Genomic DNA, 66,328 nt, shown 5'->3' with positions numbered 1-66,328 from the left:
GAAAAATAATCGTTATAGTCCATTTGTAATTTTACACATTCGAGTCCTACCTGAACGAGTTTTCTTAACAGACTATATACAATTTTAGTAAATTTCTGGACAAACATGTTCCTCTATATAGAACGCAACCAAGGTAAAAAAGATTCCGTGAGTTGCGAAAGTTGTAGGAATAAAAGGATGTCAAATTGTTCAGATACGAAACGTATTACAAAATCATCATCTTAAGACACCATGTATATATATTTCTTGCACGCATTGAAAAGCTTTTGGCATCGATCCTTTTGTTAGGGACCTCCATCAATAGGTGCGCGAATGAACACGGTCTATATTCAATGCATTTAGACTAGGTAAGACGTAAAGCTTTTCCTCATACATATTATGGCAGTACTTCTATTTGTAAATTTTAACTTTTTTTTTGTCGATCGGATTCAGCAGTTCAATGTTGCCCGTTCCAGTTTCAAGTCGTACTTATCTTTGTTGCCCATTTAAGGTGACGACGAAGCGCCATTGCCATCCATTGACTCAGGCACGTTTATGTTAGGCTTGAAAATTTTCAATTGATGTACTATCTGTAATGCAGAATGTTAGTTTCCCTAGCGTTAAGATTAAACGTTGCAGAGGGATACTAACTAAGAGTATTATTGGAGCCGTTATCACTTCCGGGAGAAAATAAAAACTAATATAATTTCAAACAAACAAGTTAGAATGGAAGGAGTCAGTAAGTTTTTAAAGAAGTTCTATTCAAGCTCTCACTGCCTCTTTGGATAGACTAAAATTGAGTACACCGATAGTCATGTTACCTCAGTGTGAATAATGCAACTATCGCTCCCTACCACTTACTTAATAAACCCGAAGTCGTTAATTTAACAAATTGAAGTTTTTAATTACATGTTCGGCATTGTTTATAGAACACGTCGTCAAAGTGGTACAGCTACCGTCTGAAATTAGTTCAGCCCTAGAATTAGGACCGAATGTTTCTAGCAGTTCCGTTTGCGTTGAATTTCCGCCAAACGTACGTTTAATCAGGCTAACGTTCGCGCTCTCACTCATACTAGTATGGAACTTTACGTTTAGGCTCATACAATACAAACTTAATATAGTACTCCCTAACCGGATGTTCTCTGAAATTTACTGATAATTGATACGGACAAGTCAATAATTGCGACTATGGCAAATGTAATGTCCCCGTGATAGCACAGTGGTAACGTGTTTAGTTGACAAATTTAATAGCACGAGAGATGGCCTCGGTTTGAGAGTTGACGTAAACACCTTCAGTTTCGTGAGCTTAGCCATCTGTGCTTATTCCTGCTTCGCTCGCTAGTTGAATTATTCCGCTCTTCCTGATATTCATTAGGTACAGTCCTGCTTAGAAGTTCGTAAGCCAGCAGTTTTTGGCTTTTAACATGATAAAATCAGTTCACAAATATGTCAAGTACAGCTTGGGGTACAAACAACGCTTCTTGATTAAAGGGGTCTTGAATCCAATGACTGATTCTACGTTAGAATCTTATCTAGATCAAAGGATTGTCTTAATCTGTTCGATTAAGGTTACTTAATGGGTTTCGACAAATGTAGTTCAATGAGACTATCGCAGAAGGTCGTCTTTTGAGGCTACGGAGTTTCTCTTCAATGCCTGTAACCTGGATAGTGGAAATCGGCAACTTTCAAGTCCCGATGTACAATGTATATTGCGACTTCTTAGCGTTTCAGATAAATCTACATGTTGATAAGTTACTATATGCTAACTTCTAGCTCCTAATCTGTTATATAAGGCCTAAATGCCAGCTGAATAATTGCTAAAAAAAAATGATGGATGCAAAAACGGTGTTTCATGCAGACGATACATACGTATGAACCAATAAAGATCAATCAACTTAACGCCATTCAGAAGAGACAACGATTGCCTTCAAATACGGCCCTCGGAGCCTGAAATTCTAAGTGACGAATGAGGCTTCTACTCTCACAACAGTTTCATTTGGCAGTGACACTCATTCTAATTGTTACAAGCTGACGGCCGCGCTATAATTGCGATCTAAACAATGGCACTTCGAACCTTCAAGGATAACGTAGATGACCCTATGCATTTCAGCTAAGCGTCTCCGGAATCACAAAACAATCAGAATTTTATCTAATTTAACAATCAGAATAGAGGATTTTTTAAAATACCAATATGATAAGCCAAGAGCGTACAATAACGTTAGATAAAATAAAAAAAAGATAGAGAAAATTTCGTAACGAAACGTTATTCAGATTCAACTAACATATTCATTGATCATTATACGTAATATACGTATAAATATATAGCGAAATATTAAACCATTCTGTAAATGAGTTTAAGACAATTTAGCCCGAGGGCTGTCTTCTTCTTCTTCTTCTTCTTTTGCCCCCCGTTGGCGTTTCATTTCAGCTGGACTGTCTCTGACGGACGCATTAAAATTTTTTTATCTTTTAGATAATACAATCAGCTCAAACGCCAGTTTCGATGGTTACTCTCAGATCTTTGCCCGGTTGTATGCTCCGAAACTTCAACTACGTATTCAGTTACGTTAGTTATAATATATGTACATAAGAATGAATGTCCCGTTACGTTTGCTGCGCAAATGTTCGCCAAAATTGTCTGTTGTTTAAAATGTTATATAAAGGCTTAAGGGAGATTAATTGAAACAAAGAAAGAAAGAGCCTTTTGATTGATTGTGCTAAGTAGTCCGAGCTGTAATTGAAAAAAAAAAAGAAACACTTTCGAGTAAGATCATTTTTGCAAGATCTCCTGGGAACTGTAACTAAGCTGCGAGGGTAAGAACCATGCATAGATTCATTAATCATGCCAAGGTTGCAATCTGAAGCCCACCTATTCCACTGATTGAAGTAATCAAACTTAAAAATGTTGTTATTTTATGCGCTTTAGAAACCATAGACAGATTATATAACTTGAGGTCCTTACCGGTTTGAGGAAGAATCAGGTTCTAGAATCTAATCGTTCTGCTATGACAAGTTCCGCATTGTAAGATTCAGAGGGTCGCATAACACATCGGTAATACTGAACGTCTCCTCACTTTCTTCTCTTCTTTATTCTCAGAGAATATTAAGTAAGAGCTGTAGTTATTTTTTTTTGTCATTAGTCTGTAATTACCTGATCAAGTCTTAGGAAATCTTAAAACCTGTACACCTCCAGATCATGGTACTGTTTGAGAAGATAGGAGTATATTGTGTAGCAAAGGTTATCATGAATACGGTGTTGAAGTCAATCGTTTTGAGCACCGAAAGCTATTACATAGAAATTAAAGATAAAGGCTTGTTTGTATCGTGTTTCCGACAATATGACGTAGCACGTTAATGCTGAACATACCTATTACATGTAAATTATATCAGTATAAACGTGTCGAAATGGCTTTGGCACATTCGACGGGCATGAATAGCTACCATGATAAGCGTATTCTACAAATGGAAAAGTAGGAAAGATCCCGTGCAGATGAGTCATACTGATATAATCGTATTATTTTGGTTTGCTCGGAAACCTACATTTTATTCAACAGAAAAAAACACACGTCTCTACATTAAAGGCTCAATCAGCAAATATGGCTGTCTATAATGTCGCTCGTCTTTTGTTTGTGCAAAGGCGTTGTGTTAAAATCGCTCTGTCTCTCAAAATTAAGATTAGGGCTGTTAGCTTCAGACGATAGTAAACATATATAGGAGTAAGGCTACAATGAAAAATATGTCTAAAAGGTAAAAAAATGCCGCTATTAGATAGTCTTCTAATTTACACGTACAAATTTTCGGCGTCGAATATGTGATTGAGGCATATTCTTTGTAATTTTCGGAATGGTACCCTCAACACGTGTAAGTCACTATGCATAAAGTATATAGCAACTCGCGTTACGTTTCGCGCGTAAAACACGGCGTTAGCCATTCCGTCAGACGGCTGGCTCCCAGCACGAAACAAAGCGTGTTTACGCTCGGGTTCGAAACTAGACGACCTTAACGTGTGCCTAAGATTAGCAGGCAAACACATTACCCACTAAGCTATAGCTAATCAATCTACGTGAAGCTTGTTCTATAACATTAGTATAATTTTCTAATTAATTTCGGAAACGATCTTTGTGGTATAAGCCATTTGTCTAATTCGACAAATGGGTAAACGGGAGCCAAATTTATCGTCGTCCTTTACGTTGACAAGTCAATATTGTACACAAATTGATTTTAATGGATGTCCGGTCGTGCAAGATCTATTTAGCTCGGAAAGAAAAAAACGTTTTTGACTAGCCGCAAGTTTGGTCCTATTGCGCAAAAGCCCTCCACACTGAATGGCTGTTACCGCTGCTGCTTGCAGAAAGGACTTTATGGATTACCTAGCTTCGGAAAAATGAAGGACCGCCTTTGTGTAGCTCATCTCCTTCCGTTCCTGCCGTTGCTACTTGTGGCAGTGTTAGCATAGCAGGTTAGGTCGTACAGTAAAATATGTCGGTTGGTGCAATCGTTTTACTAGCGCTTTAATATGGACATTTTACATGTGGCTGAGCAACTGGTGTTTCTAAAAATATTCCTTAATACATCTTTTGTGCTACCTTCGGTACAGAGGTTTATAAAGGATGTATATATAGCAATATTTGTGATTAAGTAGTAACTGAAAATAAGGCCAAATATTGCACATACCTGAATCAATTTGGGCTTGAATTCAAAGTAGTGCGTAGGTAGTGCGGTTTTATCAAGCTAAATTTTTACAAGCTTCCATCGCACTTTTCTCACCGACTCATATATATATATATATATATATATATATATATATATATAGCCTCTTCAATAATGAAGCCATTGTTTAAATACAACTGACAAAACTAAAGACGCCTACCAAAATATCTAATAATACACACCAAAAGGGCTTACATTATATCTGAGAGAATCACAGTCCGCGAGTACATCGAACAGTCATTGAAGTTGCCTAAATTTCTATCATGAACTTGAAGTGAAACTACGTATATTTTTATCTTGGAGACGAAGCTCGGCCTATATCTTTTCAAGCTTTTGTTATATGCATCCATACAGTTCTAGTTAATCTTTTCAAATGTTAATTAAGTAGCTTCTGAGGTATCCGATTTGACAATTCACTCGCTTATTCGCTTTAAATATATATATGAGGGACGGCAAAGACATAAGATAAATGTAGTTCGGTATATTTAGAACACAAAAAGGATAAAGTTGCTCGGTTCCGTTTCAATTATAAGTCAATTATAAATTGAGTAAAAAGAATATCATTATTTATTGCAAGTTGACTGAGTGTTCGACTGTGATAGACGCTGTCTAACTTACATTTCATATATACAAGTAATGGCATTCGTTAACTTGTTCAAAAAAATGCTTAATGTCTTGTTAGTTCTCTCTCCCCCTCTCTCTTTCTCTTCCCCCTCTCACTCTCAAGTTATGCCAGAACTTTTCATTAGCGCATTCTTTCAAAAGTAAAACATCAAACTGGACGCGGCGTTGTAGCCTTTCCGTACATGACCTACCTAGGTAGTCCATTGACTGTTGCTGTATGAAACACGTGCCGTTGTGCGATGCGCGGACTGGTGCCTACGTTCTTATTGGCTTTGTTACACCATGGCCCTTATCCCCAGTGTCACACGTCGATGACGTTTATGCTTAATGTAAAACATTTTACAGGTCAGCAAGCTTTACAACGTCCTACCATATATAACAATGCGCCACTCGTTTTCGGATATGAACTTATCTTGGCGGCGACAACCGATCGTTTTAACACAGCAGCGTTCTTCTAAACCACTGGGCTTTTTCTGCCAAGCAGCCTGTTAAATTATTCATTTTACTGTAGAATTCTAAAGTCTAAGGTCAGGTTGTGGGGACGGCCATGTGGCCTAGAAGAATTGAAAATACTCCATGAACATCAAAACAAAACCTCAGCAAGAAATCAGATTAGTGAATCTAAATGCGCTTGCAGCCCTGCAGTAGGTGTGCGTACACCACGTAGGGTTCACAAAGGGCGACCGTGCGCTAAAGACACTTCTTTGGAACATAAGGATAATCTGACGAAATGACCAGGCTCAACTGCTGAAGACTAGCGATTTATCGGCCAGCAGAATCCTATGCGCAGTCTGCCCTTAATATGTATACTTATTGTAATTATATCGTTTATACGTTTATTTTACGGCTGCCACTTTTACAATCGAAGCTATGCCTACAATCACGATTTTTTAGACGACAAGTGCTTCTGTGTAGAGAAAAATAAGTTGCTTCATTCTTTATTGCTTCACATTTCCAAATCTATTCTTTATTTACTCTGCCGTAGATATTATTCATATTGCAGCGTAAAAATAACATAGAAATATTTAAAGAAAATAAATATCCGAGGAATTGTGTCTGACACTTGGAATTCTGTCTACTCCTACGTGCTTGTACCTTCACTAGGAGCACTTGCTTAACCGTACGTAAATCAGGGTTGAATTAGAGTCATTATTATAAGAATGGAACCATCGACTGAACGAAATGTCATCTCAAGGCAAACTTGTACAAGGAATATAGTCTATAGATTTAAACCATGACATGAATATTTGTCATACCCAGTATACAGTATCGAAGCTTTTATCTAAATGACAATTTGATTGTTTGTTCTTTAAGAAAACATTGTTTGGCTTAGCTCAATTACACGGCCCCTAAAGGAACCTTAATTGTTAGGAGGTAAATGGAAATGCTTGTAGCTGATAGGAGTCTTGATGTCATTATCTGCTCTGGCCTATTCAGCAGCTTGAGCGGAAACTAAGGCCAATCCCTAAAAAGTGTTGATTACCCGCTGGTGGTCGGATACATATATGGCAACCAGCTTCACACTGGATCTGCTGTTCCAGTACTTCGTTCCAGTGGAATTCTAGCGAAGCCATTCCATACGACGACCATAAACGACTTACGACCATTTGACGACTGTTCGGAAGATTCTAAAATCTGTTCATGACGAAACTGCCCATGAGCGGCGGCACGTGTTACATAAGTAGGACCACACCATCCAAGACTTTTAATAGAATTTCTTTTTTTTTTTTTCCCTATATAATAGATATACCACTTCTAAGTCTGACAGAACATTTTCGGCTACCGGTTTTGTTCACAATGCGATTCGTATCAGGTAGATAGCGGTTGTCATGTGCAACAGATACTTAAACGCAAGGTAGTATATATATATATATTCATAGTATTTCTATACACCAAAAGCGAGACAGACCTCTTCATTCAGAGAGGGAAATTAATCAGGGTGTTAAATACTGTTCGAACGGTGACGAGACAATAGACATTATCGCTCCTGCAGCCGGCTTTTCAGCCCGACCTTTAATAACAGAATTACACTTTATAGAACAAAAGTCAAGACACTATTCCTCTTTTCATTCATCTGTTCTCAGCTAAGACAATATACCGGGGATAAACGTCGGGGACTTCCACTGCCTGTGCTTATTTTTAGTTTGAAAGACCTGCAGAATCCTGATATTGTCAACGGCTGAAGTCTCAAATCCAGTGCTCAGAGAGCTGGACGTAAGGTTACAATTGATTATCGTAATCATTATATATCCATATTTATTGTGTTGGGAGTTCCGAATACTCACTCCATTGCGTTGATTTTGAAAGACTATGCCCTAGAGGGATATAATGCTCATTATATCCCTCTAGGGCATAGTAGTTTCAGCGTACGTTTTTAGCGTCAACGATGGACAATCATGAGTAATTCAAGAAGTGCTGAGAGTTAGAACTCCACTGCTAGAGTCGTGAGTCAATCATTTGGAAACGATTTTATGAGTCAAAATTTATGGCTTTGCCTGTTGGAGCGTTGCCTCTAATACCAGTACTTATTGCTCAATTATTTAGTCAGCAAGCATCGTAACGCAAAAAATGTATATTCCCTCCCAGATACGTAGTACTTCGAGGTCTGTTGACAACATTTAAATTAGCTTGTCGCAGTAATTGAACGTGTATGATCGAAATGTAGAAGATGTATTCTGTCTAGGTGAAAACAGAAGAACATGCTCTCAATCTATTTCATATTATGGGTTTAGGTCAAAATGCTAACACACGTATTCGTGATAATGATTTAAATTTAAGTAGAGTTTTTCGAAATATTTTATTATACGACACAAAAGTACATTGCGAAATTAAACGTGCCATCAGCTGCAACGGAACAGAATAACAATTTATATACTTTAGAACCGTTGGACTGGAAACCCGAACAGAAATCATTGCGTCTAGCTTTACCATACATTTTTTTGCCAGTATAAGACTTAGTAATTTTCACGTACTGTTTACAAACAATTAGTATTAACAATGTCTGCGTTAATACTAGAGATGATATACGATAGTAATTGCGCGAGTTGTGCATATCAAGCTACTTTGTCTTGCTCTATGTTCATATATACGTATAAGTAACTGTTTCGTTCAATAAGAGTAAGTTTAAATTTATTTTCTGCTCTAGTTCCCTCCGGAACGAGTTATCCTTGCGGAAAAGGAAAAGCGATGCGTTTGAATAATGCGAGAAACTCAACTGTTTAAGTGACAACGGTGCATGACCTAGGTGCTCTCGCCGTTACGGTGCGGCCGTTCTACTAAGTTATAACAACCGTCGTACTGTTTCGTGTATGAAGTATCATTATTCTAGTAGCATATCCAAGTGCTTCCAAGATCTCAACTTCCTCTGGTAGCCTTTCCTCAGCTAACAACCTGTAACGTTTTGCGTTAAATGGGACCTCTTTACAGTTCACTGTGAACGTAGGCCAATGAGATGAGATTGATTGCTAAGTCCGGATAACGTTGAAAAGGGTAATGAAGTCTCTGGCGGTGGGTAAATTGTAATAATTAAAATAGTTTAACTACGAAACATAATTCATAAAAGAAAATATGTCTCAATCTGGGTAGATTGTGGGGAAGCAATAGGATGACATGGGGCTGTATGTAAAACGCCTTTTGTGATCTTAACAACAATCTCAGATGTGCTTTTCATTATTTTTTTTATTTTTACAAACTGTGCTTATACAATGCAAGTGAAAATATTTACAGCTCAGTTTGTATCTTTCTTAAGAATGAAATGCTGTACGGCTGGCCTTAATAGTCAACATGTTCCAGGGTAACACTTTGGTAAGACAATTTAAACCGCTAAGGTCATAACAGTGCCGTGATACGATCCAGCCCTTTAGATAAATATACCTAACGTACCGAACAAGTGTCCCCAGTAGACAACTTTCGCTCTAGATCATAAAAATGATCGAACGCCGAATAGTTTTGCTTACTCTTAATTTTTGATGCAGTATCAGCGTCGCTTCAAAGAGTTCAAATCCCACGTACGTAAGAGAATATCGGGCGGACAGTATTGTAAGATAATTATAACTAACTATATAAGATGCGCTTGGTAAAGTCGGTCTTACATAAGATTTAAGTTTTCTCGTTGAATTCCAGTTCGGAATGCATAGTCATGACGTGGTGGTCTAATAAGTTTGATAAAAGGGAACAGTAAAAGAAGATTCGTAGTCCTGTCTATTCAGCGTTAATGGGAATCCGCTGTCTTTCTCAGTCTTCATTTAGGCCTGCACATCTTTCTCAATCTTGGCCTTCGCTGAAAATAACTGCTGGCGCACCCATCATAAAAGCCTTATCGCTTAAGCCGGAAGAAGTTCATCCTCACATCGTGAGCGTTAAGCGAACTTCTCGTACACACATGAGCATCAAGTGTATTCTGCGACACATATGGCGTAGTGAAGTGGAAAGGACGGTCACTGGGCAGATTCATCAGGCAGCTCGTCTGCGGATCATCGTCCGCCAGCCGTCGGCTAATTGACGGAGGGCCGTGGATATTGTAAACAGAATCTGTTTTCAATTGAAATATACGCGCTACAGCCTTTCGCTAGATTAGAGAGCTAGATTAATAACCGTGCCACAAGGTTTAACATTACATTAATCAATCTAAGCAATTTAGAGAAGCCATGTCTATCTTCAGAGTCCACAATATTTATTGAAGAGCATCTATTCGGAAACTGAAGAATCGTCCGGCTCAATATAACTACGTAATTTTTTCACAGGGCGTGCGCAATACTGGGTACGTACGATTGAATCCAGCATAACAATGTTTGTCTAGCATGGGCCGTTGAGTATGAGGCTGTAAGCTGTTTATAGAGAGTGGCTAAAGTCACCAAGCCATTAAAGTCGGGCTCATTTCGGTTACTTCCCCATTACATTAGACGGGCCATTTCCCCGGCGTGGTACATTGTTATCTTCTTACTCGTTCTGCAAGCCCAACTTTTGTGTGTGAGGCGTTCCTGCTGACTAGCAGAGTTGGCGGCAACGATGCGAGTCAACATGTTTTACCTAATAAAAGAGCAGCAGCCCCTTTTCGGTACAATCGGATATGCATCGGCATTGCCCTTTACCTGTAACACGATGGACACAGTTTCGAGTTGAACCGGAAGTCTTTTAGTTGGTCAAAACTGAACTCCAACGTACAGCGTATACAATATACAACAAAACGCTTATCGAAGAGTATGATTAAAAACGAAAAATAATAACATACAGAGTTTCCAGACAATATCCTCTTTTTATTCTCACATACGTTGCTTATAGATATTTATGTATATATATATATATATATATATATCTGTTTTGTACATTATCACTAGCTTAGGAATCTCTACAAGCTTCGCTTTGCACAATTTTTTATTCCAATCAGAAGCACTTTGATGCCTGATAGATCCCTTTCTCGAAAAACGGGTTTCAGAACATTGCAGTGACATCGCGTGCAGCCTCCGGAAATCACTAAATGTATGTGATATATTTGCAGTAATTTTATCGCTGTATTTGTAGATTTGCACAGTGGTAAAGTGCTTATACGAAGACACGGTCGCTGACATCGTTGTTCTTTTCGTGAGCTATCCGCTCCTCGTAGTTAAAAATATGCCGGAATCGTGATCGCGGATCACAAGGATCTGACACGCCTCCTCTACGTCCATGTTGCAGGTGAAGTGGTTCCAGATAATATGGAAAAGGTGCCTAGACGACATGTATTTTGAAAAAAGTAGCATATGTTAGCAAGGAAATCAATTAAACGTAGTCATCTAGTAGCAAGGCAAACCGATTTTAGTCACGGCATTTATACCTGTGCCCTGTGTTGAGATAGGACCATGATCCTAAGCAAAGAAGAAAGCCTCAATTATATCACTTTCTGACTTCTAAGGCGTTTCTAAGTCAGCTACAAGTCACTCATTTCTAGGCCACCACAACTGGGTGTTCATAACCGTACTCTAAACAGGATTCGTAGTGATTTCTAAAATAAGAAGCTGTGTAAATGTTTTAATGGAGCTTTTAATTATGTATTGCTTTAATTATGTACGCAGTAGTATGCGCGTACAGAACACCTTAAAAGTCATATCCCGGCCCTCTGCCTTGATTCCCTTCTCTTCTGTATTGTAGTTACTTTACATATGAGAACACAGTTGGTTCCAAACCGTACGGGTCAATACAAGCACAGAAAAATCACCTAAGATCATAGGATGCTAGTGACGCGATTATTTCGGGTCCTATGTATGAATAATAGGCGTGTAGATCATCGCCAAATTTTATCCTAACCTGATAAGACAGGTCGTAAAATTAGCTACTTCAGCTTGTAACGCTGTTTTTCATTATATCGTAATTCGGTATATTGACCTATATTGATCAGTTAGCTAAATCCTGCTTTACAGAACCCTTCTGCTTCTAACATTTTGTTCTGTTGTGACACATCTTAGCCAGAACATTAACGCGTTTTATTGTAGAGAGAAACGCAGCCATGCATGGCTGCGTTTCTCTCTACAAATACAACTCCCTTCCTAGATCTATTCTCTTTGTTTCGTACTTTGCTAACCGTCGACTTTAACTAAAATCAGGTCCTTCATTTCTGCTTAGTCTAGAGGTGTTGGTGGTCGTGCAGTTTGTGCCGTCTTTGTCTTTTCGTTACGTTAAGCTATCTTACTCGCAGGCTCACTTTTCTCTTGTACTCGTTGTTCTCTTTCAACACATCCAGCCAAAGCAGAAAAACTATGAAACTTAACAGCACGGGAAACGGGCGCGTTTACAAAAGCTAAAAAACAAAATTCGCTGCGTTTGTATCCATACCTCATATCGTCCGGCCACTTCGAAATTATTCTGCAGTAAAAGCGAGCACTCTGTCTTAATCAATCGAGTCGTTGCATGTGCGTTGTGACGAAACGTCAGCCGCGATCAGAAGCTGACTTCTATTATAATATGACGTGTAAGATTTATTGTCAGTAGGAAATCACTCTCTTAACAAAACTTTCGACAGCTAAAGTGTCTATGGCTTATATTTATGCAATAATCAACACAAGTTATAGAAAAACACGTATTCTGAACGTCTTTGTAAAAATCGACACATTTTATTGTGTAAGTTCTAACCAGCCGATAACAAACTTGCAATAGCATGGGTCTAACCAGTGTATATGACTAGACTTTAAAAAAATTTGACGTCTTTCAAAAATGGTGGCGCATGCGCCGTTCGTCTCGTTGAGTGTTGTTTTAACTTAGTAGTACCGCTGCCTATTGTTTTATCCTGTATTTGAAAATACTATCAAACGGAATAATATACTTCTTGTCGTTGTTACAATTGCTATAAATAGAAACGATAAGATACTAACTGGTATTTGATGTCGCCGAGCTAATGATTAGAATCGGAGACAAGATTAGCTATAATATGTTGTTAACAAAACGTTACATATGAGTAAGGCTTCTATTCATAAGCGTATGTAAAAAAGGGCATTTTTACATATAAACGAGTTACCTTTGTTGTTCGTCCGAAAACGTTACTAAGAAAAATGACTTGGCCATCTGCTCGGTCATGATTACCATAAAGATCACCATTAAAGCACACACAGAGGTAAGTCCCATCTCCCTGCTTAACGCACGTAGTCCTCATTACCCCACGACAAGCTCGGACGCAATTAAATCTTTGCATTGCATCACAACGTATACGCGATGAGTGAGGAGCTGCATTTACTGCAAAGAGGACAGGTATTTTAGTTAGTCTAAAATGAGTTTATGAAGTGTGCGATTATTATAGATACGTTTTTTCGACCTATCTATAAAATCGGGGTAACACCTTCATTTCGTCTACGCTACTGGACTTGGATGCGAAACCAATGTGACATCCATATATCTAGATCGGTAAAATTTAAGCGGTAAATTTGAGCTAGACAGCTGCCGCTACAAGAGTTGCTCGATCAGTCCGGATCATTTCATATATTTATTACCAAAAACGCATCGTTTTCGAGCGAAATAGAAAAAATGCCTTGCTGCAAAAAACACTTCGAAGGGCTTACATATAACTCGATGGTTTCTCTCTCATTTTTAACAATAATAATTATCGAACATTAACGAACAGTCGATGATTTGTTGACCAATACGTGAATACTTGCTACATTTCTCTGACAGCTGCTGCCTTGATTTGTCAGGCCGTATTCAATTGGTTATATTCCTCTACTCGCTGGTCGATTATTCTACATGTCTGATGTAAACCCACACCACGACAGGCACAACCTGTTTCTGAAATCTCGCAGCATAGGCCGAGGCAGGCGGCGCCACCGGATTCGCCCTTCAGGAATGGATTACCAAACACCCATTCGTATTTCGCTTACGTTGTGTCTCATGAATTCGGCCCGGGTCTATTGACGGATAAAGTTTATCGGTCTGCGTTTGCGCCCGCCTGAACCCACCAACCGAAACCTCCGCGACCTTAACCACATTTCAAGCTAACACCGATGAAAGAATTTAGCCCTGCAGAGGCTATAGGTTGCCTTTATGTCAAAAATGCGCACCATATAAATCAGGTATAAACAATGTCCAATCCTTGCCCATTTCGTAGCTACTACCTGCCGATGTCCCTTAGCGTTCACACATATCAAAAGCCGATGAGAAACTGGTTTCAAAATATGAGGAGTTCGTGTCTAAGAGAGGATAAAGGGTTCCACTCACCTTTGCTCGAAACAAACTGAACTACGCGTTGTGTCGTAGATAATTCACACAGGGATTATTCATATGTATATACATATTTCATATTTACAAACAACCTTTGTGTCGCATGTTGACAAAAACTATTGATCGTGCTCATAGAACGTATGCATGATACGCCGTCATATTACAAGTGATGTTTTAAAATATTTTATCAAACTTTATTTAACCGAAATCCACGAGCCTTCTACACAAATTTGCCTACATAATTGTTTAATAATATTACTAGGTTTTATATAAAATTATCAATGAGTTTACCAGAAAAGTCCCTGGGGTAGAAAAATGCTTGCCTTACGATGTATTCAGCCCGCCGGTAATTTTATCGTACTGCCCAATGAACCCACCAGTAGATCCTAATCATAAATATTGGATTTTGAGTTTTCATTCACATGCTGAGCTTCAAGTAAAACCAACGACATCACTATATTAGGCTCATCCGTAGGCAGCTAATAAAAAAATTGTTATAAATACTACGACATATAAAAAGCATATATGGGCCGCGCGTGCTCTAGCCACTGTTTTGGAACGCGGAAGTCGCAAAGTTAAAATAAGTTCGTTGGTAGGTAACTACTTTCTAACGTGAAGTCGTTCTATTTTTTTAAACATTATGACGTACTTCGTTTTCTATGGGTTCCCCGTAGACCTGTCGCTCCGTGCTTGTAAATATAGCAAACGCCAGTAGTCCTTTGCTTGCGGAATTCTGAATTTAAAAAAAGAAATATGTAATAGACCTAGGACATACATTGTTTTACCCAAGCTATTCATCACCCTTCTTATGATGGACTAGCAGAAAAAGTTTTTATAAAAAATCTTCCACCGTTACTTTTCCTAAGTCCATTCATTCAAAGGCTCTATCTATAATTTAAATTGAAATGGATTACTTCTTACTTATGTTCTAAGTTATCGTGTGATCACCACAATGCCAACTGCGTTCAAACCAAAGAACTGTATTAAATAATTGAATTAACTATTATTAATACCATGACAGAGATAGCTTAGTACTTTAAGGGTGCGTACAGGTAAGTATAAGGTATCCGAAGGAGGAACAATAATGTGAGAGATCGTTCTCAAACTACGGGTCTCTACGGGGTTAGATACAACTCTTCTGTACGTTCGGTTAAACATAAACGTTCCTCTATGCCCGTTTTCGATGTATAACTGAAATCTTTTGTGTATATTCCGTACTACAGTACGTTGTATAAGCCATAAAAGTTACAATTTTCTCAAAATTTTAACTGTCTAACATTATAAATGGATGCAAAAAACCACGCGGTGGCAGCGCAACTCCGCTAAAAGCACAGGAACACCTATGCCACTAACGAGATACGCCATGGACCTGAGTGTGACTCTTGCTTTGGACCCGTATAGTTGTATCAATGAATGCGGTTCCAGTCGACACTAGCCAACGAGATTCTTTTGTCGTTTTATCGGCCGTGATTCCAGCGATCCGAATATAATAAGATTCCTTAAGTCGATTACGATTTAAAAACGAAATTGTGTGCTTCGTGCGTTGAACGATAAGCACATTACTTCAATTTCACGCTGAGAATTAATGGAATAGCATACACGATTGAAGTATTCTACAGTAAATTTAGCCTTTTTCCGTCGAACTAGAGCAGGAACTAATTGTGATTGAATAGCAAATGTCTGTTCGCAGTATACAAGAGAAGTGCTGAAGTTCGGGTCGCGTCTGAATCGTCTCAGCTACGAGAGCTAATGTCTATTCTACGTTTTAGGTTCCTTTGGAACGTCGTCGCGAATCACGATGAAGACACCGGCGGTTTATAGCAGCTCGTGTAGCAGCTGTTATATAGTCAGTTCTTTTATATACACTTCTTCTATATAATGCAGGTTGTCTTCCATGTGTTGAATGATGTTAGGTACGTTATACCACGCCACAAAGTGTCCTTGTTATAGTTCAGATTTTCTGGTGTGTACCTTACGAGCCTTATCTTCCTACGATTTTTTAACTAATCTTCGAACGTAGTAATCAATTCTAGTAAGTAGATTCTAAATAGCTGTTTTTGCTTGCTCGCGTTACTATATATATTCGAGTGTTTTGATTTCAATCAACATTATTGTATTATCTACCGGGCATATTTAGCGCTAGTATGGACTAGGGCGGCTTCAGCCCAAATGCAGCTTTTATTCAACCTCAGTACATAAACTGTGCTAAACATCTTATCGAAGTGACACTCTTTTACCTCAACAGGGTAGATTTGCCCAATCACTGACATGGTGAACCATGTTAGTTGGCGAGTAATCCGCTGAGTACACGAGACACATGTTTATTAGTCCACGCGTAAAAGCAAAAGTTCATTGATCATAATTAATCTCTAAGATCAATTTTCTCAGCGCCTTAAAAAATCCCCACATTCCAAAGGGAGATTGCCCATTCCGGAAGTCGGTAGTCTGAGAGTTTTAGGTTCGCAAAATAATCATATCGAGATAAACGTATGTGAGTTTCATGACACCTATTCGGGGATTTGTTACGTTTAATATTGCAACTACAAGAGATTTGACGTCTCGTACTGGATCAAATCCAGCGAAGCGAAGGTAAACAGATATACAACATCTGCCCATTTTCGTTTTGTCGGAATGCGAAGAGTAATTTTAGATACACGTTAGCAAAGTTTAACAGACGTACGGTAATCTAGTAATTAACTTAAGCTTGATTTTTGACTTTCGCTAAAGGCCCTCACCCACCATTTTACATGTATGCATATTTTTGGATATTATCTTTACCGCGATATGTCTGGCAAGCCAAGCGGGGCTGCTTCCAACTCGGACTTCGGAGATCCCGCAGTTCCGTTCCTCAAGCTGTTCCCTGTCGATACAGGTCTGGTTATGAATTAACAATGACGACCTTCTATTTATTTTTAGATTTGGAGTATTTTGAATTTACCCTGATATATAGGTACCGTCATATGCTAATCAGAAACAAATAAGAAGGACAAATATCATATAACTTTGTTTGAAAGTTCTATTAAATTATTAGCTAAATGTAACCAACGAAATAGATGGACCTGTATAGCTGGCGGTTTGACGCCCTTTTGACGGCCTAAAAATAATTCGGCATTATCTAAAAACTTGCATGGTTAAACGGCTTTTTGCCTAAAAGCGTCAAAACAATGCTTACTCATTTGTGGAAGCTGCATATTATTGCACCAAAATAAATGTCGAGGGAAAGGTACGAATGTTTCGCCATAGCAAAACTGAGTAGATGTAACAGTTATATGACTATGCCCTAATCTTAAAAGGATATTGGGCGTATTATTAAAAAAAAAAGTAGACACGTCGGGTCGGGTAACATAACCGAGCGTTCGAATAAACAAATAAGTTGTCTACATTATAGATCCATACTGTCTATACATATACTATATATATATATATAAATGTATCAGTGAGTGTAAGCTTGGTTATATTGAATGCAGCTCAGTCGATAGCTTTCAAGTAGAACATCTTGTCGATAACGTACTATTGAAATCGCATCCGTTTCCATTGGGCATTAATTTAGCCAAAATAACTAACATAAACTATAGAGATCAGTGTGCAATATTTAGATGGGTTAAAATAGTTGGAATTTGTGCGCTTTATTTATTATGTTCTGGGGCATGTTTTTTTCTTTTTTTTTTCACTAGAGAAATTAGTTCTAAGATTGACTTGCTAGCTAGTTCTATCTAAGAAATTGTAGCCCCATGATAGTGGTAATTTGCCATCTAGTATAGTCGTTCTGTATGAAGCGAAGGAGCAGCTGTAAGGCCAGCATCTGATATAATATATTCGTATTGAATATCCACTGTAGGACAGGTGCGTTAAGTTAGCGTACTTACTATTTGCGGTCGCAGACTCTTCACGAGCTAGAATAACGCTCGCTGAGCTGATTATAATAACGACAAAAAAACTCAGTTTTATTTTCAACACAATCATTTCGTAGCACAGACCAAACAGTATAATGAAGATAATACGTGTGTTAGCTAAAAGTAAAAGCACGTCAAACTAGGGCAAGCGTGACGACCACAATAGGAAAAATCGAGATTGGCACACTTTGCACTCAAAAGTTGAATTTAGCCTCTTTCTTAATAATAATGGCGTTTTATTTAAGCATATCAGAGATATACAACGGCTAGACGAAAGATGCAATTCTGTGCGTTTCAGTTGCCTAGCTGTCTGCTGGACGTCTAACCGACGATATCTTGTAGTAACTACATTAACGGTGACACGCCAAATAGCACGAATCACCAACTTTCTATCGGTAACGTACGCCGTACGCTGTAGAGAGAGAAAGAAACCATACCTTCTATCCCTAGAGAAGCTCTCGGAATAAAAACGTAGTCGGTGAAAGTAATTGGCGACCGTCCGAGATAAGAGCTCAGATCATGTGGCCACTGTAGAAAGTGGAATCATTAGAATAGCGAAACAGTCCCCGCCACGCTGGTTTTATTGGAACAAGCTGCTTGTCAGTCACAGATTCTGCCAACGGTCAGTCAATCACAGAACGAACGAGTCTGGCAAGTTGGGGGCTCTTAATCTCAGCTCGATCTCAGAAACCGATGGGCTACAGATCATCGGAACGGAGATTCAAGAGGCCTCTGACGGCGCCTTTGACAGCGTTAGACTATTCCTTCGTCGAAGCATTATACGAGAAATACAATAGCTCGACATTAAACAATTATGCGGTAGCCATTATTTTGATACTATCCATTTTGTTACGTACTTGTAAAGAAGAACGCCTTAAAATAACGAAACATAATTAAAATTTTTATTTAACATACAGGCAATAACGGAATAAGGCGAAGGGCCCTTGACAGCGTGAAAAAAATGATAGTTTGAAAAGGCTCTTGCCAGTTAGAAAGTTCCTGTCGTGTTACGCTTGTTAAAGTGGTACGACATAGGCAAATGTCTGCAATATATATATATATATATATATATATATATATAGTGTCGTATTAAATGCATCAGTTATCGATTAGTATCGAAGAGCTGTAGCGTAACATTGGTGGAATATATAAACGGTATTACTGAGTGAACCCTGCAGTAAATCATTTATCTATTTCCTCTAACTGTAATGATATTTCCGATATATATATATATATGTTCAGATATATGCGATAGATCGGTTTACTACAATTACAGGACAATTGTAGTGTACGACACGATTTAGACGTTATTTACTATATATTATTACTAGTCCGGCGACAACACCTGCTTTATTGCTATTGTAATACAAACAAAAAAAAAAACGCTAAGGTCAATTCATTTATATAGTACTTGCATAGTGTTATTGTCACATTCGTTCCTGGTGAAAGATAAATGAACACAAAGATGTCATACTACGTACCCTTTATGCGGTAACAAAAATCGGAAGCCATAACCTGTCAACATAGGAACAACGCCCGAACATTTTACAACAACTCACTTGAGTTCAACGAATCACGGAAAATCCGACATGATAGATACTCTGCACTAAAAAATAAACCACGAATCTCTGAGTACCTATTTGCGCTACAGAGTCTTTGAAAATACTCTTCCTTGTTAAAAGTGTAGCTATTTGTAAAAGCCGAACACGTGAACAAGCCAATATGTGAGCGTTAAGTTGAAGTTTTTTTGAAGCAGATATGAATGCTTCACTGGACTCTGCTCCACGAAGTCTTGTTTGTATCGTCTGGTCTATGTTATGTCGAATTTGCTGCCAGATTCTAGCTAACACTTCAAACAGCAATAAATGATGCCGCTTACGGGACACATGTGCTATCAATTTACACGCATTAAAAGTCAATTCAAGGGTGCAGATCTCAAAGATGTGAATCCGAAGGTGCCGATTCTGACGGCCGAGATCGGCCATTAAATACATCATAAAGTGTGTCTCTGAACCCTTGAATGCAATTCAGAAAACCGAACGGGCCCAAGAGTCTGGGTAAGGTTAGGTTGGTATCCTTGAGCTTGTTGCACATAAACATGAACTTAACAGGTAACCTGTCGGTAAATAGTCGGTACGTCTACATTTTGTTGGGTCGTTAAGGGAATAACGTTGATGTCAATAAATCCCATCATGGGAAGCAAGTTTCTTTGGTCTTAGAGAATTGCAAGGCTGTCTTACATCAATTACGAAAGGGAGCAATTCGTTGTGTAAAATGTGATTTATAGTCTATACTCTGATTAGGCGGATTATGTAGTAGGTGAAGACTACCAAAAGAGGGCGCAAGGCTCGTCTCGTCGACGTTATGCGTCTTATCATGCGTTTACAATATTCTTAGCTAATTATAAAGTGCTTTTTCGTTGACGGTGTTCACTTTATGTTTAGCCAATTTTTTGTCTAAGCATAAAATGTTTAATTCGTTTAGTTAGTTCGATGACCCACTTTCAGATCCTTTTAACATTCAAGCACTGTTTCTAATTCTGTCCGCCAAAACGGCAGACGATGACGTTATGCCCTTATGGCATCATCGAACACGTAGTATACCGAATTCAGTTGAAAACAACTTTGCTAAATGTCCTTTTTGAATGTTCCATAACGCACGACGTCTGATTTTACTGAGAGCTCTACTAGTCAGCTTCGATAATGAAAGCGAACACCTGGTATACTCTATATCACAAGTAAAATAAAAACATAATTTTCCGAGCCGCACTGGTCCTTTGGATTTGGGACGTATGAGGGAAGTCGAGTATACACAGAACTCGTCTGCACGCACAAGTCTGAATACCTAGCTCTAATAGAATTTTTTAAGCTGTGCCTGACACTGCCGTACTCTGAGGATTCGGGTTGACTATGGCCCCTATGCTCTACTAACCAACCATTTAGTGATCTTGGTTGTTGTTTTTTTGCCTCACTGACTATTTCAACTTCATTCTTGCTGGCCTTAATAGTTCGGTAACGTTACGTTATAGGCTTTGTCCTTCGGATCTGCAGTAAGTTGAGAGAGAAAAAAACTGCATACTCTGGTCATGAGATTAGGAGCAGTTCAGGCGCCAAAGGAAACTCCTCATATCGCTAATAATTATCTGAACCCTTTGGCTGTTTATACATCTGAGTGTATTGGAATAGGACGAGGTTAATTGGAAATAGCTAGCGTTTATTATCAACAGCAATTCTTTCCGAAACTGTGTTTGCTTCGACGAACTTGAAAATTGCAGACACATGTATGACGTGACGCCTACCCAACTTGGTCAGATTCTAAAGTTCATATCATGTTCAAACATGACCCACGTGAATCTACGTCAGATTCGGACGGTCGAGTATGGCGTATCGTTTAAGTTAAAAATGCCACTTTTAAACTCGACACACCCCTTTTGAGTACTACGTTAAGCTCTAGAGTCTTCATTGTCTATATTACACAATGCACAATGATTGTTTCGGCCGCTTTTTTAGCTTCATGAAGAGCTAATTAAATGTATTGAAAACACGGCCATTATTCCTCGACATAGCTATCTTTCGAATACGAGCTCAGAGATATATCTTTGTGCCTCAATGAAGTCGACAATAGCCGACTGGATAAAGCGATCTTTCAGTCGTATATAGCATGCGATCAATTAAAAACGGGAAGTAATACATAGAGCCAGCTATTGTTACAAGCAAATCCACTAAAGTTCTCGTAGGCATGCATTGTGGTAATACCATAAATTACCGCAGCAATTCGATATCATCGTTCACTTAGATCCGACATAAATATTCTTATATAAGGCTAAAATCTGCTAGTGCCAATACCCCCTTAAAGACTGACCGCCTCAACGCCATTTAACGTTTTCAGAATATAGCTATTTTTGATTACGGAAGTAAGTACTTCATCGACCACACCTTTATATACAAACGAATCTACTCTGAAATAACATTAGGAATAACATGGTTTTTCTAAGCCTAAATATAGACTTCCTTGGCGATTTGCTCGTTTCTAGAAAGCGTGCTTGAATTCTTTAATGGAACAAAAACGGCCGTAAACCTCGGGCATAAAAACAGTCGACACCGAACAATGTATATTTGGTAAAGCCATCTCGATACGAAAGTTGTTGTGGTTTGCCACAGTCTTTGTCTGCCGGTCACCTAGATCGAACAAAAAAAAAAAGCCTCTGTTCTGTGCTGCCCACGTTATTATGCGTTATGATGGCCCGTCTACTTCAAGCCACTTTATCAATCCACTGTCTGAACAGGAAGCCAAATCAAGTAGTTCCCGATCTTTTTTACTCAGACCGATGCTACAACGAATATATATATATATATATATATAGCTTTTTGTTTTTATTGTTTCAGTTTGGTAGAAGGACGATCGAGGGTGATCAGGAATAGTTAGGTTACGTTTTGGAAGATTGCACACTTTTTGTATAATGTGCCTTTTTATATGATGCTGAATTTTTCTGAATATCCATATATGTATAGCCGTCTTTATAACTAAGCCTATCAATTTTGACTAGTTTAGACATCGTCGCATTACTTTTTTCTTACCCAATCTATAGCGGCGTCCAAAACGAAACGTTCTAAATGAACAAATAGGAATAAATTCAATCGATATGCTATAATATAAGTATATTTGAAACAAACGGGAAGTTCTTTCATAGACTTTTCAACTTTATAGAAAAACAATGTGAGTAATTATTAGCTCGATCACTGCATCAATAGCAGCGTAAAAAAAAGCGCAGTACGATAGTTTAAAGTAACGGTTCTTGGTCCGCTAATGTAGGCTAGATATTAAATAAAAATAGCATATGATACATGTAACAGTTAGGCTTAAGGATCTCGATGAAATGTCATCGGAAGACTTATAAGATGACTATGTGCCTTTGTAACACAAATGCTTCTACATACGATATCTTCATTCAGCCTTTAAACCTAGTATCTCGACATGCATATACCTACAGGTCCGCAATATCAGCCAGCCCCAATAACACAGGTCAAAGACGGTAACTTTTTGTATCGCTTAGATAGCATGGCATTTATTTAACAGCGAAACTATATTACACATACACATCGCATCCAGCGTTTCGGTAGTTCGCTGGTTGCATCGTTTAAATATCCTCGTATTTGAAAGCTATATGTTGAGTGCGCCACAGGGTACACACACTTAGACTTTTTTCTTTCCGTAACTGTTATTAATGTGATTTGTATGTTATGGGTTAGCGGCTAGTGAATGTGCTACGATTGAAGTGAATGATCTGCGGTGAGGTTAAGGATTTAATGTGCGCAACAAGTCGCAATGTTTTGACTTGCTATTAATGCCCCGATGCCCAACCGGGCTTAATAATACGCTAGCTTTATTCATGTGACTTTATGTGTAGGCTGATACTAAACGGCAACGTTCGGTATGTAGATAGTTACGGAACACGAGCACGTAAATGCTACGCCGAACTGGGGTCTGCAGGTAAACGAATGAATTTTTCGCTCTTCGCATTCGCGGAAGCAACGCTCCATCTGCTCAGATTTGCACTCGACTGCGATAGAAACAAACAGTTAGATAGGGTAGCATGTTTTGATGCAATTACGTGTGCTTCATATTGATTGAGACCGCGTCTTTTACTCTAAATCGTTAATTAGAATCGGATTAAATAGAATTTAGATAGTCGTAAAAATTGATCCGATCAATTTCCTTTGGAAACACTGCGGGAAGAAGAAATAGATCGCTCTGATAACTCTATTGTAGGACATACTGCTCAGGGGCTGCGAGCACGGAGACCGCGGCTCGCGTTACGACTGTGCTCTATTGAAGTTTTTTAAACAGTGTAGATTTTTTACGAACGTAAGGTGCAAACATCTTCGCGATTTCTGTTTCAGTAATGTCTGTATCCGTTAAGAAAGAGCACTGACGAGGTGCGGTTTCCTGCATTGTACCGTTACTTACGCGAGGCTAAACGTTGCCATATGACCAAGAACTGTTTAACGGTGGCTAACAATGAAGTCTCACACATGAGACGCTGTGAAGCTTCTGCTGTCTGCTCGTGACGTTTCAGGATTACAGAGATAACGTGTCTTGCGAAGCTTAATACTATTGTTATATAATATCTGTGGGTTAACGGTAATTTCAAACGCAAATAAAACTTTGCTTTTTGATACTACCATTTAATAGAACCAAGTTTGTAAGTTAACAGACGATGCGAAATACTGGTTTAACCATAATTTGCTTGAATAACAATAGTATTAAGCTTCCAAGTGGAGGCTCATTCGCAAGATACTTTATCGCTGTAATCCTAAAATATCATGAGCAGATATGTGCTTTCGTTGGATTATGAGTTCGCACTATAAGTATCAAGAAATGGATTGATTTAAGAGTGATCAATATTTTCGTAACGACGTCTACCACTGCCTGTTTACCACTTAAAATCTTTCGGCACGCATCTTTCAATACCCTAGTAATATCCAATATATGAAGCAAAATGGGACACGGTGTTTCATGCGAAACCTCCTTCTACTTGTAAAAGCAACATATAGTAAGGGTTCCAGACGTTGTCCATTAAACTTCGTCGTATATGATCTGGGCTCGGAATCTGGGAATAGATATACTTCGTTCCGTGCTGGAAGTCAGCAGTCTGAAGTAATGAAATGTAATGGCGGCATCCGACGTAAAATACATTCATTTCTCTTGCCAATTTAAAAGATCTCACTACACTATCGAAGGGAAGATTCAAAAATATGCGTAACACAAAGGATGGTCTGTCCTTCTCAAAAAAGGCAGCAAACTCTAAAAACGGGCTAGCTATGTTGGGTAAACAAAGTAGTCAGAGCTTCGTCTAAAGGCAACGGTTTCACCGTTCACTGTACTTACGAGTAGGCTTCCAACTCTGGGTAGGCATAACACCTTGCTGATAATGAATGACCGGCGTTTGCATATAGGAATATCCGTTAGTGGGATTGTTCGATCGTTGTCCATATTGCACGATCTGACCATCGGGATAACGAACCACCTGTCCCTGTTCATGGCCGTGGTTGAGGTAAGGGTCCCATTGGCGAGTGGGCAGCTGGGTCGGATAGCTCCATTTCCGTGTGGAGAAGCCGCGATCCCATGCTTTCGTCGAATAGCCCCAGGTGGACGAGGATCGCCAGTCGCGCGTTGACCTGTATGTCGAACGTGGATTCCAGTTTGGTGACAAATCAGGCGAAGCAGTGCATTTTGGCACTGGCACAAGCGCCGCCATAAATATCGCAAGTGCAAAAGCTAGCATTACTTTGTCAATGCAAACAGCAGAATCGAAAAGTAGAAGTGTGTATTAAAGCTAAAAGGCAAAATCCACGTGAACTACTCAGAGCTGATCGAATGCTGAAGCACTCGCAGTTCTTGGTAAAGTCAATAACGGAAAAATATGCGAAGCAGCAAAAGATGGATGACGAAAAAAGGTAGTTCGAAGGCTAGATTAGAAATTTCGAACTTTGGCTAAAACAAATGTTCGCCGTCTAAGTCGGATCTACGTTCGACGTTTCTATTGCTTCTACCTTTCGTTTCGTGCTTTCGTCTGCCTCCGCGCAGCTTGCAGCTAGGAGGTTTCCTACAGGATTGTGCCAATATTTGGCTCCTATATACTTTTCAGGTCAGAGTCGACCCCCCCCGTTTCTCTTTCTCGATCTGTTCTTGCCATTTAGTCGGTGACCAGTAAACGAGCGGAATTGACTACTACGTATCACAGCATCGAGACGATTCCATTACGAGCACACACATACATACACAACAACAACAACAACAACGCACGAGCGTACATGACATTGAAAACATGTTGATCAGACAATAGCGTAAGGCGACGGTAACTGATCGCAAAAAGCTTCGACGTAGGTGCTAATGCCGGTTTCAGCGAAGACAACAACCGAGATCGCAGCAGACGCGGCGAGCCTGTTGTCGTCTGAGTCGAAGAAGTCGAACGACGCGATGTTATGACCTATTAAGATTCATCATCGGTTAGGAGAGTGGGTGTATTCGCCTACAGAGCTCGTTCATCCGGTATTGATACACGGATTGCCATTCACTGGAGAGTTCTCTAACACAGTTAGCGGGTCAGCTAGTTCCACCGTTTGCCGAACACGCGAGCATATTATAGGCAAGAGAAAGTGAACACGCTACAGCTTTGACAAAAGCTTTGCCGCACCTTTCACTGCTATGAGCTCAGATCTGACGTGTTAGCGACATCCTCTAGCTACAGCGTACCGCCACAAACGACACGCCGAAAAGCAGGAAGGAACCGTGTCGCCAGCCACGTAATGAAAGCGCACTTACGCAGCTCATCGACCTGTACGTTACATAATGACTTATCAGCATGCCGATGACGTAGAAGCTGACTAAATCGACGTAGTAATGCAACGAGTGTTTACAGAGGGAGGGAGGGAAAGTCTACAAGGGAAGGTTGTTGGAAGAATCTCAATTATAGACAACGATCAGAAATGTATGAAGTGATAACAACAAAACAATCATACTATAACTATCCGAATGCGCGTAATGATAAATCTATCTGTATTTAGTATCGTTCATATGATGAGAATAGGATCTGCGAGAAAATCCGTGACAAAAGAGATCCCCTTTTTGTTGTAACTTTTTCCGATGAGCTCTTGATATTACCATTTAGCAAGCTTGAGTTAACATCACATCGTCTGTTTCCATGTGGCCACTGATGTCAAAAATGGCGGCACGTAAATCATATGTGTTGCTTTTGAACGCGGTGAGTAGATGTGCCCGAGCTAGGTAAGGGAATACAATAAAGGCAAGATATGGCACTCCTTACGAGAAAAATGGTTCATCCTAGACGTTATGTGGATTTACTGTTAGCCAAACGATTCCATTTCCCGTAACAGTTGTGTACTTGGCCTCAAAAATTGTGAACAAAAACTAGTATTTCCCAACATAATAACACTCCAATTATTAAGGTTCATGGTACAAACAAAAAAAGCATAGTTTTCGTCTGCTAGGCACACATATGTTTAGACACGAATATGGAGTGTCCCTATTACTACTGTTTAACTTCTCTTTTGAACAGATACACAAATATAATGTATTTTATTTAGCCAATCAAGAAACAATAATAGCAGAGTAAAAATGGACCATGGAATTTACGATAAAACAGCTACGATCTTGTCTCAAGAATTCTGATAGTAGACTATCGTACAACGAAAAAACAATCCCGTTTTCAATATCTGATACCTTACATCAATCACTGTTTGATAAGTATCCGCTTAATCTTATTATTATTATTAAGATTAATTATAATTAAGATTAATAATTAACAGTATTAAGAAAAGGGTCAACGAATGTAAATCTAGTAGCAAGTTATATCGAAATTTTGAGACGAATCCAACTTTCGGCTTCAAATAATTTTAATTGACGTTTTGTAACTATTCACAGCGTAATGTGGGGACTATAGCAACACATAACATTGTCCTCAATAATGAAGACGGGTTAATATACGTTTAACGAACAATTATTATGATCCAAGGCACGTACGTGCCTTTTGCAAATATTCATCATTCTTGGTAAGCAATATCCTTTGGTACACGTTGGAATCTACCGAGTGCAAGCGTAACAAAGCTGCCGGAAACCGGAAGCAACGGAAAACATCACATCAGGCAAAATTTCGACGAAGACCGAGCACCAACCGACAGAAAGGGACCAAAGGATTTTCTCCAACGAATTGAAACGTTCGTCAAACAAATCAAGCTTCAAACTTAGTGCTAATCTTTCAGAAAATAATACAATACACTTTCCTTCTTAAAGGTTTCATCACTGTTGGAAAAGAAAATCATCTTACATTCGAAATTGTATGCGAGAACGATTCCAGTAGTAGGACATCCGATGAATCTAGTAATCGCTTCTATTCAGCCCCTCTAGGCCACTTGAGCCGAACTCTCTGTTCTGACATATCCTTAAAGCAATCCTATACGGCCGCTTGAACATCTGTCATGGAAGTAATAGTTGAAACTCAGCTGCGTAGGCAGTCTTAGAAGTTATCAATCCAAATCGTTTTTCTCTAAAATGCCGTTTTACAACAGCGTCTGCTTCGAAGTCCATACATCTGGCCAGTGATGTCCTCATCTATCTAACCTGCTCAAATAGAAGTTGACATCTCGGCATGCAAAATGAACTAAACTGATAGCCATAGCTTTCTCCATTTGTGTCCTCGGTGCAAAACTTTGAGACTACAGACACTGAGACAAAATCTGGCGTATAGGGTGCATGGTCAATCAACACGTACCTCAATTCGTGAATATTTGGTATGTCTATCGCTGAAGTGTGAGGTCGTGCATCGTTTTAGTAGGTCAACACTACCTATTTCCTCGAAATTCCCGTTGCCAACTTATAACGTGATAATGTGTAGTGTATCCTCGTTGTTGTCTTCTTTTCCTTCTAATGATCGATTAGCACAAACCCATAACTATTCGAGAAATGATTACCATCGCATTCCCTGCCGATATGCCTTTTTTCAGGAGCTGATTCAGCCTTCGCCGTTTACTGTTGCGGGTGTGTCGTGCTCGCAGAGGTGTTACGGTACGACCATCATATTTAATCTACAGCTATTGATCGACTCAAAAACTTTGAATCGCTTTGCTCGAGCTGCATCACCCGACTTTTGTGAACGTACATTCGAAGACATTTTTTATCCTGAGTGAAAAGATCCAGCGCACGATGCACGGTCAACTTCTTCGTGCTCAAATTCTCCGATGGTGCATGACGAACGTGTTTCCTCAAGATGCCCAAGTGCTGCTCTCTTTCTAACTCTACTTTGAGAATTGTTTGGCACCCAGTAGTTATTGGGGTTTTCGGTCGTTGACGTGACAAAACGGAATATTTACTCTGTCTGTACTTAACTGTTCAAGATTTAACGGTACAAGCAACTCGCGAAACAACGTGAAATCTTCGTAACCAGCGTCGTTGAATTTGCGTAGCGTGTTACTTTGAAAATGTAAAAAATTAATGATGGCTCGATATTGAAGAGTTTTTAATTTAGAACGAAACTAATATGGACCGATATAAATAACCGTAGAAACAAACGTTAAATATGATTGGAGTTTTCACTATTGATATTCAGTGTATACGCAATAGTACCAGCAAAAATTGTTCACGGGCGATGCCATTTTCATGTTAAGGCTAAACGTCTTTTTGAACGAATCTTGTATGGAAAAAAAGCCCACAACGTTTGTTGAATCCTAGGGAGCATAAGACTTGTTAATCGATTCATGAGTAAAAGTATTTCAATTTATTAAATTATTTCTATATATATATATATATATATATATAACTAAATGGACAAAAAAGAACATTTATTTACACTTCGTAGTGCACAATGAGGTACTTTGTAACGCTGAAATTATTAGTAGTATGCGGGCTTATGTTTGATTTGAACCCCTTATTTTTCGTATCAGATCTCATATCCCCACACGGGCAAAAAGTCAATTTTCTTCACATGATACGCAGGGTCTCCTTTGATAGCTACCTAAGTCACGAACGAGATAGAGAAGTTTGCAGAGCAAAAACATCAATATTGTATGTCTGGCTTTCTCTTCTTTCCTCCTTTCAGTGTTTGTCAATCAGCTTAATTATAATGGTGTGCACAATTTGCTACGGTTGTGTTTACGGTGCCCAATATGGAATCGTGTCATGGCAGTTGCCGAAACATTTTCTCTTGTTTTCACGTAATAATAACAACTTATTACGTAATAAATAATAATCTTCTACGTTCAGTTTATCTGAGTGCTTGCGCGACTTTCGGTGTAAAGCACGTAAGGAACAACAAAATACTAAAACGTGTTTCATTAATTTCTCAGTGATGTTGATCCACAGAGGACTTATTGCAACGTTTGACTGTAAAAATCTAGTTATCTCCTCGGTGAGCGAGTAGAAATGAAGACATGCTGATCAGAAAGATGTGATTGAACAAAAACATATTATTAGACAATTCGAAAAGGGAGTACTTTCGATCGATGTATGCAACCCTATTTCAAATAAGTTCTATAATTCTTTGTAAGAGATGTCTGAGCTTGTGGGTAAGTAAAGGTCACCGCTGACAGCTATGCGTGGGCATAGATGATGACCAGTTAACTAGATGATTTAGGCTGCTTGCAAGTACTATTTTTGAAACGTACGTTACGTTAAATGGATAACCAGAACATGGCCCGATCCATTTGCCTCGATGTTATACTATTCTATTAAATATTTTCTTATTCATTTCGTAGAGCGTGTGAAGAAAATGATCCAGCCGTCTTCCCTTCCAGCAAGCCCATCAGTTACGAGAATAGAGCTAATCGTAAGTTCACGGGTACGCATATTTTTGCTTAGGTAATGAGACAAAAAAGAAGCGTATAATTTAAATCACCAAACATACTTATGTCGCACGTCGATCAGGACCTTTCTATCGAACATCTAATATTTTCAACTCCGTGCTGGATAACAAAATACAAGATATACGCCTCAGCGTCCATGAAAACCTATTATGCAGCATCTTTTACCACTTTGAAAAGAGCCCATTGTGTTCGAACACGTCATTACCTGTTGGCAGACGTAAGTGTATGGCTACAGCACGGAGGCCAGGACCAAGTTTTCCGAGTTCAAAAAAACACGCTCCGACGGAATAAAGTTCCATGATCCAACAAAAGTGCTTTTTACGGCTTTCTTGAACTGTCAAGGAGTCGCTGGTTATGAGATAATGGCGTCAGTCTTCACGGTTTCCAAGCAGTACTATCAAGAAGAAAATTGTACCAGTCTCATCGACGCAAGATTTTTGCGTCGTGGCAAGACAAGTTCTGGCTCGCCGATCGCGACAATGCCGCGACCCACATCTTACTAACGACTCAACAATTTTTTAAAAAACGCGATGCTTATATTCTCCCAACCTCCGTATTCACTGGACCTAGCCTTCTACGACGTTCTGCTATTGTTGAAGCTAAAGAAAAGAAGATGTTCCGAGACGATAGAGCAAATAAAAGAAAATCAATGGCCACACTGAGTGCTAGCCCGATAATCGAATTTGGCAAGTTTCCGGACGTCTGGAAATAAAGCGATGGCATAAATATATTCTCTCAGTGAGAATCATTTTGAAGGCGGTAACTCGTAAAACATCTATGGATCGGGAATCAACGACTTGATAATTTTTGAACAATGAGTTATGCAGTGTAGTTCAATAGTACGCCAAAGCCTTGTTCCAACTTAGTCCACTTTCAGTCGCTCACCTTTAAAGCAGTCCATATTATCTAAGGGCTGGATTATCTAGCGTAAATGGCTACTGCATAAACAGGCATCATCTAAAGACAGATATCGAGGACTGTGTCGATCAGCATCGGCTGATACATCGGTGTAAGACAAATAGTCGTTCGCCAATTCACTGTGATGAAGCGAAGAAGCAGCCAAAGGAAAAGATTATCTAGGCCGGTGCACGCCGGTAGGTTCACGAGCTGACGTCTAGAAACCGGCGGTGGAAACCAGGGACACAATGTATGAGCATTATTATTTATTGTATGGCTGTTCGTTTGCCGGGAATAGAGGCTGGACGTCCTTGCTTCTGTCACTGGCCCATCCGTTTCTTCTATCGTACCCCTTCGGGGTGCATCTGTTCCCTATTCTTTTTCGTTCCTTTTTCCCGACTCTGTTACATTAAGCATAACGAAACGTTTTCATATAATATATATCAACTTGCAATACAAATGAATAATAAAGCGAAAACGGGACAAGTGGACATGAATGATATTTTCTTGTTATTTATTTGAAGACACAGTAGAGAGATGTAAAAACAAGAAGAGTACAAATTTATAAATTAACAAAGGCCGCTATTTAGTTCGATGTAGATGTTCATTCTACTTTGTACTGAGCTGAACTTCTTACAAAAAATATTTACCTAACACCAACTTTTTGCTTACATACGGCTCGCCATTCAATGGTTGGACCTTTAATTGGATCACTGAATGAGGCATATCCGTCTTACCAAGGGCCTTCAAAAAACTTCATAATTGTTTCTTCTCTCTGTGTAGAATTGTCAAACCAAGATAGTTTGAGATTGGTTGACCAAACGTGACGCAGTAAAATTTATGCCCTTAATCGTTGTTTTGGAAGAATTGCCAAGTGTATGAAAACTCTACCTGGAAGAAACTAACAGCAACGCAGAACTTAGCCAGAGTTATTTTCGCATACCAAATTTGTTATTGACTCATATCAAACGTCTCGAAGATTGTACACATATATACATGTATATACACATATACATACATAAATTGTATTTCACGAAGTAGAACGCACAACTTCCCCCAAAAAAAAGTACTGGCACAGATCCAATATGCAGAAAATTCTATCAGATGCTGCCCAATGTGATAATCGGACAACTATAAATCTATTTAGAATATGATATTGAACATGACAGAGAACTAACGATCCATTAATCATTAGCAATAATGCGTAATCCGGACGGAAGGGCGTTTTATTGACGACAGCCGGCCCACATAGCTAGTTTCAACGAGCAATGTTATTTTGCACAGGTTCGTATACACAGTTAAGCATTTCATTTAGGAAAGGCCGTCCCATATCCTATTATTATAAGCCTTTATCAGCATCTTCGGCATTAACTATGGATAGTCTTGAGTCCTTTTTGGACCGCGACAAAGGGGCTATCTCGGGCGGATGCAGCTAATAAGGCTGTAGGGCATTCTCTTCGGCAGATATCGGATAGGATTAATATGCCACGCCCATACACATGCACAAGTAAGTAACACCTCGTACTAGCGAATCATATCGCATGACGATGCTATCGGTACAAATACCGAACAGAAATTGTGTGTAGCTGATTACCCCAGGGAACCCGCCGCACAACACAATTGGCTTCTATGTCATCTTAATGCCACGAAGAGCTTTACGAATATGTGCTGACGTATATCACATTATAGATCTTGTCGGAAAAAACCATCAGTTTTAGGCTGGACAGTTCAGTAAATAGGGATCTTGCTTGACTTTTTGTCGAAACTAATCCAGCACTCTGCTAGTCAAGGGAGACATGCACATTTGGTTTGGACGCTGCATAGTTAAAAAAAAAAAAAACAATCGTATTTTTTTCATCGTTTTCTACTGTATAGGTGTCTGCTACCCATATTGTATAATTTCTATATTTCGTTTAACAGCAAGTATTTATGTTGCCGGACTTCATACGTGGCACTCATGACTATTAGCTGGGGCTCATTGTTTATGAATTTGTTTTAAAAGCGAGATTAAATATAACTGTCCACTCGGGCGCGTTATAAGCGATGATGCAGAGGCTTTGTGAGCACTTCCGTCTAAAAATGCTGTCCTGGTATGAGCTTCATATACCGATGCAATAGTGCCAGCCTACTTCTCAAGTAGAGTAACCGTAATATACTTGTGTCAAAACCGAAGGCGATTGCGAGACAGATCACGTAGCTTGGAACTCGAGTTTCATTTTTTAAACATCTATTTAAAACGCTAGGTGTTTCTTTGGATGTCCTTTAACCTGCTTGATGCTTCACACGCTTGTTTGTGCTCGTATAGGTTGCCATTTGTCTACTGACATACAGGTTGAGTTTGTGTATGCCGGCTAAACGCTTCAAGCATACTGGTAATTGGCTAGCTACGAAGGGTCAGCTACCGTTTTGGCAAGGCCTTGGGAAGGGAGCAGCGAGATACCGCGTTGGCAAAATCATGCTTGTGCAATTATTTTTCGGACGCTTGGAACGGCCAGCTAAATTAGATTGAATTTCATAATAGGCTTAATCTACATAGTTAGAAATCCTTTCGTAGCTATAGCGGACTGTTCGTTTAGTCCAGTTTCAATAGACAGCTGATATAACTAACCGTAATTTTAATTCTCACAAGCAAGTACGTTTGCTTCTTCAACTGGGAACTCCTTGTCTAATTAAAGTAGCTTTATATAAAACCAGTATATAGCACCCAGTACTCAAAGATGGCTAAGTGTGCAAGCAATACGCAACTTAGATCGAGATACCATAGAAAATCGACTGTGTTCAACTATCAGCTATTTTGCCGGGTCTGATTTTTTTTATTGTTCTATAAATATAGATTCTCCAACTTTAACTTCAAGTAGAAGTTAACATTATCAATCACTTCAGATCTCTGTGAATACGGCTCGACTGTTGGCTTCATGATTTAGAGAAAATAGGCGCGGCAATTAGGTCGACTGTTGCGGCGTAATAAGAGTAAGTGGCCAGTTTCGGTCTCAATAGCCGCCGCAGTTAGCGTCGTACAATGAATTACGGTTTTCTAATAGCTTTTTCCACAGTGCAATTTTCTGTACAACATAAGTTGAAAACACTTGTTGTTGAAACAAATTTTCCACTGAAGTAGATATTTGTGCAACGCAGACGATGCTGGAAGTTCCCTTAGCATATTTAAACTCTGTTGCGGCATAGTTTTCAAATGTGAAAATAAAAAAAATTCCTGGCCTTCGTTTACGGCTAGGCAAGCTAACATCGGGTTTTATGGGGAAAACGGAGTTTGTTCTCTAGAAACAGAAGCACTTTCCCTTGGCTTCGTCTTCCGGGCAAAACTTTCTAGGAAAAAAGTTCAGTGCCCCACAAAAAAATCACCCTAATGGGTCGCGTCTGAGAGATTATTTTGAGGGAAACACTATCCGCGGGATTCACTTCAGGCCAACACATTTTCTTTAACTTGTCTAGAAATGAAAGACTGATTCTATTTATAATGTGCAACTTTTCGTATTACACATGCAACTTGAGAACACTTTTTAACGCAGCACAATGTTCAGAGATATATATATATATACTTGATCAGACGCGTATTTATAATATGAAACAACGCTGAATGCCGGCCAGCTACAACCAAATAGCTTCTGCTAAAACATAATTTACGCATAGTGTATAATACAATAAAAGACTAGAGTCGTGGCCGCCGTGATGAAACGTTGCGTTGTTTTCAAAAATGAAAAGAGAGAATGAACTTGTTACCTATGTTTCCGATCAATTAAAGTGAGATAATGCTAGGTAGGCGGAAGCTAACTTTTAAGAGAAGCAGTAATTGGCTCTATCTTTTCAAGGTTTTTCTAAGACGATCCTCTAACAGCCTTAATCATTCGGATTTCACAAGTAAGCAGGCAGACTAGTTGTTAAAAGGAAATTATTTTTTCTCATACTATATATATATATACTACTATACTTATATATATATATATACATATATATATATATATATATATATATATATATATATATATATATAGGATAAAAGAGAGAGAGAGAGAGTTCTTAAACTTCATTCTATGCCACAGCAATGCAGATTAATGAAAATAGTACCAATTCGCGATTGTAGCATTAGAAGTATTTAGAATACAATTTTCACTGCTGTCGTAAGACCCCGTTGCCTCCAAATGAGCAATTCATTAAATGAAACACGCCAAGTCGCTTAAAGAGGTTACGATTGTAAACCTTTCAGGATCCGAGCTCCTAAGAACATGCATACACTTTGACCTTTTCTAAGCGTGATGTCTGCTATCATCGAAAAAAATCGTTCATCAAATTATAAGTTACAAACTAACCTGAATCTAATCAAAAGTTAAACTAGATTTAAGAAGAGATCGAGAAATGGCCACTTGAAGTCTTCGGCTTGAGAAGCATGAGTAATGACCTCTTATAGTTCATAGAAAGCCTTAGATTAATCCAGGCCTGTTGTCAATTTATATGATATTTAAAAATAAACGTGTACTAATAGCAAGTTAACATAAAGATCTTATTATACTCAACAATTTTGGGCCGATTGGCCTAGAACTAATGGGTTTATTAGCGCCCCTGTTCGTTTAAGTGAACCGTCGAAAAAAATTCACTTGATCGTGTACATAGTAAATATTTTATAAATTCATTCTGGTTTCACACATACAATGATAGCACTAGTTGGACCAATTACGATACCAATAGGTTTGTTTTAATGGCTCTGCTCGTAGACGCAGTTCATGTCCAGCGCATCACCCCTGTCCTAAATACTAACAAATACTTTCAACTTATGTATCTCGGTTTATTTTAAATTATCTATGATATGAAATGCCTGGCCCTGAGTGTCACGCATCGTATATGTAACTTTGTTCTATATTGTCCTCGGTGGTAACATTGGATTAATCGTAGCTACACTGCTTTGTACTTTTACGTTTTCTTAGGTGGATCGTCTCTCTATTTTTTTCTATATGAAAGTCAATGACAGCTGGATGAGAGAAGTAAGAGGCCGATACATTGATTATGTTGTGTTAATAAGAGGAAAGTATTTAATCACCAATTGACAAACGAGCTATGTCCATCTAGGTTAGCTCGTAATACCTTCGTGAGCTCGAAATATACCCAAAACACCGTTTTCCGTCGATCTATTTCACCAGAAATAACACTTTTCTAGAATAATAGGTTTATTGTGAATATCCTACATACATGAACAATTATAATATTTAGATTTTCAGCGAAATAGATCCTCTATACCAACAGATCTACACCTCTTAACAGAACGCATATGGTTTACATCGATCGTCTCCAAGATTTTCTTATGCATTTTACTATTCATTTTTCTTTACTTGAATACGTATATATATACATACACACTCAAATCGATGAATGTAGCATTTACCTTCGGTTGATGTATACTGTAAAGAATGTAGCATTGCTAGTTGGATACGGTTGGAGTGGCGGCTTGGCAAAAGAGGAGATTGGATAATGGAGCTTTCTGATGGTCACAAAGTTCAGACTACGCCAGCATCGTATTTGAACAGGGATATTTAAACTGTACATGAGCTGAAACGTCAATATAAAGGTCTTCAATAGAGTAACTAAACGCTTGTACGGGTTGTAGCAGGACGGTACATTTTGAACGGATTTTACCACGTACCCTTAGCATAGCGCTACTTAGGTCGCGTGGAAGCCGATGAAGAAATAAAAACATCTACACTCGTACGCATCATTCGTTGTCTTTCCATACATTCCCCAACTTTCCTTAGGCAATAGAGTACTGGCTTCTGAGGAGTGAAACAGGGTAACGCTGCTAAATCTTGCCTCTGGAAAAGCCCGGTCTAGCGACGTTCCTTACATAATTGTATTGCTCGGCATAATACCAATATTGCATTAGACGAAACACCTTCTATTCAGATCTACAATAGATACTCAATTCAGCTAAAATCAGAAAAAAGTGGCCTTTAATAGATGATGACCGCGAATTATACAACATTAGAAAGAAGGCTGTCACACTAAAGACCTGAATAGATGCTAACCAGCCAATGTAAATCAATCCGTTTATATAGACAGTTTGACTATTGCGCTGTGTAAGTGTTCAATATATGTAGCTAGCTAATTGTTCAAAATGATACATTCAGACTTAATGTCTACAGTTGCGTATTATTCATTTTTTAGGGGGAGTTTGAGTAATAAGGTTACATAGCAACGACCCCACCAGACCATAGCATCTCTCCTATCTTTGCTGACTGTTAAGCTCTGCTTTGCCGAATTGATTTGTTCCTGTCGAGATCAGTATTCATTAATTCTCAATTCCTCTTTCAAGGTTCGCTTCGAATCAGCCCAGATCTTCATTTAACAGTCTTACAGGCTAATGTCACCGGATCATTAGGTCGGGATAACTTTGATTAGGTTCTCCATCCTGAGCAAGAATACGATTCCCGTGCGTCCTCTGAAGCCGATAAGCCATCGTCTGTCGAGTTGCTCAGCCGTAGTTTACCAAGTCTCTTCAAGAACATCTTTGCCGGAGTCTTACCCGCCCTTGACACTTTGATGATTGAATGATGAAGCAATTAAGCCGTTTTATACAGTTTCCTAAAGACAGTTTCATTTTTTCTGTCATGTGTCTTTCTTTAGTGTTCGTGAACCATATACGTGTCGCTAACGTACAGTGTACCATATCTTCCAGGCGCGCAACCCAGAAAACATTTATGCCCGATAGGACTTTGCTAATTTTGTAACGATTGCGTTGAAATGCTCCGTGACCCGCGAAAATCTGTGTGAGGTACTAAGTGCTCCACTGGGACGTGCAATCCAGGCCTGTGCGTTAATGCAGCCTGAAGTGGCGAATGTGCAACTCTTCAAGCACGTTGCCATAGTAATCACAACTAAGAGCATGCAACCACGTTAATCTAAATCTCAAGGATGGCAAAACGTATTACCAGATATTAATAATCAGGAAAATAAACAACAAAGGGAACACAAAGAATTAAGAAAAATAGCTGTTTGTATAGTTGTCACGTCGATTCAAAGGTTTGTTGAAAAAACCTCAGATAAGTCCAGCAAGACTTACTCCGATTAGGCTCCTAATAAAAGCGTCTTGAATGCTATGCTTAAAAATAGGTGATTCCTACATAAAACAAACAACTACTATAATAGTATATAACATGAAAATGTAATACAATATAAAAAAAGCCGGTATGTTTAGTGTGATGCTCTTTACTGCCGCTCCCGCAGCAAAATTAGACATTGCCTCCCACTCTTCTTGCCCCATTCTCAAAACGTTGCCTTCTACATAATTCGTGGTATCGTGCCAAAGCATACACATTTTTTTAACCCACAAATCCAAGTAACCGGTGCTTGCCAAAACCAAAATAGCGTCTGTGTTAACCGTGCGGCAGTCTTGGATAACCCTAGATGCAAGGATTTGCTGGAAACTTGTAGGTAGGTTCGGGTGATGTCCAAGCAGGTGCACCATGAGAAGCATCTTTTCCCTTTTCCATAAATGTTTTGTAATCATATCCATGAAGGCACTGGTCGCCTTTATGACGGTTTGCTTAATGCGACGCACTCTCCTTATCAGGTAATCGTTTCTGATCAGATTTCTTCTTTCTCTCTCCGTCCTAAATGAGTGTGAGAAGTTGGCATTTTTCCCTGCTAATAAGTAGTGTAATAACCTCTGCTTTCGCAGGGACTAAAGATAGCCCGTCCTTTCTTATCTATATCGAGACATCTGTCAGTGTTCGATCTACTCTTGTTTAAAGTTCCTCTGCCTTCCGAGCTTAAACAGTAACAGTGAGGTGTTCTATATAGGCAACGATTTCTCCTCCGGAAGGAAGATGCTTGGTTTTAACACCCCAAAGTGAACCAAGGATGGACTCTTAAGGAGTCCCTGCGATCCTTCAAAAGATAAATTCTTCATTGACTATCGATCTGTCCTATAGGTAGTCTGAGTTTATATAGACTAGGTAGTAAGGAACCATTTCTTTATTCAAACGTGTGGGCACTGTCCACCATGGCAGGCCATCAAAAGCGTTTCTAACACCCAAGACGATCGTGAAAAGAAGGTCTCTTACTTTAATCGAGTTTCCACTCACCTTCTTAGCCCTCCCTCGAATTTTCGAAATATCGAAATTTATTAATTGCACTGAGTACCGATATCTGTTTCCGAAAGGCATATTGATTCTCAAATAAAAGACTACTCCCTAGACCCAATGCTCTTCTTTGCTCTCTTTCGCCAGTGTCCTTAGTAGGACTATAGGAATAGGTGCAAACTCACCGTTTCCATTCTGGTAAAAATATAGTCTAGGCTAAAAACCTACATGATAACTACAGCAACTATGTCGGGAAAGTCTTTAAAAAGAGTCCTTGTAACTATGGTCGATATCTCGTACGGACCCGGTGCTTTACTCGTTTTGATACGTTTTCTTGCCTTTAACGCCTCTTCCCTCGTAACAGATGAGGTCTTTCCCTCAAAGTATGGGCCTATAAACTCAGCTCGATAAAAAACTAGCGAGATGAGAACAAGGATCTTAGTACTTATTCGTTTTGCCTGCTTTCTCTTTTTTGGGCTTATAAGAGCGACCCCGTAAATCTTCATGTAGTTCTTACAGAAAGTTTCTCCAGCAGTTGTTTTTGCTATACTTGATATTTAATTTAGGTGCCGCTTTTTTGCCTATGGTATCTATTAGCCTTTTGAAACGCAGCTAGATAGATACTAGCTAACTCCTTTAGGCTTCCTCCTAGCTTGTTACATGCTGTTCGACTCTGAGCATTTTCTTCATTCCTCCCAAAGTTGGATTCTCATTTTTGACTTACCTTCATAGACTTCTTTATCTTCTTTAAGTTCTTCCCTACTCTGCGGGCGTCCATAATTTTACGCTTAGTGTTGTATGGTTCACCCCTTCTTTTCTTAGGTACATTAGCGATGTTCTGTTATTAGGACATATTAGCCTGGAACGTACAGAGAAGTCTATAAAATTATGATCGCTTAGTACTTCCCCGTCCTTAAGCACTTTTCAATCCTCAAACCGGGTCGTCTGATCAACCTTACCGCGGGACGAATTCGCGTGGTCCTGCGGTAAAGCTGAACTCGCGTGGCGGAATGACGCTCGTGTTTAGCGTTACTTGGTCTTGCGTGGCCAGAAAGCCACTATAGCAGCTGCGGATCCCACCTATATGCCCTACAAACTCCTCTGCTTCTGATACTACGCTAAAGCCCCTGCAATAACCTATAGGGCATATACTACTTCAATTGTCGATCTCACTACGCCGCCTAAAATCCTGTTGAAACCTTCTATAGGCCAACTAGGACTTGAATAACAAGAATAAATGCGAGCTAAGTTTTCAATCTCTACCCAAGAAAACTCTTTTGCCATACTGCGTTTGCTCCAATTTGTCCTGTTTTGTGTGCACGTTGTACCATCAAGACTCTATACCAATTGTCGACTGTTCTGTAGACCAATTTTAGGCTCGTTAATCATTATTATGCGAGCTCCTTTATTCGGAGCAAATTCCTAGAACGGATCGTGACAAGTTCTGTTCCTCTTACGGTTTCCCCGAAGACTGTGATCATTGCTCACTTGCATAGGCGTTGGAGAAAGGAGCTATTGTGCGGTTTCCACTGCCTTTTCTTATCTTTGGCGTTCATTCCTGTCTCGAGGTTATTGCCTTTAGCAGCCTGCCTTGAGGGAACAGGCACTGCAGCCAACTCACCTGTGCCGTTCATCGGCATCGGGATCTCACTAGCAGGTGATCTGTCCAGACCGTGTTTCTACATTCCCCTACAAGTTCATCTGCAATCTTTTCTCTGTAGCTCGGGCAGTTTGTAGAACTTGCAAAATGGTCCGCCCTATTAAAGTTGCAGCAGAACAGTCCACCTCTGCAGTCCTCTGGAACGTGTCCTAAAAACCTACAGCATATTTTGTCGTGACAGCCTGTTGGAAACGCTCAAAAGCTTTGTGTCTCACCTTCTGACATCACAGGCAACACGGCACTGTGATTTATTCGGTCACCTGGTTAGCCGTTCATCCTGTGCACAATTTGCCTTGTGCCGGGATTCTGTTTACCGCAACAAGGTTTTTAAACAGGCCATGGCTAACCAGCGCCCAGTATGCCTTCTATTTGTTCATTGTTTACTCCAGTGTCTTCGAAGGCCTTCGAAGCTTCCGCGAAGGTCCTCTTTTTAAAATTTCTAGTTAAAAGGGTCAGGTCGACTAATGCCAATACACCCCTTTTTCCTATATTACCGTTACAAAAACTTGAGATGGTTCCGTGTATACGTTTTTTTTTATTGACCCTAACGTCACCGTTCCATAGAATTTTAGTCCCATAACCTTAACCTTATATTGCGGGGGATCCATGTTTCGCTAAAGCTTCTCTAAGCCGTCTGCAAAACATGTGTTTCCAATAGCATTTCTTAGCATTATTAAACTTGACGCAGCACAGAATGGTTTTCTTTTATTGTTCTTTATGATTGCTAGCTGCAATATCAACAATATTCTAAGAAGTTCATGGTTCCTGTACTCAAACTTATAAAACATAATATCGGGTCCTTAGACATACACTTCGATAGGCGGTCTACTGAGTCGAAGATTACGCCGAGAAGGTTTCCAATGTCCTGCAGCGAGCCTCTTTGGCCCAGGCACAGTGTAGCGACTACCCTCCTAGATATGGTAATTCTATTGTCACCTACTCCATATATGATCTGTATGATGCGAAATGTAGGCCTTATTATTATAAGTCCAGCAGACTTTCCTTTCAGCTTGGTGAACGGAATGGCTATTTCCGTCCGGAGCAGGTTGTCTTTCTGATCTTCTTTTCGTTATCAATATGTATGTTAAGTTCAGACCACCTTGTAACCCTGTAGGCTCCTTCAAACCAGTTTCTTGAGCTTTGCATCCGAATTGCACTAGCTCATTTCAACCCTATTTCGCGTACATGAAGCTTCTGATCACATCAAGTGAAGCTTTCACCCGGATCGTCCAAATATGCTCCTTCCATTGAGCATACACGTCACCCTGCTAGTTTTTTTGACGTCATCTTGGTGCCTAGTTTCCAGTTCCTGCTTACCTACCTAAATTGAGAGGCCATTTTCTTCACCTCGCCGTATAGGCCCTTATATAGGCAGGGGTCATCTTTATTTTTCCGTTTGAATAAACATCGCACTTTTTTTGTTAATTTGACTATTTCTAAACTTTGATTCACATCTTGAAAACTGAATATCCCAGATGACTCTCCTTCTCCCTGTGAAACAGAGACCTTTATATTCCATGCCCGGGAGGGTTTAAGTCTCCCAACTGCATCTATTCTCGACCCGAAGGTCGCGAAGTGCAGGCGAAGATCCCTTCCCAACCCAAGTAATACTATAGATAATAAGGCTTATAAGGGCCATTTGAACTGCAAGGTTCGCGGCAAAATTTCAAATGTTAGCCGCTTCCAAAATTATTCCCCGAGACCTGGCACACCACGTGTTTGATCGTGAAACCCGCGTGGTCGATTTAAAATACCAGGACCGTCTAATAAAATGCTTTAAGCCGCGATACTATAGGACAAGAAATAAACTCTATTTAGAAACGATACCTTTGATTACCTTCATACCTCTATACGATGCTAGTGAAGGTAATACAGTAGCCCGCGTTAAGGTTAGCACCTAACTCAGACTGCCTGTTTGCCTGCCGCTGTAGTGATCATGGCACAGAAAAAGACTAAAATCACGAAAAAATATCAGCAAATTACCGATCCTCGCATTTTGTGTCTCAACTGAATCACCAAGTCGATGCTTTCTTTCTAAGGCAGTCAGGCTAAAAGGTCCTAAGAGCTCAAACTACCAATTTTTGAAAGCTTATGTCAACCACGACTGTTCTCCGCGGAACCAAATCAAACGTAGACACAGATATCCGGACCCTTTGAGTCGACGTTAAACAACACTTCGTTTCGTGCTGGGAGTCAACCCGCCGAAGCAACCCTTAACGGCAGCACCAGGACGTTAAATTCAAAACCTTTATTCATTTAAATGCAAAAGGCTGCCGATATGCTCTGCCAGTTCATGGATTGTTCAAAAAACCAATAAAACCTGTAAGATTTTTACTGGTAGTTTTTGACGCAATTGCGGGGTTTCGAACATCTGTTGAAAAGCTGAAGGGTTCCGGGTTCTTTAGATGTTCTTGTATTTAAATATTCAAGATTGCAAGTTGTCAAAATGAAATTGTTGCGATTAGTTATCTTTAAATTACCTGTCCAATGTCATGATTATCTGTATGCGCATTATACACACAGCCTGTTTTTTTGTTTCTCTGGGACTCTAATATGTAATCGTGCAAAATAAGTTTGTCAAATATAATAATATCAACCGACATATTGTTTGTTCGGGGAATGCCCTGGTGTGAATCATGGGAAATCACTACTGTGTTTTTCTTTTCCCTCATCCAACAAGGTATGCGTATAGGATTCTATAGATTCATTATCAATGTCATTCGTACTGTCATTGTATAAGTATTCTCGAATGACAGTGTCCTCAGATTTCCTCAAGGCATGCTTAGGACAACTACGTCGAATCGAAGGCACATGATTATTTAGTAGATAGATGTTTTGAGGCAGATAAAATATAATTTACAAGCAATTAGTGGTAACTATGGAGGTACTGATGCTGAAAGTTTTAGGCAACGTGGAAAAACTAATTCGTCCTTTTAAAATGGCCCCTTTATTGATTATACATCGCACCTTACGAGCTGCAAGACCCTATACGTATTGGATTCCCGTATAGTTTAAATGGGTATAATATCTTGAAATTATTCGTTGTATATGTAGCAGTTGATTGTGGCCTAGAATAATTAGATTAGCAGGTTTGCAAAGAAAATAACTTTTTTTTTTTTTATAAGAGATACAGTTTTCATACACCTTAAAGAACTTTGTGCACTTCGTTTATCCTGGTCCTTTAAACGTCGGATCGAAAGGCCCGGAACCACAGAATTCGTATGATGCCTTCGTGCGCTGTCATGATGAAATTTGGCCTATTTGAATCAGGGGAGAAAAGGTAAAAACAGGCTACAACACAAATGAATTTTCAGTTAGGAAAACGTGAGCTTACCTATGCTGCTTGAACAATAATAATTTCGAAACTTTCTACATACTGTCACACAGCGCATGTACAATTTGTTTATATTTTTTCAATTATGAACCCCTTTTTTCCAACTATACATTTATATAGCTTCATTTATTAGTCTACAGTAGTTTTAATTAAATACGTTAAAAGCGTTTTGAGCAAGTGTTGCTACAGAGCGGTTTAGCGCATAACGTACGTTAGAATAAATAAAGAAATAAAAGAAGCTTGTGCCTAATGAAGAGTAATATAATTATCTACTTCGTAGATACGTTCGCCGTTTGTGGCATTGCGGCTATTTTAATCCTAATAATATTAAGAAAGAAGGCTGAGCGGGAAATAGTAGAATTACAGTTTTTAGAAAAGTAATTTTGTAGCTAAGGAAAGGTGCTGACTTACAATTGCAGCAGAAATCAGAGCTGATCAATTCAAAGTTGGCTTCCACGTAAAAAACAACTACGCAACTCATGATTATTTGAATTCATTTAATATTTTTCAATGACGGCTTCACAAAACAGATTACTGACATTAACTTAGATGTTTATCTATGATTTGTTCACTTTTAGCAGGATTTGTTTTAAGAAGCTTTTATTTTTGCGCGGACATTTCAAACTGCACGAGACTGAGCTGCCTGCGCAAAGGCACAAATAGATGAGTAATACGGTTTGATATCTGTGTCAGCTTAAACAAAGACGCTTCTCCCACCTCCTCGTTGTTCCCCATAAACGTGATGGTTAAACATTTATCCACCTGGTCAGTGGATTTTTTTAATTAATTTTCATCTCAAAGCTACTAGATGAAGGAAGCACTTCGCTGTCGCCTTCGTAGTACGTTCAAGATGCCAGACGTTCTGCCTTGAAGAACGAATGTTAACGTCGTAACATTTGACCCACGACTGCTACCAAATAAATTCAAGCTGCGTTCTATGAACTGAAAACATATGTAGATGAAGCATGTCAGATCAAGGACAATTGTCATCGACACTGATGATCCACAGACGTCTCTGTGGATCATCAGTGTCGATGACACAATATATGAGAAAATAATCTAGTAGTTACTATATGTATATATATGCTTTTTGGCATTATTTATTTTTATTTGTTCGCCCGCATCATGCTTCAAAATGTACGCAACAATATTACATATTAACTAATAAAAACATCTTTATTGGAGGTATACATGCCATATTGCCGGTTCGTATGGAGTGGAACAGGAGTTAGAAACATCGGATGCATTTTCGCAGCTGTATACACATGTACGGCCCGCGGAACTGACCTATACAGCCATAGACAGTCGAATATATCGCTACTGTATCTATCTGATATAAGCCTCTCCGCGCGTGCAGCGAAGTAGGGTTGGATTGTCTTTGCGCTAGCTAACGATACAATGGTAAACCTATAGGAAGATCCGGAGGCAGACCATAATCTGGCACGCCCTATAGCGCCGTGAGGAGATCAGTTTTCGCGTATAAAAGGCCCTTTCATTGATGTCCAGATAGCTAAATCATGGCTACGAACATAAACATGTCAGACACCGAAATATATAACGTAGGGCCCGTATAAAATCGAATAGGTTACGTACTATTGCTTTAGTGAAGCCTGAGGCTAGGTTAGGTGCAAATAAGATCGAAAAGTTCGTCTACTATGTGAGCAACTCAAAACTGGTCACTACATAGAATCTATTTGTCGATTTTCAGTAGATAAGGAGACTTGTTCTCTTGTTGAACTCGCAAGTATATATATATAGGTCGCCTAATTTTTTCTGGCTGGTCTGATGGCTAGTGGCGTTTCTGGCCGTCACATAACAGAAGACATTTTATTCACACAGATTGTGTTTTGGTGTGTCAGGATTCGAAGCAACGACTCCTGGTTCTTTCAACCAGAGACGGTGGTCGTATTATGCAAGGTAGTCACTTTTACAGAATGACAACAGCTATTAGAAAGGAAAAAGAAAAGAGGCGTTCATGGAAACTACTTTTCGTCTTCGCAGCTGTAATGCATTCTGAATTTCTACTCGAATAGCGACAGTAGATAGCAATTGAAAGATAAAGAACAGTGGATTTTTATTGAAAATTTAATATCATCCCATTCCGAATAAATACATGTTCAGTGTGTGCTCGGATGACTTGGAGCAATTTCTTGCTTCTGAATTACACATAGGTACTGTGAAACGCTGAAAGACGTCATGCCCTGGACGAAACAAAAAAATGAACACCTTTTAGCGATGAAAATGAGAAGCCTTTTTTCGTACCGCATGGTTACAAATGTACGTGAGTATATAAAGTTACGCATCTACAGAATATCGCGCTTACCGTACGTAAAACGTGTGACAACTACAAATGCTGTGCTCTTGTTGTGTACGAATGACTGAAGAGATGAAACGATGTGAAACCTTCTACGCTCCACTGACCTATAAACTGTCGTCGTCGTCGTCGTCGTCGTCGTCTATTTCGATATTAACAGCGTGTCACATCTAAAACAACTCAATTATTTTGGTGTGTAGAATTTCGACAGGCTTCGAATAGATAAAGGCAAGTGTCGCTTACCATCTATGGTATAGCTTGATTATTTAGTCGAGTATGCTAGTTACTGGATGCGTAATCTCACGAGGCTGGTTCTGGACACGATTCTACGTCCATGCACACATCTTGCTCCCTTGCTGCTTCTTTCTACTATTTTATTTGAAAAATCTATAAACGATCTTACGTAGCATACTTAACTCTACGGTTATATCTGGCGCAGAACTTCCCACTTACCTAGTTTACTCGGAAAACACAACGTTTGTTAGATGTTTTTCATGAGCAATACATCTAGTGGTATGTCTTAATCATTACCGTCCTTTCATTTAGTTTGTATTAGAGTCGACGTTAAATGGCAACGAGCAGCTTGGGTGGCAAGCGTTATTTTACGGAAATCGGCTTCAGGGAATGTTTGCGGCAAGGACCCTCTATAGGTCATGAAAAAGTTGGATTCAAGAGTTATGTGCATCATAAAAGTTCGATTACCGTAAAACTTTTAGACCTCTTATGAGCCCACGATAGGTTCGGTTTATTTCGGCACGCGGTACAGGCAGTGCCGCGAACGCAGCAATTGTTAAGCGGCTCAAATTCAATTTATTATTTGAAAATAGCTTTCTCCGCCCCGTCTCCTTCCGCACGTAGTTAGACTAGATATAAGTTTTTTAGCTTCACACGTTAAGTTTTTGGCGTGTTTCTTTCCTATTCAATTTCCTACAACGAGCCATGCTGCTGCACTTCGACGAAGTGATAAGCAACTAATAAATAAGGACTTCAACGATGGTATTCTGGCAAATAGTGCAGCAAAGGCTGGCATGCACTGCTCGAGAATAGGTATACGATTTAAAGGAAAAGACCTACCTTCACCCTAGGTGTCCCGTTATAAATATCTACACTCTCATGGGAGAAGAAACGCCTTACGGATGCAGTACTCAAATTAACAATGCTCGTAGGAATCAATCAATTCAGCTGAAGTGAATGTCCTTCACTAAATCGGATAATGTAATGACTCGTACTTGACTGTGCTATAGATAACGAAAGTGTCTTAAACTGATCTTGATATAAAAAATAAGAAAAGTACTATTTTACGTTTAACTTATTTCTGAAGAATATACTCCCGATTCGTTGAAAAGTCGACATCAGCTTTTGCGCTGTGCACCACCATAATCTATCAAAATACCGCCAGACAAAGATCGTCAGTGTGAGGTGAAAATCTATATATAGGCTATATTGGGTGTAGACGGAGACATTTGCCGGGCTTTTTTGAAGTATTTCTTGCTATACATACTTGCTCACAGCCTTGCTACTGTATGCCTCTATCGACTCTGTCGATGATTTTGCACATATAATACTCTATATAACGTATTCGATATTTACCACTGTTGTCATCTAGTGTGTTTATTAAAATCAAAATTAAAATAGATAATAAAAAATCAAAAGTTTAGCTGACGCTATTGTTCTTCTTTGTTTACCTACATACGTCACTTTTGGTAAAAAGAACTTTATATCCGATCAGCTCGAGGTTAGTGCAGGAGATTCTGGCTCGGACCCGTAACGTCCGGAACTTTTTTATAGACCATACTCTGTGGTTGGCATTAGCAATTTGCCGCGAACTATTATACAACATACGGCGAGCAAAAAATTGATTTTGGGTGAAAACGTGATTTTAAATTTGTCAGATGACCCAGTAAAGGTTGTCGTTAGGCGCAGATATGCGTATGATCTGTTTATGACCAGTAATTATAAAGTGGCCTAATCAAGAAGTAACGACTACTTACGGATGGGTATTTTCACATCAGTGGGCTTTGCCAGGGAAACTATAGGGTCAACTTTATTGAATTCGTAATTCGGTAACAGTAATTAGCAGATCTATAATTACGTAAGTTGAGACACATACAGGAAGGCACGTACGGTGTTCCACAATCTAAACATAGTACGATATAACACTGCGATTAGTAGACCACGACCGGCTGGAGATAAACACAGTGTTTCGAATTACGCCAAATCCATATCATTAAGCCAACCATTGTTATATGTATAACACCAAGCCAAGGGGTTTGTTAAAGCCGCATCAGTTAGTCTGACGTCAGATTTCCAATGTGCTGCCATGCCGATATTGAGCACGTTCGACAAACAGTCATAGTACACGCAACTACGAGTGACGGAAATCGTCGGACAACTTGACGTGACGCCTTGTTTTAATAATGGTCATGCATAGGAAATCAGCGCAAAACGAATGAAACCGGAAAAATCCAGGCTGACGTGCCTGTCCGCTGTGGTGAAAGACGAAGAGAATAATCACGTGCGCAATGCATAGGTGCACGAATCTTTACCAACACGCATATTTAATTCCGTATATAATATAGCGATGTTTTTACATCTTATTTACATATAGGATGCGGCTGCGCCAGACAAAGACGATCACGTAACTTTCGTCAGATTTTTAGTAATTTTACTACATTTAGATTACTATGCCTAGTGAATATAGTTTAGCCTGAATTTGGTTGGAAAAGATACGCAATAGCTGACATACGGCCGCTGCTTAAAACGTGACCCTTTATAGCGAAATTATTAGACCTACATTTTTCGTGTTAAGAAAGTGTCTTTGAAGCTAATAACTATGCAAACACAGAAGTGATGGCTCAGATCAGGTTAGATCTCAGGTACCGTTTCAACAGCGTTAGCTGAGGTAACAGCTTGCGAACCTCATTGATCAAGAAAATCTACTCGGTTTAAAGTAAATCAATCTAATTGCCTGCCCTCGCATGACGTGGCTAGTCTGCATGAGTGTCACTTAGATAACGTAGTGTCTAGCGTTGTTCAAAAATTAGCGTTGGGTTTGGAGCCGACTATTTCCCTTTCTCAAAACCTACTTTTTTCCGGTACAAGAAAAACCGCTATGATAAACATAAACAATGTTGACCGCCTGCTCTAATCGCACTTACGTATGTATTGTAAAACTACTTTTTTTTTATAATTTCTTAGATGCTTATTGCATTTTTTTGGTTTGATTGATCGAAAAAAATGCTTATATTTTATTTTTCCAAGGAAATACTGTTTTGCGTTGTACTCTTGTGAGCAATCTATGTGAGCATAGATAAATAGAGCTACAATGAAATACCTGCCCGTTCAGGCAGGATATAGATATAGAAAGGCGGTTCAATGAAGAAATGTACGTTCTTCTGTACCTTCTCGTCTGTACAGACTAACCACCTAACTTTACTCAAAAAGCACTAAGATGTTTGAAAGTCAACTCGATTTTATCCCTAGACATGGCTAGTTGAAAATTTTATTGAAGGTAAGAGTACACATGTTGGGTGCAGCGGGCATGGGGCACTCAGTCAGTGCTGCGAGTCGGTAGAGATACCAAGACCGCGTAGTAGCAAAAGATCACGTATATCGACACGAAGGGACTGCAACAAAAATACTCACGCATCTCGCGTTTCTATGGCTAAGTAACCGATAAAGGCAGGGGAAATAGAAAAGAAAAACAGGCGATCGACCCAGTTTGCAAGGCATTTGATCTACATAGGAGATCTTTCCTCCGCAACAGTGGGTAGTAGATATATCAGGTCGTTTTTCTTCGTAATGGACGGCGCTTCCCCACGCAAAGATTATGGCCACCTAAGCGGGCTATTGTAGTGCCTTTGACGACAAATGAGACGTAGCTACAAGTGTGACAAAAATGAAGATAAAGTTGAAAGAAATTGTTAGCCTCTGGGGTACCAATGCCAAACATTAAAACATAAAGGTTCTGGCGGTTATCAAAAACTGAGTTGTTTCAATTTGACGTGCAGATTTATACGTAGGTATATACATATATATAGGACGCAACGTGGATTCCCTAATGGTTAATTCAGGACAAGAAGGTGACTTGTATCTCAAGTTCAGGCTGAAATTCGAATTGTCTAACAAAATTTGATTTCTGGTACATTTTTTCTGAAATAGCATGATAAATGGATGCTTGTTATGCTGACCGAATGCTATAATTCAAAAGTGAACTGCTTGGGAAAGTGTTCGATATGATCAAAGCATAAATCCCACCCCAGCAAAACAACAAATCTGCGCCCATCTTTATATTCGCATATAACTGACCCTTAACTTATATTGCCTTACAGCTTCCAGATCCGAAGTTTCTTTGCTTACTCTTATGCGAGGGTTAAACTGAGAGAGCTGAGGTCGTATATGATTGAATATACGGGTAACTTTTCAGTCACCTATGTCACTACATGTGTATTGCGAAATATGTTTAAATACAACGAGAAGCAAATAAAAAACGTTTCACATAAATAATGAACTACGTAGAGAGTATCTCTGTCTCATATAACATATATATCTGCTGCGAAGAGAAACCTGAACGGTGGAAGGCACACCAGTTACAGGCCAGAGATAAAAATACTTCTAGCAAAAATCAAGACTGGCTCGTTTCAGTCTTCTTCAACGTTACTCGACTGCCTTATTAAGGATGAGATTATCCCCATACAACTAACAAAAAGCAACTGGACCTGTATAGTTGTTTGCCTTTTCGTGCATCTCATCTTGGCTGCCTACTCAGTGGATGGTTACTGGCAGTGATTGAACCGAAGTGTGCCCTGACTGCCTCGTGAACGCCTAAGTGGATGCGGGTGAGGTAGAACCGTTGGTGTTTTCTTAAAATAGAACAACCAATATCACCTTCTTAAGCCTGGTAGCAGTGTCTTCCTTTTTCAATATCGATCAACGACACGTACCGGCCCCCAATCATCGTCGAGTGTACGACGTAATGTACACGTGCAGTAGCCATAAATGAGAATTAAGGGAATGTAGCCGGTTAGCCGAAGAGCCCAAAGCGACCCAAAAGGGGTAAACGGTTTTCTGGTTCAGGAAGATGGCTTACCTACAGAAGGTGATCAATGACGTCATTTGCCTCGGACCGCGCATTTGACTGTGTTGTGTTATCGGCAACAACAGTAGCAGGCACCGTTTTAGAACCACTTTCACACGTGGGATGTTGTGTCATATTAATACCTGTATGCTTGTTCGGCGTATCGTTTCCTTCAAACAATAGATAGCCTCTGGTAAAAAATTTGGTCAATCAATTTCCACTTTTGATTGGCTTTAATGACATCAGATTCGGTTTAGTGCTCTGCTATACTGAATACATTACAAGTGAAGCACTGCAGGTTTATGCAGACGGCTGTATCACTTCAAGGGAACACGCAATTACCTACATGTGTACCAAAAGGCAACTTTACAAATTGACCATAATTGATTTAATATGTGTATTGAAAACAACGTCTGAATTATTTGCCATATCGGAAATTATGCGCGCTCGACGGCATAATTATGCCTCGCATGTCGCCGAACGAAGTAAGCGTACGTAATTTATTTAGCGACTATCTATCGTCTTTCTGCAACAGGCACTACAGGTCAGAGATACCTTAACGTCAGATGAGCGTGGCCGCGTCAATAAGTGTGCCTAGTTTTAGTACGTAATACACATGCGACAAGATTTGTACTCAGGAGTTTTACATAAAATTAAACTTAAAAGCTCGTAATTGTATCTACGTGGCCTCGACGAGAGCTCGTGTTTCGATGGCTGTTGGCAGGAGGGTTGACTTTCCATTCGGCTCAAAAGTTTAATATTAATAAACACGTCTGCGTGCTCTTATCTGGAATAAGCTCCTTATGACCACCTAAAGAAGTTTCGACGGTTTACATGACGCAACTGAAGGGCTTGGCTGATTCTTTTGCGCGGAAGGGAACCGGAAAGAAAATTCCTAGGACATTACTTGGCTGCTAGGGCATACACATTTCACTTTTATTGGGCAAAAGGCCATCCGACTGGTTGAATGAGACACAGAGACCAATTTATGTAGAGGAGTATCTTCGTGTCTACCATGCAATCCTTCACTTGCAAAGCAGTACTTTAAGCTTTCATCCTTAGTCTGCAAAAACAAAAAAGCAGGGCTGCACCGCTAACAAGGTTAAACCATATATGGTATACTACTATGAAATACGGGTATACCGAGAGGTACGAAAATATACCATAATCCGCTTTAATGTGCTCCAGAAAACGGTGTGTATCACGTGAACTATGTCGTGGATGAAAAATCAAAATATGTCATCTACCTTTTCTAATCTTTCTATTTTCGAGAAGACACAATCTGAGACATAAAACACCATTTTAATGTTACAGGCTCTAAAGGAAGAAGCGTTCAATTTTAGCGTTGCAAGAATCCTATTGGTGACCAAACTTTCGAAATATCGTCCGCTAAAGTCGATGACAATATCATAAATAGTTAAGTTGATTAGTTAAACCTTTCAATAACTTGTGTCTAAAAGCATTGGAAATCGAAACGCATTTGTTGCACTAGATGCCTGAATTAACTTGATTTCGTTCAACTTACAGAAGCAAGTCAGTTGTAAGCGCTAATTAATCTTTTAAATTTCAAGTCTTTACAATAGATTCACTTGCACAACGTAAGCTACGACTTTCCGTAAAAAGCCCGAGGAAAACACCAACTATTAGTGTTAATCATGTTTTCACCGCTATTAGATTATTTAAAGCAGATATCATAGATTAATAAGATAACACTTTGTAATTTTTTCTGCAATGTAAAAGTAATGCTAATTCCCCTCAAAAAACACCGCTAATAAATTTTCAAAACTGAAAATTCTGCAAATATATATAATAAGGTAGAAACGGTATTACTTATACTCTCCTGTCCTTTGATTTGATTTGAACTATTTTGCTATTACTTATTATTATAAACTATTGCATGGGTTTCATTAACAACAAATTAGTTTAGGTTAGTAATCGGTTAGGTTAGATAAGCCAGAAATTGTATAGGTGCACGGCAGAATATTCGATTTTTGTCCAGGGCTCCTACAATAATCTGAGAACACATTTATTTGAGTCGCTCAAGGCTGGGCTGTAAGAGACACTTTAGGGGATGATTTGACTGTGTAAGGTATTTTTGTGGATAGCCCGCAGAACGCTATATGCCGTTGACCGTTAATAAGCGTTAGCGAATATTTTTTTAAATAGCACGAATTAAATATTGGCCGTAATGTGCGCTAATTTTACTAAATCACCTTTATTCGGGTTTGAGTTATTGTGTTTAGCCATAAAATAGACAGAGATACATACGGCAGATTGTAGCGTTGGTAAAAGTATAGCTTAGAAGCTTGTGAGAGCTCAATAGGCCATGTCTATATTTTACCCTTTCCTAGAGAGGTATTTTTAAAGCGTATCGAAAAAAGCTTACCCGATCGCTCGATATGCGGAAACCGAAACCCCGACTATGTTGGCCTTTTATTGTAATGGCCTGCTCGGCTCAGATAGTCCTACCAGCAATCGTGTTTCGATGTAGCCTTTTATAAAGGATAAAAATGCCGATGTTTAAATTTGAGTCTATAGGCCAACGGTAAGACAGAAGCAGATTCAAAATCAATCGATGACTCACATCCACAAGCCTTATTTCGAATAAGGTCAAAACCAAGCAATATGATGCGCTGAAGCTTAGCAAAGTAAATAAGTAAACGTGTTCAATAATTTCTGCTCAACGCTCGACGAGCTATGGACATACTAGTTTCTCAAAAAACTATTTAAGAAATCAAATAAAGCCATACTGCAGTAAGTTCGATACCCCGTTGAAACTATGGTAATGCCCCTAACAGCATGTACAACATACAGAATATTGGTAGTTTACTAGTATATAGAGTTTTTTTTTGTTTTCTTTTTATATAAACGCAGTTAGGATACATAACAGCGACTCAAGAGGTGCATAAGAAAATCCTAAAGTTTCCATTAACAAAAGCCAGTTTTATTTTTTATCGGTCACAATTACTTCCCCACCAAGTGATGACATCGTACTATCATAAAGAAATGTATGCATGTGGCTTCGGAAAATTGTTACCGCATATAGGAACACTTTGAAAGCTTTTCAGATTATTGTTCGCAGAGTGAGAAATGGTGATAGCCCAGTGTAAAAACGGGCCAATATGAGATTGGATCATATCAACTAGTGAGCAAAAAATGTAAGGTGAGGCAAGAAAATAAGCGAAAATTAAAACGTTTCGTAAACTAATTGCGCCCACTTTAATCGGAGAAACTAATCATCTGCGGACTAGAATAATACATCCACAAGGTTCCTTGTGTCTAGGCCAGCGACCCAGCAAACCTTGAGCGTAGGTAGTAGTGAATTGAGCGCAACAGAGGCAGTTAATATCTTTAAGTCTGGACAATTATAACACGCCCATCAAGAACGAATAGGCCAGCGAAAAGAACTATTTCCTAAGTACCGTTCGAAAAGAGTGGGTATATTTGAAAAGCGTTTACTCTACGCTTAACAGTAACGTAACTAAGTTTGTTGCAAACGAGATGTTATTGGAAAAGGTCGCTTTTTTCTAGCGATTAAAGTCATAACGCCCGAAGATTTCACAGAGGCTAAGTCAATGACAGAAGAAATACAGCGAAATCTCATAGGACGACAATGTAAAAATACTGACAAAGAGGCCTTGAGCGACGATATTATCTTTGTTTTTCCTTGCTTAGTTTTTGCCTTCACGTCAACTTATTTTTGCGAAGTTGATCGTGCCGCACAATAGTTCTAGCTAAAATGAACGAGGCAGGCATTAGCCTCTCTTCACAATTAGTTATAATAACATCGTATTAGGCAGGCGTACGCGTTGTAAAATAAACATCCCATCTTTTTCTGGACAATACGAATCTGTCTGGTGTAGCTAAGGAGCGCACACGTTCTTTTCGCCCCTTGCCTCTTGGTGGCTTTGGAGCTCTTGTTTCTCGGAGTACGAACATATTGCACGTAGCTTCTTATTTACGTTAGCACAGTTTTGAACAAGTAAAACAGTTCACTGTCAACGAAGACGTGTAATGATTCTTCGCAACCAAATAGTAGGAACGTCTGAAAACATCCATTTGTAGAAATGCTACAGTAAAAAGCTTTTTGGGCATTTTAACTCTAAAACTAGTCATAGACTAACTTCTAGCATTGGATTTGGCATAATATTCTTCATCTGGGTTTAGTTTTCGATATGTAGAACGGATCTAATTTACTATCAGTAGCTTTGCTACGTCTTCACTTGCCTGCATTCTCGTAATAGTTGAGTACCAGTCTGCGCAGTTGGGTAACTTGTTGCAAGCGAATTCAGCTGACTTTGAAATGAAGTCATTTTTGAAGTACGCGTCGCTAGCATGTAACTACTCTAATCCTCTAAAAACTTGCGCCTTAGAGCTGGTTGAGCTTACTTCAGAAAGAAATCACTTTAGAAGGAAAAAATATTTTTTGTTTTATCTTAAAAATCAAAGCTCAGTGATAGAGATTCTGTTTTTCCAAGGTCCCACTCCTGTGGAAATTCGTCAAGGATTAGTGAGATGGAAAAAGGCTTTAACCGAAAGCACAGTACGCGAACAAGGCAGACATTGGGACGGAGATTAAAGTGTTGCAGACCAATAAAGTGGCAGTAAAATTGTTAGCCCAGGACCTACAAATAATCATACATTACTGTAATCCGGGAATCTTTCTATAAAAGTAGAGCGTCAAAAACAAGGACTGACATTTTGCATGTAACGTCTTACTGAATTATAACTCAAATACTGAGACTCCAAGTCAGCTGTAAGTGCGCGTGATGTATTCTACAAGCAAATAGCGGAGCGTTAATCAACAAAAGACTTGAAAACACACAGTATAGTTATTTGGTCACAATGCCAGCCCTGATCAACGTGCCTCAATTATGTCCTGGATTCAACGTACCTCTCATCCCGTTCTCGGTTCGTATCATTCACAGGGCTTCCCATGGATTAAGACAGACAACTATTACTACTAGTCACCAAACATATCGCATTATCGATTCACCTCAAGAAGTTATGGCTAGTGACTATATACGGGAACTCGAATATGACTGTCCAAAACATTGATGCAAAAAATAGAGGAGATTACCTTTAATACATACTTAAAAAAAACATCGTTCCAGCCGGACCAATTCAGTTTTAGAACTCCATTGCTTTCGCTTGTGGTAACCTAACAGCATCTACTCCTATAATGAACGGATTCGTTTAATTAAAATATGCATTTTTCAGCTCACGTTCTATTTTTAAGAAATTCGTCTAAACAACCAATTAGCGTGGAAATTATACGTTAAACATATTTTTAGCCCATTTAAGGTGCCACTTCCTCATGTGCGATCTACCTAAAAACTATAGGAATCTAATTGAGGTTCAGCTATTTTGATTCTCATAAGGCTAATCTGCTAAAGGCAAATATATTGTTTTTCCTGGTAGAAGCTATTGCGTAGACGTGAGTTCAAGGTTATCTTTGGGTATTCCCCCTCTCTATCTCGTCAAATAGTAATAAGTAGCATGGTTAATATTAGCATTAAAAAATATAATTACTTCATGCTCCCTCATTAAAATGGTATTCGTTTGTATGTACAAATTGCAAGTGAAGTAGGAACGCGAGGTTTCCTCTAAAAAGTCTTTTTTTAAAGGTTTTCTCTTCAAGAATTAATTAAGATATGTTCAATCTCATATGCATCTGTTAGCAATGCGGTTAAGCCTACGTGCAACTGGGTATTAAGCCAACTGTCTGTCAGACCCAATTTAGAACGAGCCAAATTCCGCGCAGTTCATTTTTGGCAGGCGTGCCGTTATGCTCAATATTCGCTTGTTCCCTGGGGACCTCCTAAGTGAGGACTTGTTTTGATCTGACCGCGTCCCTATACGGTGCTCTATACGTAAACGTAAGAGCTCATGTCACCGTCTGAATGATTGCTATCCTTAAAGTGAATAGTTTACTTCGGGCATAATTGGTCCAATGGCTCTCCATCGTTTCAAGTTTAAAATGGAATAATTATATAAGGCTTGTAACTATAGTGTCCATGTTAGGTCTGGCTTTAATACACGCTGAATGAAAAATGTAGCTATATAGGGTAGCTTTTTCTTTTTTATAATTCAGTACCAATCCGCTTATTTACTTTAATTAATGACATTTTCCACAAGCGCAATACAGATATGCACTCATTAAAATAAGATTACATATATATGTATATATATATATATATATATACATCTTGACAGAGTAGCAATGTGGTTTAATTAAGGCTAAGCCATTGCTTCTTTGCTTAACGCGCTTACAATTAGTGCTTGTTCTATCTGCACTGCTCTATCATTGCATTGTATGCGATGATAGAAAAAAAAAAACTTTTATTCTTCCAAAATAATATGGCAATACATGAACAGTAACTGCATATACTGTTCTGCATTATCAGCTTTAGTCATTATTACAGGACGTGAGTAAACCACATGCAACACGTCGACATATCAGTCCTGACTACAGGCTAGGGTTTGTTATTATTGTGTAATAATTTCTGCGTCATGTCTATACATGTTGAGGTCGTTTGGACCAGCAACCGGTTTTCCAATCTGTCTATGGGGCTATCAACTATAGTTCGATAGCGATGACACAATATACCCTTTGTCTTTCTCTTTTTTTTTGCCAATGACCACTATGGCCAATGACGACCTACTGCTTTTGGCAGCGTCTTACCGCACTGGACCGACCACTTCGCAGGTGCCTCTAGTGCTCCAACGTTCGTCATTTATCGTTTACACGTAGATTTTTTAGGCTTTCGTGCACATGATGCAAAAAGTAGCCAGTATAGTTTGGGCTCGCGAGAAATAGATTACAAAATATCTCGATGCCAAGCATCTTTGTGTTTATGAACAGCTAAAACGTACGACAAGAGCAACACTGGGTTTGGATTAGGAACTCTGGATTTTTTTTTCAAAACTAAGCTACATAAGAGCTATAAAGTAATTTCGTTTGTTGACACAGTTTGTATTACTTGCATCGCTGTGACTTGAGGCCTTTTCTATCAGAGGTTTGGCCCTTCAAGTTGCTGCGTCGACCTTTAAGGCCTTATTTTCACTTTAATAGAAAATAATACAGGATTTAGTGTATTCAAGGTATACTTTAAATTAATGCAATATATATTGGATATCGCCAACTCAGGGTTCTTCTAAATGTACCTATTTTCTTGCAAAGCAAGTACAATAAATACTCAAAGATTCCTAATGGTAGTATGAGGAATGCTCAGGAGCCCCGATTGAAACCTCGTGACTAGGAATATCACCTTAAAGTCGTCAAAAAATTATACATGTTTGCCATTGTATCTTGAGGTCCAGTGAACCATTGCCCCCAGTTGCCCCTTGTACTGAGGATTTGCGTTTTGGAAGCAACGTAACATGTGTATGCAACATATTTCTATTCATGTTGTTGACATTAATTAATTAGCGAAAGATGGCGGGGAGACGGGCGAACAGGTAGCTTTACGACTTGCTCTGGCCACTGGTGTTTCGTATATCGGGGGTGTGTATCCTGTAGTAGGTACATTTGTTTGTGGTGTTTGAAATTTTAACGCATTGAGAAAATGCAACGAAGTAACTGCTCTGCAAAGTGAAGCGGTTGTTGAGCGCTACATTTATTACTGTGTGGCAAAGACCCCCACAACAAGTGCGCCTCCATCTAAAATCGTACGTATGATTGACGGATGCTAAAATTCTTAGAGGAGACGCAAACGTTGGTTGTAACATGTATCAAATTTTCATCGCGTTTCGGAAAACTCACCAAGCAAAAACTGGCCCGGCAACAAATGAAAACGAGGCTGCATTTGACTAAGTAGAAATCTACAAGATAACTTTTATGTCTCGTTAAGATTTGATATTTCTGCGTTTCCTTCTTTGTACAAGGCGCTGGACAAGGTTTTATTGTTATATTTGGTACGAACTTAGGAACGGGGTCGCGAATATTAATATAATTACTAAAATTCTAGAGATTATTGATGGCCTGCCATCGCACTTTTAGCACGAGTGCCAGTAAGAGTCTATTACCACAAAAAGGATCGCCTCTAAGGGTTCCCCAGGAGTTGCCTTCGTTAGGAATCAATCTAATTGGGAGAACAATAATTGGTGGAAAGAGGTTAGCTAGCAGAATACGCTTTCTTCTTGGCCAAAGTTCCATACCAAATTTTTTTGGTACACCTTAATCACAATGTTTTCGTAGAGGCCCCGCGGCCTTTATTGTGTATGGTTGGACATTTCGAGACAAGTCGTTCGTAGGAGAGAATATTTTGGAACTGAGACACCTTTGGCCGCTTTGTTCCCGTCTGCTGGAATAAGCTTTGACGTATCCATTGCTAAGGCCTGCATTCAGCAGAAAACTCAACGCATTTCATCTAAGCCTAAGAAACTGTAGGATAAAAATTAGACATCTGTGTCCCCGGTTATGTAAGTGACCTGCCCGGGCTAGTTCAAGGACTTCCTAGACCGACACAGTGGCTTTCACTAAGTACTGATGTAGCTGCGATGTGCTGTTTTGAGATCTTGAACGCGTCGAGCAGGAGCGCCCCACTAAAGATAGGGTGCCTTAGCTGTCAGAAGTTACGTGAGCGAACTGCCCTGCCACATCTGATGACGAGCTGAAACCCTCTTGCCCTTTCCTCTGCCGATAATATTATGGCAACTGCCATGTATTTTCAAACCACCTTCTTAATAGAGTCAGATTGCCTAGACACATCAAAAACCTGTTAAGGATAAAGGCGATCTGCAGGGACAATAGGGAGAAACTTACTAATACAAAGGTTCTCAGCAGTTGAGACGCTCATGGTAAAATGGTCTCTAGGTTATCAGACGTATGACCAAAGCCTTCTTGTGCAGCAAGTTCCAACAAACAGTAGCCGTTACGTTTGACTTCTATAACCATTTATTGCAGTCAGAAGAGACCACTTGCTTTTTTGTCAATTCGATTTCGTGTACTGATGCTTTTTTTCATATGGTATTACTCCCATATATAGAAAAGATCGATACTATGACCCTGCCTCTTCTATTACCCTCAGCCAAGAAGATCCAACTTGCAGGATGTAATACTATTGGACTAGAGAATTTTGAAATCCCACAGCTGTCTCATGATTGAAACACTAGCGGCCCCTATCAATACGCTTTTTTTTGTAGTCTCGTATAATTAACCTTTATTGCCAACAACTTTTGTCAGTTTTAGACGTTTTCAATTCTGTTGAAATTGCTGTCTGTTGCAGTTTCACTTCAGCTCACCTTCAAGATAGGTTCTTTCGGATGAAGCTTGGCGATATTTTTTGCTTTCCCAAACGCGTTACGTGGAACTGTTGAAGCAGCTAAGCTGACACTCTCCAACAGAAGGCGAGAAATCTCACTAGAACGTGTGGTTTGAATACCCTTCAGAGAACGGGTACAATGAATAGTGCTACAGACCATGTGAGGCTGTTAGCTGCGAGACATTTTGAAGTTGGGCTAGGGTTGAATGCTATCGGCCGAATTCCCTTCGCGATGATAAAAAGCAGACATAGATTTAGTACACCAGTGTGGCCAATTATTCGCCGTTGACCCCTGCGTCACCCTCTGACGTTTGGGACTTTAAGAGGACCAGCGCCTTAGACTCAAAACCCTTTCTGACAAGCCTGCAAACGAAAGAGCCATTGGGGATCCAAGGGCAAAATCCGTCTAATTGCAGCGGCTGTCGATGAGTGTACATAAGCTCTCGTAAGCACCTAGCTAAACAGCTATTACGTTAGTCGGGCTGACATCTGGGTTTCTCATGATCTGATTGATCACCAACCGATGAATTGCGTGTGCTCGGCCGAACATGTTCTAAGACGACGACAATCTTTTTATTATACGCATCTAAGGGTGATGAAGAGGAAACAATCTATAATAACATAATTTAAGACGGAACGTGTTCAAAGCGTAATAACCTTTAAACTAGAGCTAAAGCCGGACCCCGTCAAAAGAGATAATGCTGTACATGTGGTTGGATCGTAGGGAAGTGCTTCTTAAAAGTTTCTCTCGAACAACTTACCAAAGATTTTCAAAGTTTAGCCTACTTTTCAAATCTCGCTCCCTCTGAACGTCGCCGTTTCCGATTCATATAGAACTCCTTCAACCGAAGACATCTGGTATTTTTTGAAAGTGCGAAAAGCCGTATTAACCAGTTTATCGCAGATCAAGATGTAGATAAACTTATTCAAAAAATTGTATTGAAAAGCTGCCTAAAGGTTGGGTTAGATCATCGCGAACACGGGCAAAAATAGCATTAATTAGAATTGCCTGGCAAACTTTTTTCATTCATACTTAAGTCAAATACCTATACAAATCTATAGGACAAGCCAATAGCTCGTGACAACAATACCCCTGTGTACGTTAAACCTCGTGTATTTCGTTCGCATTATCCATTACGTGTGCATTTCATGTAATTAAGTGGCAGAATTGCAATTAATTTTACTGACTTCTCAAAGGTGCTTATAATGAAGATCATAAGGGCCGGTATCACTCCGCAGTAAACGATGTGCGTTATCTGTTACGTTTTAGCATCTTCCTGCTCCCAATTTGGTGCCAATGCCGCCAACGGCGTTTTTTTTTGGCTTTAACACCCGGTAGTCACGTTCGAGAACCAATTCTAGGCTCTTAAAACACACACTGCACCGTTTTTTCGGCCGGAACGACTCGTCGATAGCTAAATAAGTCGGTTGTGGGCACTCGGCGAAGAAATGTGATATTATTTAACGTACACAAGCGCCTTAGACGAACTTGTCGCTGTTTCTATCATAACGCTGTAGGTGGGTAATATTTAGTGTTAGTTGCATGGCTTGTTTTTTGCTGGATTCTTCTTTAAGTGAAAGTGCTAAGAGGTCCACAATAAGAAAGAATGTCACGAGATCTTGCTGTAATGTAGGGTCGCCTAGACGGGAGGAGGCTTGAGGTTGTGGTTGCAGGACAAAGCCTATATTCTGCGATGTTGCTAGAAAGATGAAGACAAGCTAACGCTCCATACACGAAGTGCATCGTAACTGCTCTACAAGAATAGGGTGCCAATCTGCTTCGCCAAAAAAAGGGAAATGAGAGCGAATTAGGGGAGAAGATGTACCTAGATTGATGCGGTACACGACACGCGGTTTATTTCCCTCGATTAGCTAAACGTGTGAATATATTCATCAGGGCTTTGCTTGCCCCTAGATGCTAGGGCATTTTGTGTATTAAAAGAGCTCTATCTTTTCATTCTTCTCCGTTATGCTAGGAAAAGACCGCGATTACTCTTGCTGCCTGCCACGTTAGCGTCACAATGGGCCGTCGCGTGCTGACGTTTACGATCTGTGGCGTGCAGATGCATTTGCGTCATAACCGGTGTTTCAAGCGGGAAACATTTTTGCCATGTACGAGCCTAATACCCGAATACCTTTGATACCTTGATAAGGAACACGTCTCGAAGGATGAAACGACGTGCACGCGAGAAGGCTGTAGATCATACGAAAAGTTTTCTACATATCGTCGAAACCGAACGAAACGATGTTTCTTCAATTGGGCCAGTGCTTCCACAGTTAATCAGAGCGAGTAGAAACTGGTCCTTTAGTGTCTCGCCTATTCAATTACGAAAAACAGAGAGAATTGCAAAGGGGTACCAACTATAATCAGTCTAATTAGAAAACCTATTTAAGTTTCCCACATACAAACATCATTTGCTAATTGCTGAAGGCAACTGGCTGAAGCTGTTGAATCAGCGTGTTACGAACTGCCACTTTTAGAATTTGTTAGAACAGCATTGACATGATCTTTATCGTCATAATTGAACTTTCATCGATGAGAGAAAATAAAGACTATAGCAACTAGACGTGTGCCGATTTGTACGCAGCCGTTATTGATTAAGCGAGTAGCTCGTGGAACGCACGTAAGTGAAGTGTCATGCACACGAGGCAATAGGCGCATGGCTAAGGGTAGCATCTTCGATGTACAATTTTGAGAGGATCCTACTCTTTCCGAGTGAATCAATTCGGAAATAAAATATAGTATTCTAAATTAATGTCGCTAGTAAAATCTACGGCGTACATGCTACTGCCGGCACACGATTTGCAGCTTCGATCAGGCCACGCGTGCCTCTAACAGGCCGAAACAAACTATAGAATAAAAGCTACACCTGGACATAGCAGGTTTGTGATTGTGAACACTGCATGTGTCTTAGCAATGTTCATTGTGAATATACGTACTGTATCTCTACGTAACAGCTACTTCCGAATGTATTCTTTCGGGGCTCATTACGTTCAACACAATCAAAGAGTACATGTCCTAAATATTTTAAATTGTACGACATAATTTTCTAGTTAAGCTTGTTTCCGCCAGTGTCCTATGGAGTAAAAGTTCCTTTGTCATTTCATCCTTTCAATGCTTACATATTGGAAGTCTTTGTTAGATTGTCACAGTTTTGCGGCTATTTCGAATTATCATTCTAGTATAGTATTGTTGTGTTTTTGGTGTGTGAAACATTATTTAATGTAAACTTATCTATTCTTATTTATTTATACTTAATGCAATAACAACGCCTAACATTTTGACTAAAAGAAGCGGACATGCAAAACGAACGTGGGGGCTTTCTGGACCTTTAAACAGTGTTTTCGGCACAGTCAATAATGAAATTTGTCAACTATGTGTATTTTCCATGTTAAGTCAAAGAAATGGCTTTGCGGAAAAAGAAAATGAGAGCGCATGGAATTCCTGATCCAGCATCACCGGTGGGGCTGCCTGAGGACGTATTGAATTTACCTTTTCCAGTTCAATTTTTGCCACACTTCGGCTTGTCACGTCTTCATTCGCGAGACATTTTTGCCACTACGGCAGAACGTTATTTTCAGTAATTGTTTCTATTTTACCAATATCTCAAGCGCGAACTTCCCATTTCAAAGCTAAAGTAGAGCGCATTATAGTGTGTCTTTTCCTGTTCAGATGAACCAATGAAGCTGCGATTGTTCTCAGCATCGACGTTTCATAGTCGCCTGCCGGAAGGCCTCTGTAAAGTATAGCGTTTCAAAAACCGACGTGAAGACTGCACATTATTTTTTTTTTTCGAAGAGCAACAATCGACGAGCAGTGCGGTTCCTGTAGTAATAAAAACGGCTATTAAACTCAAGCGTTCCTTCTGACTTGTACAGTACATAAAAGAATATATAATACGTACATGGCCACGTACCTATGCGTAAACGTGTCTCTAGGTGTGCACTGATCGACGGCAAATCTATTCCAATTAAAAAAAAAACCCTCTCATTATTTTTCTTAACCTCTTTTTTCCCCTTTTCTTCCCTATGCAAAGATCGCATCCGATAGGATATCCTTCTTGGATGATGACAGTAGCTATCTATGTGTATCACAGGAAAGGCTGATGCTGTGGAGGTCAGCTATAAGCACCGGATTGAATATGTTACGCCATCGTAATAACACGTAACTTTTAAATATCATTTGTACGGCATAAGAAGCATTTTTAGCCCTTCTTTCCGTGTAGCTTTGTTTCGGTATGAGTACGCGACCCTATCGAATTAATCTTTTCAAATGACCCACATACGAGCGGTGTCTTAAAAAAGCGCAACTGGTCATATCAAAGTGCATAGGAGAGTCTATTACAAGCATATCACTATGACAGGCGTTGGTCGTCGACGCAATTCTGTAACTAAAACTACGAAAAATATTTCCTCGAAATTACTGCTTCATATTTACCTACAGATAAGGTCAACCTGTTTTCGATAATGGGACGTAAAGAGCATTCATTATCTATTTATTCGATGAGTTTCGATAAAGCTATCCTTATGCAAAGGGCACATTTTCTTCCGGAAATCTAGAATATAAAATAGAATCTCCGGAAGTCCGCAATAGGAGGTACGATTGGGAATCGACCACATTTGAAAGCTAACGATATTTAAGGAAATCTTTTATAGGCCTTTTAAGATTGTTGCGAAACTAAAACTGGGAGCTCATACATAAGGAATGAGTTAACGTCCGCACAATTAGCCCGACCTTTGTGTTCTTCAATATAATAGAGCCTTGGCAACATCTCTATATATGCACAAGCATTTTATCGTATCTAAACGAATTTTTTTTCATAAATAGGAAACACAGCGCCGGGTAAATAGCTGATCTCGTGCCGCTAATCCGTCTGCGTCTCATATAGGAGCAACAGGTTAGAGCAGACTTTCATTGTTATCATTATTAACAATGCGATATAACAACAATAACGCTAATGGCTAGATGTTATATTGTAACTATACGGTACAGTGGTAAACATTTTACTTCCTTTGACCAGTTGGAAAAGGCGTACAAGTCCCATAGCTATTGAAGGGCAAATGTTAAAGTAATGAGTAATTTGTTCAAGTTACCAAACAAATAAAGTGAACTACAGGATTATCACGTAAGCATCCATTTGACAAAGATCGCTAAATATTATTGCCAAATTGAAGTGGACATTGATTGTAAAGGTAACAATGCAAACCGTAAATTTTCTGGCAAACGTTTTCGTTTACTGTTCCTATTATATTGCGAACTATCAGTTCGTTAGCTAAAATGTGTTCATATCAGCCAATTGCGTCTTTCAAAGTTGAATTTAGGAGCTCGTTCGATTTTGTAATCTCGTCTATATCTGATGCTGTACCAAGTTGCTGATACAGGGAAGCCGTGTAGCCGTTTGATATCGTTGCCGTGTACTCGTCGTCAATAGAA

The 66,328-nt window shown here is 39.4% G+C and overlaps 1 protein-coding gene and 2 long non-coding RNA genes across 4 annotated transcripts; all 3 read right to left on the bottom strand.

Annotated features, from left to right (window-relative positions):
• Window positions 1-10,547: 10,547 nt before the first annotated feature.
• Window positions 10,548-18,265, bottom strand: LOC111273175 (uncharacterized). Of its 2 annotated transcripts, XR_002687899.2 has the most exons (4): window positions 17,859-18,265; window positions 16,771-16,852; window positions 12,800-13,014; window positions 10,548-11,019 (listed from the first exon to the last, which is right to left on the bottom strand). It is a non-coding gene; the product is annotated as an uncharacterized LOC111273175 (long non-coding RNA). The 2 variants fall into 2 exon arrangements; XR_015315994.1 differs by lacking the exon at window positions 16,771-16,852 and having other exon boundaries at window positions 17,859-18,261.
• A 4,653-nt stretch (window positions 18,266-22,918) lies between these two features.
• LOC111273186 (uncharacterized) lies at window positions 22,919-25,716 on the bottom strand. Its single transcript, XM_022854884.2, has 3 exons — window positions 25,700-25,716; window positions 24,774-25,063; window positions 22,919-23,445 (listed from the first exon to the last, which is right to left on the bottom strand). Coding segments are annotated over exons 1-3 (438 nt in total). The 5' UTR covers window positions 25,702-25,716; the 3' UTR covers window positions 22,919-23,299.
• A 24,289-nt stretch (window positions 25,717-50,005) lies between these two features.
• LOC111273254 (uncharacterized) lies at window positions 50,006-51,830 on the bottom strand. The gene is made up of 3 exons (XR_002687912.2): window positions 51,641-51,830; window positions 51,270-51,413; window positions 50,006-50,432 (listed from the first exon to the last, which is right to left on the bottom strand). It is a non-coding gene; the product is annotated as an uncharacterized LOC111273254 (long non-coding RNA).
• Window positions 51,831-66,328: the final 14,498 nt, after the last annotated feature.

The sequence above is a fragment of the Varroa jacobsoni genome, unplaced genomic scaffold (assembly GCF_002532875.2).
Source record: "Varroa jacobsoni isolate VJ856 unplaced genomic scaffold, vjacob_1.0 scaffold_194, whole genome shotgun sequence".
Classification (NCBI taxonomy): domain Eukaryota; kingdom Metazoa; phylum Arthropoda; class Arachnida; order Mesostigmata; family Varroidae; genus Varroa; species Varroa jacobsoni.
The sequence above is the reverse complement of the archived record's forward strand: the minus strand, read 5'-3'. Positions and strand labels throughout refer to the sequence as shown.

Coding starts and splice junctions, on each gene's coding strand:
- LOC111273186 (XM_022854884.2), bottom strand. Junction 23,446..24,773: donor CCAGAGTTGGAAGCCTACTC/GTAAGTACAGTG, acceptor TTTCTATCGCAG/TCGAGTGCAAATCTGAGCAG.